Source organism: Amborella trichopoda, chromosome 4, assembly GCF_054954075.1.
Source record: "Amborella trichopoda isolate Santa Cruz 75 chromosome 4, AtrichopodaSantaCruz75HAP2 v2.0, whole genome shotgun sequence".
Lineage (NCBI taxonomy): Eukaryota > Viridiplantae > Streptophyta > Magnoliopsida > Amborellales > Amborellaceae > Amborella > Amborella trichopoda.
In genome coordinates, this window is record NC_142339.1 from 26142473 (window position 1) to 26214561 (window position 72089).

The 72089-nt window shown below is 37.8% G+C and overlaps 2 protein-coding genes and 1 long non-coding RNA gene across 7 annotated transcripts in view; all 3 read right to left on the bottom strand.

Moving 5' to 3' along the window:
• LOC148782378 (uncharacterized) overlaps positions 1–86 on the bottom strand; it is a 1498-nt gene extending 1412 nt beyond the window's left edge. Inside the window, exon 1 of the long non-coding RNA XR_016053427.1 lies at positions 1–86. This exon is cut by the window's left edge and continues 883 nt beyond it. This is a non-coding gene — a long non-coding RNA (uncharacterized LOC148782378).
• A 12004-nt stretch (positions 87–12090) lies between these two features.
• On the bottom strand, positions 12091–38750 carry LOC18424767 (ARM repeat superfamily protein). Of its 5 annotated transcripts, none has more exons than XR_016053429.1 (8): positions 38371–38750; positions 37088–37450; positions 31533–31816; positions 19965–20096; positions 15959–16081; positions 15724–15824; positions 15398–15576; positions 12091–12566 (listed from the first exon to the last, which is right to left on the bottom strand). XR_016053429.1 is itself a non-coding variant. In XM_006829344.4 (8 exons), the coding sequence occupies exons 1-8, from the start codon at positions 38513–38515 to the stop codon at positions 12443–12445; spliced, it is 1458 nt and encodes a 485-aa protein (XP_006829407.1). In that variant the 5' UTR covers positions 38516–38750; the 3' UTR covers positions 12091–12442. The 5 variants fall into 5 exon arrangements, 2 of the variants coding, with proteins under 2 accessions (XP_006829407.1, XP_088720064.1); XR_016053430.1 differs by having other exon boundaries at positions 15724–15831; positions 15950–16081; XM_006829344.4 differs by having other exon boundaries at positions 15724–15831.
• Positions 38751–56027: 17277 nt separating this feature from the next.
• On the bottom strand, positions 56028–56552 carry LOC148782379 (uncharacterized). Its single transcript, XM_088864629.1, has one exon. The coding sequence runs from the start codon at positions 56550–56552 to the stop codon at positions 56028–56030; it is 525 nt and encodes a 174-aa protein (XP_088720755.1).
• Positions 56553–72089: the final 15537 nt, after the last annotated feature.

Below are 72089 nucleotides of genomic sequence, written 5' to 3' on the forward strand. Positions count from 1 at the left end.
CATGCCAGATTTTAGCACTGTTTGTTCCATTCTTTCTAGAGAAGAGACACAACGTGCTGCAATGTCAAATGATGTTAAAAATAAAAGTGATGTATCTGATCACTCTGCCTTGAAATATAAAATATTGAAGGGTCTAGAAAATCCTTACCATTTAAAAATACTTCTTCCCGTAGCAAAGGGGGGAATGGCAATCGACCTTACTGTACTGAATGCAAAAAGGAAGGACGCTCAACAGAAAATTGTTGGAAATTGCATCACTAAAAAAAAGACAATTCCAAAAAAAAATGAAAATGGTCAATCAGGCTGAGAACAATACTCAACAAACCCTTGATAAATTGTCTCAACTCCTTCAAAATTTTGGTAAGTCTTCCGTTGCATCTAATTCCCAAGGTTCCACAGTGAGCTAGGTAACTCTTCTTTACTTTCTCATTATTTATCTTCCTGGATTATTGATTTTGGTGCCACTGACCATATGACATGATATAAACAAGTTTTAACCCAATATCATACCTCTCAAAAAAAATATTCTTGTTACTATTACTAATGGGTCTATGGTTTCTATTAAAGGATGTGGAAAAGGAACATTTTTTCACAATCATCCTAATACTGATGTTCTGTACTTACCTGATTTCTCGTCAAGCCTCCTTTTTGTTAGAAAAATTACACAAAATCTTAATTGCAATGTTATTTTTTCTCCTACTAATGTCTTGTTTCAGGACCGAGCTACGAAGAGGACGATTGGTAAGGGTCAGTTGGACCGAGGTCTTTACATATAGGATGTCCATTCAAAGGTGTTGGTTTCTAATAATACGAAGGTAATAGAGAGCCAGTTGTGGCATTGGCATTTTGGTCATCCTTCAGATAGAGTATTGAGAGTTATCATTCCTTATTTGCATTTGGACTATGAAAGTTGTAGTATTGTCGGTTTGCTAAACAGACTCGTTTGCCTTTGAAGAGTTCAAGTAGGATTTCATCGACTTCTTTTAATTTGATTTATTTTGATGTTTGGGGACCTGCAACTATCCCCTCATATCGAGGACATCGTTATTTTTTAATGTTTATTGATGATCTCTCAAGAACTACTTGGGTCTATCTTTTGCAAACTAAGGATCAGGTTTTCCCAACATTTCAAAAATTCTATAAGATGATTGAAACTCAATATGGGACTTGAATCAAAATTTTACAATCTGATAACGGGACAGAATATGTTAATCATGCATTTTCTAATTTTTTTAAACAAAATGGGATCATTCATCAAACCTCATATGTGGGTACGCCACAACAACATGGGATAGGTGAACGAAAAAATAGACATCTCTTAAAGGCTGCCAGATCCCTAATGTTTCAATCTAATGTTCCAAATCGTTTTTTGAGTGATGCTGTGTTAACGGCCTGCTACCTCATTAATAGGTGGCCTAATAAATTTTTACAAGAAAAAACTCCTATTGAAGTGCTAACAAAGCAGAAGAGCTTATCATCTCACTTGAAGGTGTTTGGGTGTGTTTGTTATGCGCACAATCCTAGATCTGACAAGCTTAGCCCTAGGGGGGTACAAAAATGTATGTTCCTTGGTTATTTCCCACAAAAAAGACATATAAATGTTACGATAATATGGAGACGCATGTAATTATTTCTCGCGATATTATTTTTCAAGAAAATGAACATTATTTTCCTCACACTCAAAATGATGAGAAAAATAAGCTTTCGGGGAAAATTTATATTATATACCTCTTGTCACCAGTGAAGACTATGTTAAAACAGATACCAATCATGAAGGAACCAATGATGGAAGACACACTCAAGAAGAAAAACAACCTCAAGTCACCGACCCTTATGCAATAGCTCCTCAAGGTGCTCCTCCTATAGTGCCCATTATTGACTCTAATCACCATTGTCGCACCATTCGACCTCCAAGTAAGTTTCAAGATTTTCAAACTTACCAAGTCTCTTCAAAAGAACATCTTTGTTACCTTAGCTCTATTTCTGTCAATCAGGAACCTACTAGCTTTCATGAAACCTTTTCTCACCCTGTGTGGAAAAAGGCAATGAAAGAAGAGCTCATTGCTCTTGATAAAAATCATACATGGGAACTTGTCAAGTTACCATAAGGAAAAAAAGTTGTTGGAAATAAATGAATATAAAAAATAAAGTACAATAGTAATGGTACAATCGAGCGATAAAACGCAAGGGTGGTTGCTAAGGGGTTTACTCAAATATATGGAGAGGATTACAAGGAAACATTCGCTCCAGTTGTTAAAATGAATATTGTTATAGTTCTGCTCTCCATTGCAACCAACCTTCATTGGCCATTGTACCAACTTGATGTTAAAAATGTGTTTCTTCAATGGGATCTTGAAAAAGAAGTTTACATGAAAATTCCCCAAGGTCATCCAAAGGAAAACTCAAATATGGTTTGCAAGCTAAGAAAAGCTATCTACGGCCTAGAGCAATCGCCAAGAGCCTGGTATGCCAAATTGAGCTCTGCACTTATTTCTCAAGGTTTCTCTAGGAGCACTGCAGACTCCTCTATGTTTGTAGAAACCGGAAAACAAGGTAAAGTTGTTATTCTTGTTTATGTGGATGACATCATAGTCACTGGAAGTGATGTTCAAGGAATTTCTCTCATTAAGAAATATCTTCATCATGTTTTTTATCTAAAGGATCTAGGGAAGTTAAACTATTTTTTGGGTATTGCAGTTGCATACTCAAAAAAGGGCATTTTCCTGTCTCAAAGAAAACATACTTTGGATTTGTTAAAGGAAACTGGTAAATTAGACGTTCGTACTATTGAAACACCAGTTGAAATAAATCAAAAATTAACTCTTGATGATGGAAAATGAATCAAAGATATTTCAAGATATCAACGACTTGTGGGAAAATTAATTTACATAACCATCACTAGACTAGACATCACTCATGTTGTGGTCTAGTAAGTCAGTTCATGCATGCACCTCACACCACACACATGGAAGCTATCACTATGATATTAAAGTATCTTAAAATTTCTCTAGAAAATAGAATTTTAATAAAGAAAAATGACCATACTACTATTATGGGATATTGTGATGCTGATTGGGCAAGAGATCCTTTTGATAGGAAATCCACTACGGGATTCTGTACTTTTGTTGGAGGAAATTTAATCACTCAGATGAGTAAAAAACAAAGCGTTGTAGCTAGATCTAGTGCTGAAGCTGAATATCGGGCTATGGCTTCTGCAGCGTGTGAATTCATCTAGCTCAAGGCTCGTCTTCAAAATCTTGGTTCCAAAAACTGCACTCCAATTAAGCTCCATTGTGATAATTTATTCGCATAGCATCAAACCCCGTGTTCCATGAATGAACTAAGTATATTGAGGCTGATTGCCATTTCATTAGAGAAAAGGTTCAAGGCAAGATCATTCAAACTCCAAGATCATTCAAACTCCTTACATCAACAGTAGAAATCAACTTTCAGATATTTTTACAAAAGCCATCAGGAAGGAGAATTTTAAAGAAATTCTTAACAAGTTAGGTGCTTTCAATCTTTTCGCACCAACTTGAGGGGGAGTGTTGGAATAGTTGATTGTAACCGTGTTGACAGGTTGTTGGAATAGTTGGTTGTAACAGTGTTGACAGGTTGTTGGAATAACCAACTTGAGGGGTGGTGTTGGAATAGTTGGCTGTAACCGCGTTGACAGGTTGTTGGAATAGTTGGCTTGTTGGAATAGTTGCCTGTAACCGTGTTGATAGGTTGTTGGAATAGTTGGTTGTAACTGTGTTGACAGGTTGTTGGAATAGTTGGTTGTAACCGTGTTGACAGGTTGTTGGAATAGTTGGTTGTAACTGTGTTGACATGTTGTAATATATTAGTTACCTCAAAATTTGGGATTTCTCTCTATCACCTTATCTCTTATCTCCGTTTTGAAGGTGTGCTATATATAGTGTAAGGGAAACAAGGAGTTATGATAATAATAAGCAATGTTTTGAAGGTGTGATATATATAGTGTAAGGGAAACAAGGAGTTATGATAATAATAAGCAATCTCCCTCCTTGTAGATGTAGCAAAAACGTCGAACCACATAATTGTTTTCTTCCCAAAAAACAATTACAAGCTCAAGTGTCGTATATTTTCTTTTTGTGAATTGCCAAGCAACAAAGAGGACAAGGAATATAAAAGAACAGAGCATTTGGGTACGCCCAATATCTGCTTTATTAACAGGACCTTAGGGAAAGTTCGCACTATTGTTTTGGAAATGTTTCCAATATAAAATTTCCTCTAAATAATAATTACTTCAATCAAAATGTGTCATTTTAGTTGGCGTTTAAAGGGGAGAGATCCACAAGCACTCTCATTTCCTTCATATTTCTCATCACATTGATTACCCTATGTTCGACTAGAAACTGTTGTAATACAATACGTTCCACCATTATGGTTTCCTTGTCTTCATTTTCTACTCCCAAACATGGCACTTCCACCCACCCACATCTTCTCATTTGGACATTCATTTTCTCTCCAATTGAATGTTTCTTTCACTTAATTAGTCATTAAAAATTGGAAAAAGTTTATATAAGGTTGTAACCTTAAAATCTAGAATAACAGATACGCCTCAAAATCTATCGGAAAGATTGTTTTAATGTTGAAAAACTATCTACTTTATCATCTCAACATTGATGTTAATGAATATGAAAAAAACAAAAAGATTTTAAGTTTCGAAAGTAGTGCATCTTGCAACACATTATCTAGACCGTCCAATTTCAATATTTTCTTATGTTTATAGATCTACTTGTTTTTAACCATTTTTGGAATCTACAATATATAAGGAAAAATTTTATATAAGGTTGCAACACATTATCTAGATCGTCTATTGTCAATATTTTCATATGTTTACAGATTTACTTGATTTCAACCATTTTTAGAATTTAAAATTTTATAATTAGATATAAAAATAGATTTTCAGATGACCCTAAGAATTTTTTATTTTATTTTTTTTACCAATGTTAACTATTTTATTGACAAGAGGAGATAACAACGGCAAAATTACAATCGTTAGCAACCAAAGAAGAAGAACAACTGGCACCAAATTTCGACAAAGAATCAGCCACAGAATTTGTCTCCTGATATACATGAGCAAATGAAATTGGAAAAAGATCCAAGAATTGAAGAATTTGTAACCAAGTGGACTTCAAAGCCCAACATACTCTTTGTTCTCTCTTGCACCAGCTAATAACATTCAACGAATCTCCTTTAGCGATCAAAGGAACACCCAAATTTCTAGCACATAAAATCTTCAACCCTTCTTAAAGAGCAAGAATTTATGCATTATTAGCCATTGTTTCACCAGCTAGACCTACATAAGAGAAGATAATCCTCCCATTCCAATCTCGCACTACCCCACCAAACCCGATAATCTTAGGTTTCCTAATGAACTTCCATCAAAATTGAGCTTCAAACTCCCCACCGAAGGCGGACTCCATAATGACCTCGGCATGCACTTCATAAAATTCAACGTATAAAGGTTATCAAGGTTTAAGGCATCCACTTCAGAAATTCCTTGTCCCTCAACGATTACAGATAGCAAGCACCAAATAGTATGTTTAACGTCTGAAAGAGCCTATGGAGAGGCAAGCAAACACCCTCAAAAGTCCTTCTATTCCTTTCCTTCAATACTTCTCATAAGATTGATGCAACAATAATTTTCCACATCTTTCAACCAGCCTTTGGAAGATGGGGAAAAGTCAGAGTGGTCACCACTCCGAGAACACTTTGCGGCATAGCCAAGGAGATACCCAACCGCACAAAGAACCACGACCACATCCTAGAAATGAAGGGGCAGTGTAAAAAAAAATGAGCTCCTGATTCACCATCCTGCTTACGCATCAAACATATATTAGCCAAGATCTTCCCCTTGTTAATAAGATTATCGACATTAAGGTCTTGTTTTGTGTAGCCAGCCAAAGGAAGACCTAGACCTTATGGGGAATAGGGCAGTTCCAAAATGTAAGTACTTGGGGTAAGGACCATCTAACTCTATCATGGAAGAGAAGATGGTAAACCGACTTTAACAAAAAGAGCCCATCAGCTTCAATCTCCCAGATCTCTTCATCAACACCATCATAGGGAATAAACACCTAATTTAGCATCAGTGAAAGAGCAAAAAAGCTAGAAGAAGCAACCGTATTAATTCTTTTATAGTAATAATGGATATTCCAAACAACTTCATTACCCCTAAACTCAAACATATCATAAATTTTTGCATCAGGTTGCACCATCCTTCAAAAACTTTTGGAAACTTCAATTTTAGAGGCATATCCCCAAGCCATATATGATACTGAAAGGGGATATGATCACCATCACCAACCAACCATCTAATGTTACTATGGAGTATAGGTCTGCACAAGTAAATAGCTTTCAAGAACACATAATGACTCCCACTACCACTCCCCCCCCCCCCCCCCTCAATCCACAAGCCATGTTATTTATGGGAGATAAAAAGTACCACAACTTATCTTAAAGAGTGAAGCTTCGCCACCACCATTTGCCAAAGCAAAACTTGATTAACTAACTTCACTTTTCTGATACCCAGTGTGCCTTTTCACTCTTAGGTGTACACACCCGATCTCATCTAAAGAGATAGTATTTCCTTCCCTCATCATTCGAGCCCCACAAAAAATCTCTCATCATTTTCTCTATTTTTGAAACAATTGCAGTAGGCATCTCCATGACTGACATTTGATAAATGGGAAGATTGGACAAACACGAACATAAGCGGATAACTCTCGCCCCCCAAAGATAAGTACTTTTTCCATAAGTCCAGTTTAACTTGGACTCTTTGAAGCACTATGTCCCATACCAAGATTGGAACCCTTCCAATGAAGATGAGGATTCCCAAATACGTAAAGAGAAAGGATCCCACTTTACAGCCCATAGTATCAGCAAGTTCTTTAACCAAGTATTTGCTGCAATTAATACGAGTAAGAGAAATCTTATTAAAGTTAACCTTCAGACCCACAAGTACCTCGCAACAATCTAAAAAGCAAGCAATATTAGAGACTTCTACAAACTCTACCTGGCAAAAGATTAGTGTGTCATCAGCATATTGTAAATTTGAGACACTCTGCTCATCAACCCCCATTAAAAAGCCCTTAAAGTTTCTTGCATTCTCCACATTTTTTATCATCAAACTAAAACATTCTGCATAAATTGTACAAAGAAAATGAGACAGTGGATCACCTTCTTGCAAACCTCTTGAGGCCATAAAAAAGTCTTTGGGACTGCCATTTATAAGTATCGAGAAATGAGCAGAAGACATACAAGCATAGATTCAACTCCTCCACTTTTCACCAAACCCCATTCTTTTTAAAATCTCCAATAATATACCCCATTCCACCCTATCGTAGGCCTTCTCCATATCAGATTTAATACTATCCCTGGCATCTGACTAAGCATCCTAAAATGAATACATTCTTGAGCCACCATCACGCTATATGTGATTAAGTGATCTTGAATGAATGCTGATTGGGGACCACAAATAATCGAGGGTAGGACCCCATTTAACCTTTCTGCAAGAATTTTGGCAACAATTTTATATAAGCTTGTGAGAAGACTAATTGGCTTGATATCTGTCAACGTTGCAATAGTAGATTTTTTTGGAATCAAGGCAATGTAAGTTGAATTAACCCCTTTAAAAAGCTTCCCTCTCAACAAGAATCCCCTAACCATCTCCAAAAGCTCTACCTTTACCAGCTTCCAAAACTTTTGAAAGAAGAACAAAGAAAAACCATCAGGGCCAGGGACTTTATCCCCTAGAAGTGCGAAGACAGCTAATTTCAGTTCTTCCATCGTCACCATTGCTTCCAAATTGACAGACACATTTGCTGAAAGAACCCTAAAAGGTATTCTATCCAACCTCGGGTTAAACCTAACTTTAGACGAAAAATCCTTTTTAAAGTGATTGATGATTACCAATTCCACTCCATTGCTATCATCATCAACACCCTGTATAGATAAACCCGATATATCATATTGTCTTCTTCTAGCACTAGCAATGGCATGGAAGAATTTAATATACAAGTCCCCCTCCTTAAGCCATTTGGACTTAGACCTCTGCTTCCAATAGATCTCCTTCATTCTAAACAAATCACAAAGTTCCTTAAGTTTGATATTTCTTCCATTAATCAACTACTTGTACGAATTCCATTGACTTGAGAAGAGTAATGAATAGACTCAATGGCTTGCATGGTCTCCTCCATCTTAGCCTTAACATTAAACTTGTTTTCTCTTTTCCATAAAATCAACCTATGCTTGATATTGAGCAATTTTTTATCAATCTGAAAATCCAAAGAACCATATGTGACCGTATTAGTCCAAGTAGACTTAATCAGCTGCACTACCTCCTTACCTCAAGCCACCCAATCTCCATACGAAAGGGTTTAGGCCCCGCCCTAGTGAAAGTTGTTTGAAGCAGAATGGGCATATGGTCTGGAGAAAGGCGGGGTAGGGCTCTAACCGAAGCCATTGGGAATGCCTACACCCAACTATCCGATGCAAAAAATCCGTCAAACTTAGACATCGACAAGTGAGTTAAACTAGAATTTGAACAAATAAAGGAAGCACCAAAAATAGGAAAATCCATCAGAGTATTGCCTTCAATAAAACAATTAGAAAGCCGCATGGCTAAAGTGATGGGCCCCCCCAAAAAGAGACTCATTTGGCCATTTAATTAAATTAAAGTCACCACCGATGCACATATGAATATCATAAATATTCAAAAACTCATTTAAATCATTCACAAACAACTCCTTTAAAGCAAAAGTATGAGGCCTATAAACATTCAATAATCCCCACGAAAATCCCACTATGGGTCCCATAAAACCCACAAAACGAAAACCATTCCTAACAGTAGAGTCAAATTTCGAAACAATTAAAGGGTCCCACAAAACCACTAGCAGCCCCCACAACATCAGTACCCAAAAAAGCAAATGCCTCGAGCCCCAAACTTCCCTGACCCCCGAGAGCAAAGGACTGAGAAGTTTAGTCTCTTGCAAAATGATGATAGTTGGTCTAATTTTCTAACTAGAAAAAGAATATCACGTTTTCTTCTAGGGTCACCAAAACCCATAACATTCGAAGATAGAAGAATCATTAAAAAGGATTAGAAGATGAAGTACTTGGACCTTCAATACAGGGTCCGAATAGATCTCCTCAAGGGCCATGTAGCCAAGTCCGCAGAGTCCGTTGAGGAGCCCATCGAAGCATCCGTAGGAGAGGGATCGTTGTTCAACTCCACCACATGGACCTCACCCACAACAACACTCCTGCCTCTCACGAAATCCACCGAGGGAGATACCACACGTAGCTAGCCTAGCTGACGATCTTGAGGTTTCAGGACACCTTTGGCTTTCAATTTCCTAATAGTCTTAGCAGGGGTCTTCTTTTCTAACAACTCTTTATAGATGACACCGAGGGAAACATCAAAATCAGTCCCCATATCATTGAACGTCCTTTCCACTTTGCCTTCTTCAACCTTATCCTCCTCCTCTACAACATGGCTAACACCACCAGGCAGCAACAGAGTAGGCTCCCCTCCTGACTGAACATCCAAAGGTTCAGAATTTCTAAGTCTACAAGGGCACCCTGAGCATCAAAGAATGCTTCCTTCTTGGCCTCGTCCTCCCATGGCTGATCATCAACTACCATGTCAATAGGCACACATCTTCATTTGATTCCATCGAAACAATAGCCATAGGGTCTACCTCCAAAGGATCGAACATGGGTCTGGGAGTAGCAGGAGGTCCCGTCCTAACAGCACATTGATGAGGCGGAAACTTCATTCTAACTTTAAGGAGGGAGAAGCATAGCAGCCACAAAGCTTTGAGTTAGTCTCTGCGAGAAAGAATACCAACCTTAAGATGAGTTAGTCTCTGCGAGAAAGAATACCAACCTTAAGATGAGTTAGTCTCTGCGATAAAGAATACCAACCTTAAGATGCACCTGGAGAACCTTCCCTAACAAGCAACTATTTAATAAAAGTTTTTCATCCACCTCACGGTCAAAGCCAAGAGGAGGTCCGAGATATCTTTGGAATAGGCTTAATATGGAAGGTACCTAACAAAATAAATGCACTTTCCAAGGGGCTATGCATATCTTCCATGGTATCCCCACCCATCCCATTTGGCAGAACAACACTGTCATTCAAACCTTTAGATTTACAACTAGCAGCCCATGGAATTGGTGAACCCGCGAGACCACCCAAAGTTGTAAACCTAGCTTTACTCTTAAAATCAACTAATTCCTCCCCAAGAAGTGGTCCATCATGCATCCTGAAGATGATAACAGCTACCGCATTAGGTGGACTCGAGGCAGGTACCAATCCCGAAGTATTAACACCCGTAGTCTCATTACATGGCAACTCCCTCGAATAATTAGCAGTAAACTCTAGAAATAATCCAACCAGCACCCATTTCCTTTTCAAATTTGAATTAGGCAAATTCAAAATCTTGCCACTCTTCTTCTTTTTGAAATGTTGCCTCTGACATCAATTAAAGTGATGGCCATCGAGATTCCCAGCAATAGGCAGTTTTGAATAGCTGCCCTGTGCTGAGCATCTCCACCATTATAGCTCAAACCTGACTTCACATCTTTCGCCACTAACCATGTCTTCAACCCCTCCACCATGATCTCTGAAGGCAACGCCTCTTTTCCAAGGTAAGACCGAACGATCCCATCATCAGCCACCACTTTAATAAAGTATACTTCCCAACTCGGAGCTAAACAGATTGTAGTAGAGGCTGACCCATCACCATCCAAACCTAAACCCTGACTGAACGTCGGTCAGCCCCTACAAAGACGTCCAATCCAAATCACAGTATTCACCACAGCTATCAACAATACTTTTGATAACATATAGTTTCCACACATTAAAAAGAATACCCCAAAGTCTCACCCATGTACAGACTCTCTAAGCTAACGACGAATGATAAGACGGTTTCCACATATCCAAGGAAAGAAGTTTACCTCGGACTCTGAGAAACCTAACATGTAAAGCTCGACAAACGTCCACCTCAGAATAAAGAATGAAAATCACTTTATTCTCTCCAATGATCTTTACCTCCGGAACATAGTTGAGAAACCACCATCTTTTGGCCCAATCTCCAAAACCAAAGATGTCATTGGAAGGGGGCGAGAAAGAACCCACCACACAATTTTTTATCAACAAAAAACCCTTATAACTAACGAATGAAGCATCTCTAACACCACGCCATTAACAGACCTCTAAAGCCCAACAAGCTCTCCTTCCATCTCTCACTCTCTCTCTGTCTATTGTCACTCCCTTTATATTCAATCAAGGACCTCTTGGCCTTGTTAGGCTACTGAGGCTACCCTATAGGGACTAGGGTTGGGCTAGAGCAATAGCTACCAAGGCCAGTTGCCACCCATAAGAATTGATGTTGATCTTAAGAATTTTTTACCCCAAAATTACACGTTATGATAAAATTTGAAGGTGCGCCTTAATTATATTGTTTAAGATTGCAACCTTTTAGAAACCACACCCAATTTATAAATAGAGTTTCAAATAATCCTAAGAATTTTTTACACAAAAATTACATGTTACGATCAAATTTGGAGGTGTGCCTTAATTGGATTGTTTAAGGTTGCAACCTTATAGAAACCACACCCTTAAAAATTCTCTAAGAACTATATCTTTAAGCACCTCCGACCATCTGTACTGTCGTATGCACAGTAGTGATACCTTAACATATCATCTCGCGCGACAGCCGGAGTAGAAAAGCAGTTGACACAAGCCTCACAGTTTCAGTTAATTCATACCCCTTAAACCATCAAAATCCTTCATCTCTCCCCACTTATTTTCCTTTATCAAGGTCCTTTATCCTCACTTTGGATATTTCCATTGTTTACGGGATGCTATATTTTATAACCCAACAGGACCAATGACGGATCACTTATTCATAAATAAGCCCCAAACAAGCCCTAAGTGAATGTGCAGACTGGTTCTTATACGTAAGATATTGCTATTGACTAATCTTTTACATAGATTTTTCATGCTCCATTCCTTATGCACCCTTCACCAATCTGGGCTTCTGCTCCAAAAGGTAAATTAAAACCATCCCTTATATTGTGAATGGAATGTACAATGTTATCTTGCATAATTCCTGTGTGATTTCATCAAAAACTTGTTACAACTGGACATTTGTCACTGGCAAGAAGCTAAACCCAATGTTCCTAATAATGCATGGTCCTGATGAACCCTGCAAGTACCTATAAACAGGCAGCACCATGTAGTGTGGCAATTGCTAAAATATGCTTTTGGGCAGAATCCAATACTCTTTAGGGGGGGAGAATAATTCCTTGTGACGCTGCAGAGAAATGCAATGGGATCTAGTACAGAAAATTTGATTCAGTGGCATGCACAAGAAGATGGATGAAGAAATGCCATGTGTGGTGGTTACACATTGTAGTTATCTAGTCCGAGATCTCTCAATGCAGCAGTTGCAGCATCTTTGCAGCTTTCATGGTTTTCCTTGGCCTTCCTCACAAGCGTCTCAATACCGTTATTCAGCAAAATGGACCTGCATGACAAACTACTAGTGAGATGAATATGTAGAAAGGAAACAGGTGAAAATTGTGTAATGCCTCGTAACATGTAGCTTTTCTCTCTAAAACTGCCTAATAACAAAGGTATTTCCTATAAACACGTGGAATTTATACAATTAATATATAATCTCTTTTTTACAAAACTTTTTAAGGTGCAAGCTAGCAATCAACTGAATGTCTTACTATTTTGTTGCCTACCGAAAATTTGAAAATATCAGATGCTCTCTGTTCACTTTCGTGGAGCTCCTATAGCCAAAGACTTGGGATGCTTAGTTCAAGAGAAAAGAAATTAACATTGGTTAATGCTAAAAATTGAAGACCAAGTGATGGATCTTCAGACGTAGAAGGCCCATGAGAAGTCAAAACAAGGGATTTACTTAAGGGGTCTGAAACCTATGCATAAAGAGAATGCATTATGACCCTACAGCTATTTTCACTTGATGCTTGCAATTTCAGCCAAGTATGTCTCATGGCAGGTGACCTACGAGTTCAAATGGCCTGATATGCCAGTCTAAAAAACTAATGAACCTACTTGCCTCAAGATGAATGGCTTATTAAATTCCACGCACAATGAACGCAACTTGTGTGAATGGTCCAATTTGATGAATGTATGGAAACAAATTGGATCAGGATCTTTAAAAGCATAATGGTGCAGGAAGGAAAGGTGGGAAATTAAATCCACCTCTTTCGACAACCTTAAACAAGTACAAATCAGCAATAATGGACGGCTGTAAATCAAGCGAAGAGAAGAACTTTCTTTCATAAAATAAAGTTCATTCCAATAACATGAGCATCCCATAATGTGATGTCCCACATTTTATAAGCCTATTAAACCCTAAAATTAACTTGAGATCCAAGTTTATAATATAAGACTTTAAAATACCTCTAAAGCAATAATAAAGTTTCAGAAATACCCTTTGAACAGTAACCCATGAACAATACCTATGAATAGTAACCCATGAGCAATACCATGAACAATATTGCAAATAGTTAAAAAAAAAAAAAAAAAAAATAGAATTTAAGTGTTGGAGATTAACCCCACATTATAATTCCTAAAAAATTAAACTTAAAAAAATAAATACACCTGCATCCATAAAATAAAATAAAATAATACTAAACATTTTAATCACCTAGCTCTTGAACTTCATCATTCTATCCTGGTTGGAGGAAACTCGCCATCGATTTTTGAAATAGGTTAATACAAATCTTCCTCTAAATATAAGGTCTCTATCGATCCGAATATTGCACATTCTCATTGGGGCTTGATCCTAGGACCTATGGGTTAAAGGCCTGATCAAAAATATCCTCAAACAAGTTGCTGAGGATTTTGGTGCACCTAGCTACAGTAACCTACCTTTGCAGGGGGGAATACTTTGCTTAAAAACAGGAAAGGTAAGCCCCACCATTGGCGAGAGAAAAAAACTCTTTATGGTCACTGCCTCCAGTTGCCTCTTTTACTTCTTGATCACCACCACTATCAGTCACTACCATCATTGCGATGGCCATCACCACCGCCTACAACTTGTTCTTGCCATAGAGAGAAACTCCAAGTTCTTTCTTTTCATCCAATGGTTCAACCACAATGGGATCACCATCAAATACATGATCACCTAGGTCTTTATCAAAAATAGGATTATTGTCAAAGATAGGAGCACGATCAAAGATAGGACCATCCATTGATTCAAAGAATATTGAATCCAAATGAAAATTGGATCCTTGTTGTTCTCCTTCAAAATTATGTTGTTGTCGATGCCATTGTGCATTAAACCATTTATGTAACTTGAAATATCATCAGTTTGTTTCCACTTAGACTTGGACTCTGATTCACACCAAAATCCCTATAAACCCTCATGATTTCGATATGTCATGAGGATCCCTCTTTTTTTAGGGCACGTTGTTGCTGGCCCCACTTGTGCAACATCTATGTAACCCTCTCTGTCAAGTTGCTTATTTCCTTGCACAATCGAATTAGATCGGCAGCCCTATGGCTAAGACCTCCACGACCCCAAATAAGTAAAAATCAGCAACCATGGAGAAAACATATGGCTGCAAATCAAGCCAAGTGAAGAACTTTCATCTTTCGTAAAATAAAATTCATTCCAATAACATATGCATCCCCATACTATGATGTCCCACCTTTTATAAGCCTATGTAACTCTAAAATTAACTTGAGATTGATATAAACAATTTAAGACATTAAAATACGCCCACAATACTAAAATTTCAGAAATACCCCTATGAACAGTAACCATGAATAGTAACATGTGAACAGCATTGTGATCACGAATAATAAAAAAGAAAATAAAAAATAGAAACTAAGTGCTGGAGATTAACCCCACATTATAATTCCTAAAAAAAAAATCCCTAATAGAAAAATAAAATGTATACCGGCATCCATGAAAATAAAAAATAAAACTAAATTTTTTAATCACCCAACTCTTGATCTCCATCACATGACCTGATGCACACTATCAACATCTAAAGTTGTGACGTATAGCACACCGGTAATGAGTTGGACATGACTATTGCATAAACATTATGCCGTAAATGTTACTTGAGATGGGAGGGGCTAATTACTTGCCAATTTATTTCCTAATAAGCTAAGTTGAAGTCACTTAGGGACCACTACAGCACAAAACTCCAGGATTCCTCTAGCATTACAAGATTTCACAATGACTAAGAACATTTTAACATTGATTTAGACTGAAAAGAAAAAACAAAGAAAACCATGGACAAGTGTGATCCCTTATAAATGATTGGTTGGCAATATCCAGATGTAAGTCTAATAACATCAAATAAAACATGCCTGTTTTCATGATTCCGAGCAACAAGATTTCGAATCATGAGGCAAGCCTGTCTTTGCATCTGATGGGCAGCAGGAAACTTCTGCATGGCTTCAATTGCAACATCACCCACACCAGCTTCAATTGCAGCGCTTGCATTTTCAGGGGATCTCAGAGATAGGGCACAGACAATAGACATTATCTGCATCACAAAAGATTATGAAAGTTTGAAATACGTGAACAGCATTTTATTACTCTTCAAAACAAAACTAAAATGAACTATATTTCCCTGGTACCAAATATAACCAAAAATTCTAAGAGAAATGAAATGATTTGGTATATTATTTACCTCCAGTAAAATGGAAGGATCATCAGAAAATCTAGATGAAAGTTTTATAAGTATATTAAGCCCTCCCTTCTGAATAGTGCAACTTTTGTTAGAATCACTTCCTGCTAGCTTCAAAACGAGATATGACATTTCAGAATGATACTATGAAATGAAACAAGAAGATAAAATTTCATGGAAAAGATAAAATCAATATAACGAATTAAGATCTATAGGATGAAGCACAAACTTAAAAAACCTTGCACAACAACGTGCAACAAGCTTTAGCGACAGCTTTATCATTTCTTGCACCGCTGTCATCAATACACTGGAGAACCACATCAAGCCCTCCACTTTCAGCAATCGACCGGCATATTTCATCCTGCATTAAGAAACAGAATCCCAGAATCAAAACACGTAAAAATGAGGTTGAAAATCATGGCATAAAGAGAACTAAAAGAGGAACTTTTTAAGTCAAGGGCGAAACATTGGTGAAAATAATCAATCGAAAAGTTAAGTCATGCAGTTTCAAGAGTTTCATATGAATGAATCAAAAGTCTTATTTTTAATCAAATGAAAAATGTACTAGCAAGATACTGATATGAGGCTACTGCTTGAAAACGGGTCACATTAATGTCAAGTTGGTGTGAATACTATAAACCTTGGAAAGACCATGAATGTCGATGTTTCGAAGGGTTTAGATTAACTTCCAAGAAAGTAATATGAATGCTTTTGGGTAAAAATAGTAGCCATCATATTCTTTCATTGCATTGACTCTTGAAAATCTAAATATCCATTAATTTAACCAAAGTATATTACCTTTCAATGTAGTTGGAAACCATCTTTATATTTGTTTGTTGTTTTAGGTTGTTTATGCTTTAGTGTAGTGGATTTAGTCCCATGTTGTTTTAGGTTGTTTATTCCTTTCTCATGTTGTTTTAGGTTGTTTATCCCTTTCTCATGTTTGTTTTAGGTTGTTTATACTTTAGTGTAGTGGATTTAGTCCCATGTCAAAGAAGAAGTGATCTTACCTCAACCCAACACAATAGAAGGGGTTAGCCCCTCCTATTGCGGATGTATTAAACAATTCAATTGAAGGAAACAAAATACTCCCTCCCCATGCCTCCCTCCTCCCTCCTTAGGCCTCACTTTGGGCCACCTTACTCTCTAGCTTCGATTTAAGGCACCTCTTCTCTCTGGGCTGGAGAGAAATGATGCTTGACTACAGCTAATAGAAACTAAGACCACAGGAATCACTTAAGGTAAAATGTCAATCTCATATTACTTTATGAGACCAGATAATAACTGCAACGAAATCTCGCAGGTAGAAACTGAATTGCAAACCAACGAGGTACAGATGAGATGAATATTAATTTGTAGAATAAAGCCTGAATACAACTATATAATCATTAATATCCATAAATGGCTTGCATGGCATTTACTATTAGAGCTGAAGAATCTCCTGATAAACCAAACCAGGAGACATTTGCAAAGCAGACGGCTGGTGCTTCGACAAGAAAAAATGATGAAACATTGAACACAACAGCAAAAGAAGATTTGTTATGGATGCGAGAAGTGCAGTCACTTTAAACATGACTTCAAGGTAAATTTGCAAAAGGCAATGCAGAGCTAGAGGCTCATAGTATGGGCAAGTCACTAACGAGGAGTGGGAAATTCAAACATCTTGTGCATTTCTCATGGAGACCAAGCTATCACTTGATTTCACCGCAGGGATCCAAGATTGCGAAGATGAAGGAGATACCACAGTGACAGATATCAGGCTAATGTGGCTGAGTTCATTACTACAGAAAGATCAACAGTAGAAATGACTGGATAATAGACTTAGGGTGTTCAAATCACATGACTGGAGATAAAGACAAGTTCGTACAAATGCTCAAAAATGACAATAACTGAGTGGAAATTACTACACATAACACTCAATAACTGATCACACATGTCGAAGACATGTGAGACATGCTTCTGGAAAGATATGCGTGGATGCGACATGCTTTTGTTAAATGATCGATGCATGGTAACATGCTTCTGATAAGATATGTGGGTATGGATACATGCTTCTGTTATGATTTGATGAGATAATTGTGCCAGCAACTGTGATTTATCCTTGCTCTCTATGATAGAATGAGAGTTAGGAGTGTATGTGTTTGGGAGGTCGCGCCCCCAAAACTTATGTGATGCACTACTCATTGGGACCCCTTTAATGGCGTAGCGCTCTCTCACTAAAAAGGCAAATGAGAGGGTCGTGTCTTGCAAGGCCAGTGCCTATCAAAAGCCCCAAAACGCGTTAGGGTTGTGTGCATGTGTGAGAAAATACGCAACGAATTCACTCGTTGATGGTGTCTCTCTACTGATTGTGATAGTAGGGGTTCTACACATCAAGATTTGATTGGCCCAATGGGTAGGACTTCTACGTCAGGAGTTAGTTTGGTATCAGAATAATAGGTTTAGGATTCCTATCTTAATAGAAATACACTCTAAGTCATACTTATTACGATATCAAGATCCCATGTAACTAGATCTAGCATGGAAGGAATTCATAGAACCTTAGAAAATATGAGCGGACCTATCCGGTACGTCGGTAGAAATTAAGTGGACGCATCCAAGGCGTCGGTGGGGTATATAGATAACTTACTTGGGACGTCAATAGGGTACTTTGTGAAATCCTTTAAATCATGTTAAACTGAGCATTTCTGTTGAAGGATTTATATATGCACTTCCTCATACCGGTTCAATATGCATTCAAATCTTCTGAATTATGTTGAATTATGGTTTTCTGAATTTGAAACTATTCTACATGTATGCTCTTCCTCATATTGTTTTTAATATGCATTCTTTTAGAAAATATTTACTTTTGCTAACCATGATTTTTTAGGATTATGATAGTCACTTACTGAGTAGCCAAACTCATCAAACTGTTGTGAATTCTTTTTCATAATAATTGCAGCCGTATTGTTCGTATGTACAACAGGAGTAGTTTGGAAGAAGTTTGTAGTCATGAATAAATCCGCCTTTGTAACTTTTGTTCTATCAAAATTATATATATATATATATATATATATATATATATATATATATATGTATATATAGATCTTCAAGTAAATTATAAGTTATGAATAGACTTTGTACAAATCTGAAAGTTCCTGAATAGAAAATTTGTTTTGGTACAATATATAGTAAAAATTTCAATTTGTTTTGTTCTTTAAGTATTGACTGTCACATCTTAGGAATTTTAGTGTTATAAAACTTGGGGTGTGACATCTCATGTTCATTTAAGATGTTGTCTAGCTTTTTGATTTGGCATGGGTTTAGTCCCACATCAAAGAATTGGGCGATGCAACTCCTCCACTCTACCATAAAAAAGAGTGAGCCCCTTTTGTGCATGTATTCAACATTTTTTCTTTACTAAACAATTGGTTTGAAGGAAATGAAATAGTCTCTCTCTCTCCCTCTCTCCTCTGCTTCAGATTGAGCCACATCTCTCTCTAGCCTTCACTTTGAGCCTCAGCCTCATCGCACCTTTCCCTAGGGCCACTTTGGCCACATCTCACTAGAGACTTCACTTCAAGCCACATCTCTCGATCTCATGTTGGGCCACCTAGTCCTTTGGTTTGGACCTTTGCCCATCAAGAGATAAGTTCGTCTCATTAGGTCTCTCTCTCTCCCCGCTGTCCTAGAGAGTGTGGGACTAAGGCTTTGCCTAAGAGAGAGTGTGAGACAAAGGATTTTCCTAAAGTTGAACATTATTTGTAGGCTACTCAACCATTACTCTTGTGGTGCTGTAGTGCTCCCTTGTATTGAGCCTCCAAACCGGTGGTCTATGAGCCGCCTAGGGAACCCAACAAATTCTATTAAAAGCTAATTTCATTTCTGGTTGAACAAGAACCAGCTCCTGTTTTTTGGGTGATAAATTGAAAAACATGGGCAGGAACATGTTCGAACCAGCTACTATTTTTTGGGTGATAAATTGAGAAACATGGGCAGGAACATGACCCATTTTGTACCAGGAATAATAGATGACTAGTGCCAAGAAACTTCATTGCAAGAAAATAGATAAATACATGACAACAAATTAATAAAAAGAACATGAAACAATACGGAAGAAATCCCAAAAGGAGAATCTACTTACAAGATGGCTCCTCGGAAAGTAAAGTAACGTCAACAAGAAAATGAATAAGGCAAGGCAATATCCACCAAGGATACATAGAAAGGATTGTCACCACAAATGAACACCAAATGGATTAGCTTACATTAACAGCAATTGTCCGCAAAGCAGTTGCCGCAAAAATTAAAGAAGAAGACTTGAGTCTTTCTTGACGAAGTGAATCTAGCAGGGAACTGTGGGCTCCAATTTTAGCAAATCTCCGGGCGTAGCCATAAACCTGAATCAGCAAGTGTTTTGGCCATCATTTCATATAAGTATGGTAATCTTGGTAGAAAGTAGTACGGCAGTGGTTCAAGAAGAGAATAACTTTAAAACTCAATCATGCATACATAACGGAATATCTGTAACCCAGTAATTAATAGTTCCAACCATTATACATAAAATAAAAAGATCATGCTATAAGATAAGAAAAGCACAATCCAAAGGGTATGCGTACCTATGGGAAGTAAGGTGGAGTAGGCGAAAGAAATGGACAAATTTTCCATCAGGACTCACCTTGGATTGCCCAAGGGAACATTAATTATTAGAATAAGGAAATAAAAACTAAATATACGGTTTTTGTAATACGGCAAGAGCATGCAATATAACTTTTGAGTGTATCCTCCAAATATCGTCATTTAGTTTGAAGTGGATTAGTGGTATGCTTAATTCTTGTAGGAAAGAATCTAAGCATGGATAAAGTTATGGGTGTCGGTGTTAGGCATAGGTACATTAAGTGTTATTGAGCATTGATGTTATATCTCTCTTTAATGAATGAAGATTTTTTTTTTTTTCCCAAAGCTCTATAAAAGTTATGAGCCACAATATGAAGATATAGTGGAGAGTGGATATAAAAGTTCATGACTAAGGCATGAAATAAGTGTATCAAAAACCAATTCAGTTTTACGTCAGGTAGGTCAACAATTGAGGCAATTTCCCTATTTAGACAATTTATTGAGAAGTTTACGGCAAGGGGAAAAGACTTCTACATGGTCTTTATTGATCTAAAGAAAGCTTATAATAGAGTAACTCGAGATTTAATTTGTTGGGTGATGGAAAAAAAGGAGTCTCCAAGTACCATATTGACTTGGTGAGAGATACATGCAAGGGAGAGCAAACTAGTGTGCAAATAACTAGTGGAGTGACGAGTGAGTTTTTGGTGACACAGGTTTACATCAAGGATCAACGTTGAGCCCATACTTCTTTGTCGTAATTATGTACGACTTCACTAGGTACTTACAAGATGAAGTATTGTGGTATATGTTGTTTGCAGACAACATAGTTTTAAGTGATGAGACCCAAACCGGCGTCAATATAAAATTAGAACTTTAAAAGAATGATCTAGAATATAAAGGTTTTAAAACTAACCAGACTAAGACAGAATATATGGAATCCAAGTTTGTTAATAATAGGAGTAGAGACAAAGAAGAAGTTAAGTTTCACGGCTAAGAAATATCAAAAAGAGCGCATTTTCAATATCTAGAGTCGGTAATCTAGGAAAATTGAGAGATTGAAGAAGATGACACACATTGAATTAGATCTAGATGGATAAAGTAGAGATGTGCAACTGGAGTTTTATGTGATTGTCGCATGCCCAATGAAGTTGAATATTAAGTTCTCTAGGAAGCTGTGAGACCAGCTTTGCTTTATGGGGTGGAATGTTGGGTGGTCAAGAAACAACATACTCATAAGATGAGTGTAGCTGAGATGAGGATGTTGAGATGGATCAATGGTAAGACAAGAAGAGATAGAATTCGAAATGAATAGATTCAGAATAAATTAGATGTAGCTCCAATAGGCGATAAGATGACTTAGATGGGCTGCCCATGTGCAACACAGACCCAGTACAGCACCTGTTAGGAGGTATGAGTTGGTTCTTGTGGAAGACTCGAAAAGAGTAAGGGGTAGACCTAAAAGGATTTGATTGGAAGTAGTGAGAAAAGATATAGGGACTTATGGCCTCACTGAGGGTATGGCCCTTAATAGAGCATGGAGGAGTAAGATTCACGTAGCCGATACCCAAATAGTTTGGAAAAGGCTCTAATGATGACGATATTATCTTTTGTTTAGCAGTGAGAAGGGTATTCAATCTTTTCCACATAACCAATTCTTAAGTTCCTAGATGAATTGCCCATGTTTTAGGGTTTCCAATCTTTTTCTTTGATTTACAATGATTCTCTAAGAAGCGATTTGGAAAGATAACTTTTAAGAAAAAGGAAGGCCGGCCAAAATTAATGCCAATGCCCAATGGTCTAAAGCATCAGTTGCGCCATCTTGCTCATGCAACAGTTTCTTGAAGATAAACAACCGCGACGATACTAGTCCAGTCAAATCCCCTTTTTGCCTTTTCGATGCCTCTTGAGAAAGGTTGTCTCTATACGTGTCAATTATAAAGGTGGGGGCTGGAATTCATCCCTTATATGCATGTTCCATGATTGTTATTCATCTCTTTTTCCATTTCCTTTACTTCTGCAACTTCCTTTTGCAACGTGTACATCTTTTTGGTTGATTTAGCATATTCTTTGTTAAGGTTTCATCACCATGACCTCTCAAAATCATTCCCTAACATTGCTTAATGGAGAAAAGATGTATGATATATTGTTATCTCATCATCTTCCACTTCATAATCTCCAAATTGACAAGCTTTACTCATGGACTCAACAAGTGACGCTCTTCGTGCAAGGGGTTGAGATGGCAAAGCTCAACTAAGAAGAGGATTAATGTTTTAACTTTGATGCCATTATGTTGCACTGTCTTCATAAAGCAAGTATAAGCTTTTCCAACAAGCTGCTCTTCATTCCAGGATATGCTCAAACATCCAAGGTTTTTGACAAATACATAAATATCTTAATCATTATCAGGCTTCAAGAAGACTACCAAGTCTCTAAATGGCTTTATGATTGTTGTTCAACCATGGTCAAAGCCTTTTTGGAGTCACAGAGCGCTGAAACCAATTCAACATGGTTCCACTACGGAGAGGAGGTGTTACTCTTCTTAAGGTGAGTTACATTGGGGGTTTACCCCTAGAGGAACTGCCTTATTAGGAGTTCATCCCTTTTGATAGTGTCATATGTGGAAGAGAATCTTTTAATGCCTCCCAAAGGTCTCCTTGAATTGCTCAAGGAATGCACTGCCCTCGTCTGTGTTCTTGGGAAGAAGCTCATCCCTTTTGGATATTGGATCAAACACTTTCTCTGTCCCAAGGAGAGAGATATCGAGTATCCTAACCCTAAAATGGAAATCCATACAAGTCTGATTCTCTAGACCTATCTACGCCAGAAATCTCCACAAGGTTCATTTTACAGCGTATCTTGTTTTGTTCTGATGTCGGTTTGCTCTTTCCAATTCTAAAGGAAGTTATGTGCGACGTAAATGTTTCTTTGTTGCCTGTGAAATGCCACAGTGCACTAGGTTTGCTCTAGCGCATCCTGCTCTGGCCAACATTTACCAAGGTTTAAGGAAAATCACTCGGGATTATGTTTTCAAGTTAAAAAAGTCTCAAAAGTAAGGAATTTAGAGTGATCTTCCCTGATCAGTATATTTTAGGATGGCTTGCTAACCACATCCCCACTATTCATGATAGAAATCTGAAGTTCAAGGACTCCTAGAAGTGTCCTTTCTTAGCTAGGATTATGAACTATCCTTCCAAGAAATTTAGGAAAGATATAGCCGACAAGGCAAGAATTTGAGACCCAGCATTATCTAATAAGGGCACAGACAAATAGGGCCTTCATGGTTTCAATGGGAGCATCTCTAGATGGGGAGTTATGGGTCCTGAGGAAGAGCTCTTCTTGGGAAGCATTTGTCCCTCTTTGCTTCCTTTAGAGAACAAAAGTTGATGAGAAAGAACCCTATAACCCTCACAGGTTTGCTCAACAGCATGGACTTGGTCAGGGCGTTTCATAGGATGTTTAATTGGTTATAGAGGAGAGTGCCTCGTTAGAACATATAAAGGAGGCATGGAATTATTGTTTGGCGACCAATATAGGGTCTTCTTTCATCACTCCCCATTTTGGACAATAGGATTAAAATGCTCGCTTTTATCGCGGTTGTTTCCAGAATAACTATGGAGCACATTTTTAATACAAGGCTCCTTTATTGGTCAAAGGTTTCGCAAATGTTGAAGATTATATGGCCCATAAGAAGGATGTAAGGCTGTTCATTTTATTCCTTTCCCTTGGGGCTGAACCCAAGGTGGTGTATGTTAGAGATCCCAGATAACGTTTGGGATGCATATGGGATTGTGGTGGATGGGCAAACTAAGGCCCACATTCTTTTAGCCAAGGACCGAATGGTTGTACCAACCGCTCAAACGAATGGTATATCTTCTGTTCCGGCAAGCTCACCCGTTAGTGTAGGTGGGATTTCTGTCTTGAGCAATAGTGGCAAATCTTCTATTTTGGCAAGTTCACCCGTTAGTGTAGGTGGGGTTTCTGTCGTGAGCAGCATCCAACGTTCAAAAAGTCAGCCGCCTGACTGCCTAAGCAGTTATTTTGATAAAACGCCTAGGCGTTCTTAAGGCGGGATCAATTAGGCATCAGAACTAGGCGTCCGCCTAGGCGGTCGGGCGCCCAATTAAGCGGTCAATAAGGCGGAACTAGGCGCCCGCCTAAGCGGCACGCAGGTCTTTAGTGGAAAGGTTTTTTCAAGTGGGGGCAAAAAATGACATTTTACCCCCTTAAAAGGAGGGATAAGGGTTTTGGGGGGTCATTCTTGTCCCCCAAAACAAATTTAGTGAACTTTAGAGAGACAAATAACTTGAAAAAAACTAGATTTGAAGATTTTTTGAGAGATCGAATTTTTTTTCGAAATCCTCAAATGGTCACGATATTAAAGGATATTCAACCCCAAACGTTTTTAGGCTTATAGGGGTTGTAAACGAGGAGATTTGGGATCCCAAACATTTTGGTTTGGCCCGAAATCGAGTCCACTTCAAGAAGGTTGGTATATTTCAATAGTTTTCATTAGGTTTTGTATTCTTTTCCCATAATTTCTAATGATGTTATTTTTTGCTATTTGTATTTTTCTTTTTGATACTTTGATATATATATTTGATATGTTATTGTTTATTTGGAAGCTTGAATTATTATTTTATTAGTTAGTTCAATAATTGCTTAATTCTTAATTGCTTATTAAATAATTGTATGTGCAATGTGTTTTCTTGATGTATGATTCATAAAACATAATTATTTTATTCGTTAGTTTAATATTTTCTTGTGAGTGACTTGTGATTTGCGATATTTAAATGAAATCTCAAGTTCATTTTATCTTTTAATGTTCATTTTGAGTTATAATTATTTCATTTACAATCTAAAGTTGTAGATGTTTAGGTTTGATCTGTGCTTCTAGCAACTTAACAATATATTACATATAAAACTTACTTATTAAATAATAAAACAGACAATTTTATATATCATAAAATGGGGGAGGTGTGGGGGATCCAAATATTTTTTTTTTTTTTTAGAAAAAAAAAAGAAAAAAAGAAAAATCACTTGTTTTTTTTGGTCTAGGCGGCCACCTTATCTCCTAGGCAGCACAGCCCCGTCACCGCCTAGGCGGCCGCCTCCGCCTTATTGAACATTAGCAGTATCCAAGCAGGTTTTGCGTCTATCCCCTCATTCCGAGTGATGGCAGTTGCGAAAAAAGGAGAAGAGATCTATCCTTGAAGAAAGGTGCATCAAAATGTGGTTAGAGCCAAGGATCAACCTTTCTAAGCCTGGGTATAAGTGGGGCCAAGGATAACGCAAACAGGATTGTCCCAAATCATTTAGGAAATGCTTGCTGATGTTATAGGTCTCGAGATGATCCAAGAGATAAGAGCAGCTAAAGAAATGGCATCAACATCCCTGTTCGAGTTAATTATGACTTCATTTAATCTTCTTTTTCTTAAATAGCAAGGGGGTAATTACCTTAAAATTTACCTTCAATGTTAACTTCCCCATTTAGTCGTCTGAAGTTGTCGATAGGTGAGGATGAGCACAGACATGGAGAGTACACTTCATGTTGACAAGTTTCCAAGACAAGCCATTCACAACCCATTGTGAGGTCAATGGGGAGGCATGGTGCACACCCTTACCCCCTATGTCTCTTATGTCGACACTGAGTTTCATCCCCCTCTTGAGATCAAAGAGGATTCATGCGAAGAGCTCGAATTTGGGATAAGCCATGTTGGTCCTGCAGACACCACACCCTACATTCCTCTTTTTGAGGAGGATCGACACCTATGAAATATTAGACCAACTGTCCCCACCTGTCGAACTTGATCACGGTGAGCCGATATCAAACCTCCAAAAGGGATGGGCATGGCGAGCATATTCATGCTCTCGATAAGTGAAGTGTTTAGTTCTAACTAAATGATCCCAAGCATGGCAACCAAGCCACAATAGCACCTTTGCATTCCTTAGATGAGCCTTTCACATTGGCAATTTCCGATTTTGACCTCAATGAGTTCTGAGAGGACAAGCCTAAGCATGCATAAAGGCATAACGACAGGTTCCTAGGATTTGACTACCTCCGACTAGACAGCAAGGTATCTTGGTGTTTTACTGCGACCGAAGCATGGCTACGGAAAAGAGAGGTCGATGAGCGCAATCATTTGTCAACCCCTGCTACCAAAGCTAAGACAAGTTGGGTGATTTGTGGTCATTCCCATAGAAGATAACATGGAGGCTTGCTTGCCCCTAGGAGCTGTGAACTGGGGTAACAAGAGGTATTGTGAATATCTGAACACCCTTTGGCTTTCATATCATAGGGAGAAAGAGGAGCAGTTCCAATACTATAAAGATATGGGGTGACAATACCCTTTGGTAAACTCGGAAAACATGGCATTTGCCACAATGGGAACATCAACGATCCCAACCACAAAGGTGGTGATATGCTTACCATCAATATCTTCATAATGAAACTGGAAGCTCTTGAAGTAGAAGGAAGACAAAACTTATGGAGACTTTAGAATGGTCAATAAGAAGAGAGGTGGACTGTTCCCAGCGGAGTTGCCAGATGTTTGGAGACAACTGAAAGAAATCACTAGATGCTACTACTACACGATTCAGGAAATAGATAAATTGAATATGTGCCAATGAAATGTGATGCAATAAGGTGTCAAACCAAGCTAAACAATCACCTGAGCAAGGATGCTCTTTCCAAAGGAATTTCTTTTTATACTAGGATACCTGTGGATACCCTGTTAACTACTCCCACTCTAACTACAAAGCCAAGGATAAAACCTCTGTGTAATCAAACATACTTTGATAAAGACAATTGTTGAAGAATGATTATAATGATTCTCCAAAGAAAGAAGGGGAATCCCAGAAACAAGAAAACCCAAATCCTCTTCTAAAAGAATGCAGTGGAAAGGGACCTCTCCGTGAGTCTTCAACTTGCTATCGCCGCTTGGAAGCTACTACAAAACCGCTACCACTCTACTCTTCTTACTATCCTTTGTTTCTCTTCTTCCATCTGTCTTGCTAATCCATCTTCTCTGTCATTGTCTCGGCTATCAACTGCTCTCTATTTATAGAGCACCTCTTGTTCTGGCAGTATAGGCAGGATAATTGAAGAAGTGGGTGGTCATCCAACAATCTCGTATGCTAATGGTATTTCATGGAATATTGGACGGATGACTCTTAATAAGGCTATACAACTGTTACAAATAGGCACTAGTATGTCCCACTCTTAAGTGTCATTTAGTGATGAAGATGGGGCTCGTGTCACATAGGGATTACAATAAGTCATCACAGTCTCTCCGTTTGTAGTGAGAAGAGATAGGGCAGCTCAAATGTGGACGCGTTCGTCTCGAAGCTTGCGATGAGGGGTTATTGCTTTATTGCCCCTCAGAACACCATTGGTAGGTATTTCAATCTTGCCCTTCCGTTTGCCTTTAGAAAGACTATAAACTTGTTGGAATTCGGACGTGGCAAAATGTTGGCCTTTAGCATTCCTATTTTTGTTCAGTGAGGACCTTAAACTTCCCTTTAACCAGTCTCAAGCCCAGGTAAAAGAGGTGGGTTGCATTAAGCAGGCAACCAGCGTAAAACTTTGCCACATCCTATCATGAATCCTAAACCTATGGAAGGGAGGAACATGGTTCGTGTAGCCGACCCCAAATCATTGGGATAAGGCTTAGATGATGATGATTGTTGTTGGGTAACTAGGCATTCTTTTCACCCTTTCCACTTTTTTATATGAGAGGGTTGATGCAGAATATCAACTCTACCCTTCCCAATTCCAATGGGCAAAAGATAGAATATTTTATGTTGTCTCATAAATGACTTTTTAAATCGTCCCATAAGGGATAAGAGGGTCTTTCTCGATAACGTACGCATCATTAAGGTCAGTCTTCCAATATCATTTTGATAAGTATAATTATGAAATTGTAAAAAGATGAGAATAGGCTTTCAACTATGTACCCTTTTAGACCAAAAATGGTGTTAAGTGGAAAGGAAAGATTTGGACTACTCGAGTAGCTTGTTGCATGGGACCCGGAATGAAATCCTATAAAGAGGAGAGGTGAGTCAGATGGGTTTGGACAATGTGAACGACCGTGAGCTTATTGTGTGAGCCCAATCCTCCCCTTAATGAAAAAACCGAACAGACCTAAAACAAAAGGCCCCCAATTTTGGTGCAATTTAGTGTAAAAGGAAGTAGGTCTTCTAGAAGTACACTTGTGCCAACAATGATATTGTCAAAAACCCATGCAAACACATCTCAATAAGATTTGTGTCTCTCTTATTCTCCTTGTTGTCTGTCCCAAAATCCAATTTTACATAAATTTCTGTGCCATTGAATAACAATGGTCATCGACACTTAGCTTTTATTGTGTTTCCACAACTTTCACGAATCTACAATTTGGAAGTATCACACAGTCGGAACCTGTATACAGGTGTGTCCACATGTCAAAATTTGAAGAAAAATCTGCCTCCTTTAGAAGCCGAAGTTCTTCATATATTGTAAACATATGAACCACTATTTGAAAGCTACACACTGTGGAAGAATGTGAAACTCAAGTAGAGCTCAAGAAGAATACCCTCAAATTAATCTTGAGATATTTAGGGTACGATATCACAAGTTGGAATAAAACATGCCCAATCTACTATTAGATTTTGACCCTACACCTGTGAATGCAATGCCAACCTCATGTGATCAATGGCACATGGGGGAGAATAAGGATATCTTATCTTTGAAGGTAAGAAATCTACCAACGAAACCACATTGGTTTTTGTTTCCCATGACAATTACACCTTAGATTCAAAAAATAAAAACCAAAGGAAAATTCTTTTTAAAATGTTGGACAATCAGTGAAAGAGCTTTTGAGAGTCAAGACAACAACATATTTGTGCACCATTAGAACAGGAGATAACATGAAAAATAGCATAATCTACAATTTTCATACTAATGTGATTTCTAGCATTTGCAAGTACTGTCTTTGTGAATGTATTTCAGTATTGAAGGAATCAGTGGTTAAAATCATGCATCGAGGCTCTTTGTCACAAAGGGTAAACAGCTCACAAAACCACCAAGTCTTATAAGAAATGCATATTGAAATCCAGTCAAAAGGAATGGAGTAATAAGCCACGTTGGGGAATACAGCTACAGCCCATAAAAGATAAAAGTAATTCAACATGCTTAAAGCCACCGGCCATTGTTCAGAAAATTAGGTCATCATCCTGCTGGAACTTTTTGTCCTTATCCTGATCTACATAAAACAAAATATATTCTAGATTAGATATGTCAGATCATCTAATTTCTCCATTATTTTCACCCAAGAATGAACGTGAACAAAACTACCCATAAGTGACAGGTTGAGCACCATTCTTGAGTATATGGAATATAGACAAAGTCCATAGCAGATTTGTTTCTTGGGGAGGAAAATTATCAGTGGCATTCATCCAAGGGACCTTGTCTTTGACCCCCAGATGCCTATTTCCAATTCTAGAATCAGAATCCCAAAAATGTAAGTTAGCATAGTTCGCTTTCAAGACAAGCTTTGTAGCAGAATACAGCCCCAAGGGAGAAAGAGATTAGTAGGTTGGCATGATTTCTTTAGGGATAAACCTCAAGCTTAGAAACCTTGACTGCCCTCATTCCAGTTTGGATGGTTACCAGCAGCACCAAGATCTAAGAGAAAAATTCTTAGCAGAATCAGATTCAAGCTCCCAATCAAATTTGAATGGCCAGTAGATGGTGTTGTGGCGAGGTATTTCTCATTAGAAAGTAAGCATTAAAAAAATAACGTTGTTTATGAAGTATAAGATGTTTATAGGACACAGTAAACCATGGGATAGAATGACACTCCAATACCATTCAATTATTGGCATTTTGACGAGTGATAAACTTGTTACTTTACCACTGACAGTCTGGGAGAGTCTAAAAGATAAAATTCCCCGTATTGCCTCTAAAAGACAAGTATCAAATAACCACTGAGCCCCCAAAGAGAATACTTGTCATGTTTGTTCACGGTCCTGAAAAAGTAAGCTACACCATGCTCAACTTAAACAAGAGGATTTCTTTATGAATAATGTTTATGAACTTTGTTGGACTATTTGCATTGTTCAGTCTACCATTTAATGAGAAGACACCATTGATGTAACAATCATGATCTGGTGCATTAGACTCTTAACCAATTATTGTATTGATAGACCCAAATGAGTGCTTCTAGAGTCTTATGTGATCGTACATACCAATATACTTAAGGGGAACTTTCATAGGACGGCCGTAAGACCAGACATGCTTTATGGAGCAAGGAACTTTGCGAAATAACATATCCATAGAATGAATATAGCTGAGATGAAGATGTTGAGATGGATGAGTGGCAAGATAAGAAAGGATAGCATTCAAAATGAATACATCCGATGAAACTAAAGGGTGCCTCCACTAGGCAATAAGATGAGGGAAAGTAGACTCAGGTGGGCTAGCGATGTGCAACGTCAACCTAGAATAGCACCGGTTAGGAGGGACGATTTGGTTTAAGTGGAAGGCTCTAAAAGGGCAAAGGGAATACCCAAAAGGACATGGACAAAAGTAGTAAGAAGACATATGGTGACATATGATATGACTGATGGTATGGCCCTTGATAGAGCAGAATGACAGAACAGGACTCATGTAGCTGACTTCAAATAGTTGGTATAAGGCTCAGATGATGATGACGATGATGATGGACCCAAATGAGGAGGTTGAAATTGAAATGAACAAATCGTTATTTTCATGCCATTCAATGAATTTTCTTTTGTATTGTCAATTTAGGAAGTAGATGGAAGCTAAATGAGCAACTTGTGTAGAGGGGCCTATAAGCTTTACGCAGTCCAAGTAGAGTATTGGATACTCATGCACAACTTCCACCATAAGTACTTATCCTCGAGCAATGGAATTGAGTAACTATTCCAAGAAGAAGCCAGAACAACTGGCCTTAAAAACAAGCAACAACTTATCACCCACCAACTATATATCCACATTGACGGCGATTCTGAGTACCCAGTACCATACTTGAATTGAGTATGGAATAGTTCCTCCACCAATTAGCATTCCAGCAAAAAATACTCAAGTTAGAATAGTGTCAAGTGTCAACATTCCAAAGGAACGTTTTATAACAAGATGACATATACTAAACTTTTTCTTGTGAATCCAATGGAAAACATTCACCACACAGAAGAAAAGCACTTAAAGCTCCAATACTCACTTGAGAAGCCAAGACACGACCATCATCTGCAGTCAACAATGCCCGTATGGCATCATACAAACTCGGCATGCCATAATTAGTCAGTGACCTCAGAAGTTGTGTCAGGAACTCATCAATTTTCAGGTCCATGAACGACTCCTTAAGAATCTCATTTCCAGTTGCTGCTGCAGTGACAACAGCAAGACCTCCATCCAATATACTGATGTTCTGACTGTATTTTTTTAAGATATCCATAAGAGCTTTTGGTCCATCCGTCTTCCTAAATATCTCCTTTCCTTGAAAATCTGCCACCAGAACAATGAATGAGAACTATGAAACTCCATAAAAGGTCGTTCCATCCATTTAGTTTCTTAACTTCTTAGTGCAACTCAACATGTATGACAAATCACAAAATAAGCTAGACATGAATAGAAAGTAGAAGAAATGTATCCTTTCAAGTTTTAATACATCAATCTGAGTTCTTTTTTCTATGACAAATGCCACTATGAATGTATTCTCCAATTTTTCCTTTTACTTGACATAAGGGGATTTAATATCATGTCCATCTAGGAGGCATAATTGTCATATGTAACATAGCTTGCATCAGATAATTATTTGGAGAATGACAACAACATTATTCCTTCCCTCAACATCCTTTTCAAAGAAGTATGATAGCATAGAGTATTTGTTAAACTTTACCTAAAACTTTACAGCAAAAGCATATTCAACTAATAATATGATCATTGATAAGCAGCTATAGGAAACATTTCTCATCATAAGAAGGTTATCCTATCATCCTACTCTCAGACAATATTGAACCTTTGCGACTCAGGTGCCAACACTCCCATAAGCATAAGGAAGAAACCTAAAATCAAAGAGCTAAGCATGGAATGACCATTGAATAAATAGAATAGGACCTTCTCCAACATCATCCTGATAATCTAACCATACCTCTAATACTAAGCTCCATAGCAAGTGCTTGACATATAAGTACTTGAGACAAGAGCATGTTTAAAAATGTATCTTGAAAATGTATACAATGAGACCATTTACAAAGAAGTCACAATCATCATTGACCGTTAGATTTAAAATCCAATGGTTAAGGAAATGACGTTGTTTGGGCACAAAGTCCAAAACAAAATTTCTCAAATGTTGTGACATATTTTCATCTATTAGATTTCACATCCAATGGTCAAACGTGAATGTGACCTCCTTGTACAAAAATAAATGGTCTCATAGTATACACAATCCCATGTATCTTATGCATCTAATAGCTAGAACTATTCACAGATGGAACATGTGTGATCTTATTACTTAAACATAGAGAACTAACAAAGTAATAACTGCCAACTGCATGAGGGATAAGCCAAGGAGAATAAAGGAGTTTTTTGTTTTTTTTGAGAATGTTAACTGTAAAATAACATTTCTGAAAAGGATTTATTGTCAAAAAGAATCCAAGGACTTTTTAGCTGCTAATAATACGTTGAATGTCCTTTCCAGCCAGACTCCTCACAAAAGATGAAGAAACTCAAGCCATTGATGCCACCATCTGCTTCAATCTCATTGCAGCTATCGCCATAGGTTTGACTTTAATGTCATGTAAAGCCAATGAGCTATTATAGAACACAATGTTGTCTCGTTTTGGTTAGGAGGAAAGAGTCGTGCTATATAAATTCTGTGATCCTTGTCCCTTTCTAAAAATGACACCTCTCCCATGACCTATGCCTTCCAACATGAGATCAATACAATGGGCTAAATTTTCTTTCCCATAAGCAACATCCCTGCTTTCACATAGTTTCTCTTATCATCAGTAATCTACTACAGCACATTTTCTTCCCAAATGTCCTCTGCTATTCTATCAAGTCATGGAATAGGGAGTTTCTCAGCCTCTTATGGTGGAAGAGATCTCAGTTGGAATAGAAAATTGTCCCTTTTGGGGGATAGATAAAAAATGAACAATGTTCCCCCTTTCTCATTGTTCCAACCATCAGATATTATTGTAATCTTAGTCGACGACAACATCATCTAAACAACAACCTGCATGCTCACTTACCGTTGGGCCCTTAAATCCCGACCTTGCTTCAGCTATAGTTGATATCATCACTTGATAATATTCATTATTTGATCATTACTTGGTAATATTCATTATTCGGTAAAGGAAAAAAGGTAGCAGTGTTGTAAAACCACCTTGCAATCGTCCTCTTGAGCTTATCCTTTAGTCTTGCGGCCCGCACGAATGAAGGGTCCTCCGCTAATGCTGGGGCATATTGGGGTCAAACCTGGAGAAGTTGGGTCAAGGTTGGGGTTCAAGATGGGCTTACCAAGGTCTAGAAGTAGTAGAAGCCCGGGAAGATGTAGACGACCTTCTAAATTTAGAAGGTCTGGTCCTAAAAAAACCTAGCCTTGGGAGGTATTACTGGCTCAAGAGGGTAACTGCTAGAAGCTCCTACACATCTAGCATACATCTGTCTAACATGGGGATCATGCATCTCTGCTAGACTAAGCCTCCTTACTTGCTCCATCTAGTTCAAAAAGCTCTGCCTCCGCATATTCTATAATGGGTGCATACCATAGGAAATGTATTTCAACATCTTCAAAAAAGTTCCTAGATGCAAAAAAATATTTCCTATTCCAAAAAATACATTCCATTAACTAAAAATAGTTCCTCTTAGCCAAAAAAAAAAAAAATTATTAAATGCAAAAAATAGATCCTAAATGCATCAAAAAATAGAGAAAATGTAATTCATATTATTAAGTCAGAAAAAAATAACCATTGAGTTTATCCATCAAAAACAGCAACAGCTTCGAACTATTCGTTCTTTTGAGAAAAACATTCTACTTCAAATAGAAAGGAGGCAGGCTAAATGAATATGTACTATAACATTACAAGAATATCAAAAATTACAATCCATAACATCACAATCATCCAGATGTTCCTCTATGTACAAGAAAATTGAGAAAAAAAAATCTATCCAATATATGTTTTTCAATAAAATGCAACAAATTCCAACAAAAATACAAAAAATATTAGAATGATTGAATATACTAAAGATTAAACTAATGCTATGAACTTAAATAAAAACTAGATTTTTCCTGAAATTTCGAGGCCAATATCCAGATCATTGTTCTCAAACCAAATCATGGCTTCAAGTCCTTGCCAAAGCTTCCTTTTGCAGCCCCAATATAATTCTTTGAACAAATTTCCGGCTCGTATCTAGGAGATCCAAGCATCGCAAAATTTCCGATTAATAGAAAATGCAAAAATAAATTCCACATGACCTTTTCTCTTTTTTCCTTTTTCGTGAAAGAACTAGCTAGTTGTTGGATCAAGAACACTAAACTAGCCAGTGGTTGGATCAAGAACACAAAGATAGGCCCAAGGCTCAATTTTCAACAAAGATCGACCATCGAATTCAAAAAAAGAACAATGCTTTTAAAAATCAGGCAAAAAATCCCAATTTTTTCTGATTTATAAAATGTGAAAACTCCAATGGTTTTTCCTCGAATCTAATAATTTAATATATGGATCTAGTAATCTCTAGCATTATAGTGAAAATTTGGATTAAAAAGAGGAACTTGGGGCTCCTATGCTCAATAAAATGGATAAAGTGGTGGTGGTGGTAGTTGTCGGGGTGAGGGGGAGGAAGGGGCAGGGATGGGGTTGGAAGATTTTCAGAACCCACACCTATTTTTAGTTACAATGAATAGTACTCAGGCGAGCACTGCAGTGACTTGCCACAGTACTATAGAACTCGATCAAAAGTACCCAGGAGAGTGCTATAGTGTGCCGAAGTAGTATAGAACTAGGGCAAGTCTGCTTGAGCTCTACAGTACTCCGACAAGCTGCTACAGTACACATCCAAGTACTGCACATGCCTACCCTAACCCCAATCTTGATAGGTAAACTCGCCTCGGCACCCTAGTGAGGCCAAGTAACTCATATGAGTCCAAGTTGGCTCAACTGAATTTTAAAACATTGGTGTAAACTTAGGAAGTAGAAATATTTAAATAATACATTGTTTACCCTTTGTAAAAAAATTACAATGTAATCTTCAAAAGGTTGGGATCACTCTATATATTGTGAATCATTACCATTTTCACAGCCCCTTCCTTAGTGGTTCTACCTAGAACTTCCATTGATGTTTTGTTACTTCCCCCTTGATTGTTCATATCACTCAACCCAAGATAATGAAAGTCATTAAGTTTTGCTCCAAGACTTCCATTTATTCCCAACATGTCATTCCCAGAGTATAATATCCCCAAGAAAACCACTTTGTCATTTCCCCTTTCACCTTTTTGCCCACAATTGAGAATTATAAGAGTGGAAGGAATTTCTAAATTTCTAATAGAACTTCGCATTCTCATGTAGATTCCTAGGCTTAAAATAACAAGACGAATATGGACTTGTTACATGATTACATTCTACTAGAGGTGGGGGCTCATTTTATTTTCCCTGAACCCAATAGTTGATGATAACTTGATATTATAGTCAATCTGAACTTTTCAGCAAAATGGCAGAAGCTGAAGTAAATAAATTCCCAAATTAGAGCCTCTACAAACCAAAATCCCAATATGACTAGCTGTATTCAAGTTGCTACCACCAATGGTGCACTTCAAATTCATTCAAAAACAACGACTAGGTTGTAGGTGCCGTCAAAAGCCAAGAAAACGTAATATCCATGCATTACAACTTGTGCTTGGGGAAGAGGCAATTAAAGAGGAATTTCCATGTGAGAACTAACTTTACTTAAACTGCCATAGAGAAAGAATATTGAGAAGCCGTTAGTAGAGAAAGAATGTTAGTACTAGTAAAATGAAAGAATCCATGCTTTGAAGATAAATTTAGAATCAGTGGTACTCAAGGTGAAGATTGACATTCTACCAGCACAACGCATAAAAAAAATGAAGGGCAATTTAAAGGAACTAGAAGAAGAAGACAAGTATTTGGTGGTAGTGATAACAATGCATTAATAAGGATAAGCCAAGAAAAACAGGTATGGGATTGGGGTTGGGGTTGGGGTTGGGGGTGTTAGAAAGATGTGGTGGTAGATGAAAAAGACTCTATGATTTCGCTTTCCAGAGGGAGCCAAACTAACAAGCCCAATGACAACAATGGTTCTTATGACTGGGCTGCCAGTTCCTCTTTGATGTAACACATAAAGCATATACGTGGTTGTGCATGCACATATGCAGCTTTATGTCAATATGAAAAGATATATCTGTGTGTATAGAATGTAGAAGAATGTGCCAATGTGTAGACGGCAGTGTGGTTTCATGTGTACATATACGTGTATATGTGCAGAACCATACATGAGAATGAAATATTTTGCCATCAACATTCAATGACCAGAGAAGAAAAGGAAGAAAAGAACTTCATGATTGAATAACCATTTGAATGAATCGGTATGTTTAAAGTTCAATTCCATACCATGGAGGACTAAACTCAAAGTCCTTAATGCTGAAATAGAAATATTTTGCCATCAACATTCAATGACCAGAGAAGAAAGGGAAGAAAAAAACTTCATGATTGAATAACTATTTGAATGAATTAGCATGCTTAAAGTTCCATTCCATACCATGGAGGACTGAACTCAAAGTCCTCAATGCTGAAGAAAGAGGTCTTTCATATTCAGGAATCAAATCAGAACAAATAGAGACTAGAAGCTCCACGCCTCCATTCCTTGTTACAATGGAAGCATTTCCCAATTTTTCATCACAACAGAGAGAATGAAGCTTCCCGAGCAATTCAACCATTTCTTCAAGATCTGCAGCTGAAGCTATGAACTTCTCAAATCCACATTCATCAGAACCCTTTGCCAATGTAATTGCCTCAAACCCAGAGGAGGACAACCTCGTGAATATTTCTTTCAAATTATCCAATGCCTGAATCACAGGATTTTCATTGGCACCGCAAACTCCAGGGGCCCATTTTATAATAGCTGTACGTACAAAAAGAAAATGGTTTATAACCATAATTGAGTAAGAAAGGGCATGAAGGAATATCATGTGTAGAGCAGGGATAGCATCATGAAATGAGATATGAATGACGGAATATTTTCGTAGAACACGGATAGCATCATGAAATGAAATTTCATACCTCAGCATTGATCTGCATAACTTGCACAAGAATGATCATAGATGACAAGATACACATTTCACGTTTCACATCAAATCAAGAAAACAGGAACAGTGAGCTGATGCATCCAAACTACCAAGTAGAGGAAATACAAATTCTAAATTAATGCAGGGATAAAATTAAGGCACGCCAATGAAATGCCTCATCAGCGTAGAACAAGAACACAATGCCTTAGAATGTAATAGATTGATCATTGGTTCAAGGGAAAGAGCCAATGCTATACGATATCATAGAATGCCTATTAAATGAGGCTATGCCCAGAGAGAGAAGATATGAGAGTGAAAAGGGGAGAGTGTATGCAGTAGATAAGAAATGATGTTCAGTTTCTCAGTTACCGTAACATCCGCCAGTCATTCACTATGCATTTCAAAGGTCCACAGAAGCACAGAGAAAGAAATGGGCAACGCCACAATTAATATGGAATACGAGAACGAATCTGCAAATGCATTCTAAGATCCAAGTAGGAAGGGAGAGATGAATATTGATACAAAGCATTAAAAACCCGAACGAGCAAACATTGTGAAGACACGCCATAAATTTAGAGAGAGATAGAAATAAGGCATACAGAGAACTAAAGATGCAGGTTGTATAATACAAGGAGAAAGAGAGAGAAGAAATGGGAGTGAAACCAAAGATGCAGGTTGCATAATACAAGGAGAAAGAGAGAGAAGAAATGGGAGTGAAAGGGGTGCAGTAGATGAATAAATGAATGAAATTAATTACCAGAAAGATCAACTCCCTGTAGCTTCAAAGTATCGATGGCATCTTGGAGAGCTTCCTGAGGATCCATTCCCAAATCTTCCATATTCTCCCTCACAAGCGAATCAAAGGCTTGCTGAGAAATATGCACTTTCTTAGAAGAATCCATCCTCTCTCTCTGCGCGGAAAACTACTTTCTTTCTTCTCTCGACGCTCTCACTGAAGGTGAACAAACGCTCGCACTGAAGGTGTACATTCAGTTTAGATGTTTATCAGTTGGTGACGATGCTGGCAAGGAGACGAGGTGGGCGTGTTCGCTTACTCGAACTTGCGGCTATGGGAGCCGGAACATTCTGGTTCTGCAGCACGTTTTGGAAATTGGAATTCCCAATGGTTTAAAAAACGGATCGGTGACCCGGATCGGGCTTCCAAAAAACCTATTCGGATCGGTGAACCGGCGATCCTGATCGGGAATCGGGTGAATCGGTCATAATAAAGTTTAAAAAAAATTCGAAAAAATTATTAAAATTCATTATAAATATTTTTTTTTAGGAATTCAATAAAAAATGAGGGTACTCCATTAAGAATTTTCATGTTTTTGAATGAATATGCGAATATTGATATGTTCTTTCCCTGCATGAATCGCCATTCAGCATTTAATTTACAGTATTTCGTGCTCATCCCTACACTGTTGCTGTTGGGACTCGATATGTGAATAATATGGCTGGGATAGGGTAGCCTCAGAATCATCATCTCTCTCATTTTCTCTTTGAATAATATGGATTAAAAAAAAAAATAACAAATTTTCAAAAAAATCGATCATGGATTAAAAAAAAAATCACAAATTTTCAAAAAATTCTATGATGGATTACAAAAAAAAATTCGATCATGGATTAAAAAAAAAAAATCGCAAATTTTCAAAAAATTCAATCATGGATTACATAAAATTCGATCATGGATTACATAAAATTCGATCATGGATTACATAAAATTCGATCAAGGATTACAAAAAAAAACAAACAAAAAAAAACAAAAAATTCAATCGTGGATTACAAAAAAGGAAAAAAACAGTTTGATCATGGATTACAAAAAATTCAATCATGGATTACAAAAAACTCTATCATGGGTTACAAAAAAAGCAAAAAACAAAAAATTCAATCATGGATTACAAAAAAAAAAACAAACATTTCGATCATGGATTACAAAAAAAAAACAAACATTTCAATCATGTATTACAAAACATTCGATCATGGATTACAAAAAATTCTATCATGGGTTACAAAAAAACAAAAAAAAAACAAAAAAAGCGATCATGGATTACAAGAAAAGAAAACAAACATTTCGATCATGGATTACAAAAAATTCTATTATAGGTTACAAAAAACCAAAAAATTCGATCATGGATTACAAAAAAACAAAAACAATTCGATCATAGATTACAAAAAAATCGATCAAGTATTACAAAAAAATCTATCATGGATTACAAAACAAAAAAAAAAAACCGTACGGACTGGCCGATTCACTGTTCGGACTCGCCGATTCCGTACTGTGAATCGGCGAGTCACTGTGCGGAATCGTCCGGTTCTCTCTAGAACCGGACGATTTCCGATTTTTCAACCGATCCGGTCCCTTTTCACGAATTCCGAATCGAACCGGGCGAGTCCGGTTCGACTCGGCGTTTTTTAAAACGCTGGGAATTCCTATAAAGGTTTTGGGAGCAGAAGTTCCCGCTTATCAAAAATTGAGGAGCAAGGACTTCCTAGAGCTTTACGTGTAGGGGTTGGGAATTGGGTCCGATCGACCCAACGTGGGTCTGTGTTTCGGTCCCCTTTTAGGATCCACAGACTAGGGTCCGGGTGCAAAAGAGTGGACCCACCAATTTTTGGGTTAGGTCTGGGTTTAGGTCCAGGTCTGACCCAACCTAGATAAATATAGTATAAAATATATTATACATTAATTTATAGATACAGTTTCTCTAAGTCCATGTAGACATAGTCACCTCATAAAAATCTATTTTTGAGATGGATTGTTGGACTTAATTTTTAAGGGCATCCAATCTCTAGCATAGAGGTCATGATTATGAATAAATAAATAAATTTTGAAAATTAGAAATAGTAATTCTATTAAAAAAATATTTAGACCGTTAATTTCAATAGCTTTTAGATGTATCACATATTTGCATCCATCTTTAAAATTGATGCTTTATACCTTGGGACCGCATATTGTAAAAATACAGTCCATCCCGTATGAAGCAATTTTTTTTATTTTATATGTTAGATTCTCTATAATAGTATTAGGAATTGTATATAATGAGACTATTTATCTTTTATACAAATGGTCAGAATTTTTTATAACCAATTGATGTGAAATTTGATAGCATGAATGTGTCACAAAGTTTGAGAAAATTTCTTTTGAAGTTTGAGCTTGGTCAATGGAATAATTGCAACCACCCAATTTCACATCCAATGGTCAAGATTAATGTGATCACCTTGTATTAATGATAAATGAAAGATTAATGTGATCACCTTGTATTAATAGTAAATGAAAGATTAATGTGATCACCTTGTATTAATGGTAAATGATCTCATTCTATACTTTCCCATTGTATTATGTAAAATACAATAACATGGAATATACTGTTATACTCTCTCTTTAACCATTTCACTTTAACAGACTCACCCACCTATCCTATTTCACTAATTAACCTCTTTAACAGACTCACCGACCTATCCTCTTTCACTAATTGAGCAATGCAGGACTAAAATGCTAGTAACTATTAGCCTTATCCAACCCACCCTATTTTCGCTACTTAAACAATGTAGGACTGAAATTTCTCTTCTAAACTCTCTATTTTCCCGTATACATGAATTCCTTCTCATGTGCTCTTTGAATTATGAGCGTCATTCTCTCTCGGAAAAGGTTTATATAAGGATGTAACCTTATAATGTAGAACTATGCCTCAAAAATCCATCGGAAAAGGTAGTTTTAATGTTGAAAAATCCTTTGATTGATCATCTCGACATCGAGATGTATGACATAAAAAATAAAAAGATTTTACATCTCAGACATAGTGCATTTTACAACATGTTATCTACACTGTCCATTTTCAAGATTTTCATAAATAGATCTACTTAATTTTAACCATTTTTAAAATTTAAAATTTTATAATTAGATATAAAAATAGATTTTAAAATAATCCTAAAAACATTTTACATCAAAGTTATATACCATGATAGAATTTGAAGGTGCACCTTATCTCTACAGTTAGTGATGTATCCATATACCAACTGCACCCTTCTCTCTCCCAACTATTATCGTGGCCTCAAAATTGGATCATTCTAACCCTAAGAAATGATGCACGTTTTTTGAACCTCAAAGAAAAAAGAGGAAGTGAATTTTTAGTCTCGTGTCGTATATTTTGTTAGTGTGTTTGAAGGCCCTATTTAAATGTAAAAAGTGAGGATGGTAAGGGATGTGTCAACAATATATAAAAGGAGTTAGGGGAGCGTCGGTTTGTTGTGGAGCGTGGCTTCTTGGTCAAGCGTGAGCTCGAATAATAAGAAGTTAGCATTATAATATATGACTTCATATGGTGCAATAAATTATAGATCATACTCACATTTTTTATTTTTCCAAATGATTTGTTTTGTTTCATCTAAATTAAATATAAATGTAAGTAGGAGCGGGTTTGGGTCTTCCTAGCATTGGGTCAGCTCTGGGTTGGATATCCCTGGACCCAATCGGGTCTGGCTCCGGGTTCAGGTCTGAGTCTCAATCCACCTACAAAAGAATCGTGGTCGAGGTTGACCTAGACCAGATCCGACCTATTCCCACCGGCCTGGGTCTGGCCAAGCTTGAGCCTACCCTACAAGGACCATGGCTAGGCCAAGATCGACCATGCCCTATAGGGACCAGGACTAGGGCCAGCGCCAAGGTTGGCCCATCCCATGCTTGGCTAGTTGCTAGCCCTACCATCACCGTGGCATTGCAAAGATTTAGATTTACCAAGAAATAAGAAATGGCTCAAGAGGGATAGCTCCTACCAGATCTTGCACATGGTGTACACATAAAGAGTACCCCAACATATAAATTGTGTCAATCAAAATAGGTATTGTCTCCACCATGTCAGGTTATTAACATTGATCTCTTAGGCCTCAAATTCTGTGTGCTCGAATGTTGGTTTATATAGCCATTAAAGGCCTTATGAGAGCTTATAACCAATATATGATATAGTGGAACATAAACTCAGTGGGAGGGTGGTCCTTTGCGGTCCATGATAGGTAAATGCTATTTGTCGATACTCAGATGTCACGGTCCTGCCCCCCATCACTGTACCTTACACGGCGACAAGCGATCGAGCACGGGTTCGTGATACCAATGTAACATCAGTCACTCATGTAGGAGTGGACATGACGCCTTTAATTTTAGTAATCGAGCAAAACCATGGAAATAACTACATACAATTTAAAAAAAACTTGGCAAACCCAATAATGTAATTTATTACATTATACTCCTCTCCAAAATTTCTACAATAACGTTCGAGGCACCGAGGCTCGTGATTACAGAGTTTTCATAAAACCATTACAAACAGGGCTAAGAGCCCGACTACATACATGCACTAACTCCTTCTCGAGGTGGTTACTTTGACTCCCCCACTGCAACCTATGCTCCTAACTCAAGTCTTGTTGCTCTCAGTCTACAAGAAGGAGAAAGAGAAAATAGTGGAATGAGCTCGAAAGCCTAGTAAACAGGTCTAGTGTTATGCATCTATAGCAATTATATTCATGCAAAAAAAGAGTTCAATCCATCAATATGGAGTCATAGTTTAGCATATATGAATATCTAGTCAAGACAGTGAATGTGAACATTTCATTTAAATGGCAGTTAGCATTAAATCAGTGCGATTGTGAACATTCAATCAGTGTAATCATTAACATTCAATCAATACAATCATAAAACATTCCTTATTTAGAAATTTGACCATTACCCACTCACTCCCTAAACCACCTACTCCCGTAGTAGAGGTCTTATTCAGCAAGCTAAACCAATCTCATTGCTTAGAACCTCTACCATCACATATGAGGGAGGGTAATGACAAGTGGGGCAATCCACTTCATAATACTCTCAACACACGCATATGGTCCCCAGTGTGCATTGGGGGTTCGATAGGCCATTACCTTGCAAGGCATAAATCGTATATCTCATCTCATTTCATTTCACGAATCTAGGGTGCGACCCTTTATCCTCTCCCCTAACCCGTTCCTCTCATTATGAGAGTTAGGAAATATGTCGGCATCACTTTCCTTACTACCGATGAGTGTCCCATCGCGTAGCAGGCAATATTATAACAGTATCTACTACTGATGAGTGTCCCACCACGTAATGCTCAATAACAATATAAACAGTGGTCACTCATCACAATATCATAATAGTATTCACTAATAGTAAGTATCCCACAGCGTAGTGGTCAATATCAATATAAACAGTGGTCATCCATCACAATATCATAACAGTATCTACTACCGGTGAGTGTCCCCCCGCGTAGTGGTCAATATCAATATAAACAATGATCATTCATCATATTCGAGCATTCAATTCATTCACACGAGTCGATGTCTCATGCAAAGGAATCATATTTCATCATATCATCATAAAGCAAAAGACATTTATTTCATAAGCTTTCACAGAGCGTTTACATGTAAGTCTTCTCAATAGCATTTGGCATTCATTATGAATTCATTTCATCAATATTGCGCTAGTTGTTTATGATAAAAAATCGGACGAACTTCAGGCAAAGATCTCTCTGATTTTTGACACCTTCAATTAAATAAAAATGCAATAAAAGAGTGGTAAATAAAGTGGGAATTCAGATCTAAGGCTAGATCTGCCGAGAAATGAGCAGATCTACTCTCAGATCTATGGCAGAGCCAGCATGATTCAAGACACAAAAATACGATTTTAAAGCAAATAAGCAGATCAAAATGAAATTAAAACAATAAAAGAAGAATAAAAAGAAAGAAAGAAATGATCCCGAACTGGGCCAGATCGGCAGGGACTCCCAAGCCTTCTGGGGCTCGCCCATATCAGAACTGCTCCTCTTTTGTCTCTCTGAGTCGGATATTCACCAGCAAGTCCTTGGTTGAAGAAGGTTGGTTGTGCCCTAAGGGTAGATCTAGGGTGGTTGTGCCCTACGTCTAGGTTTTCCCAGACTTTGGTTTTCTCTCAGAAGGATTGGGTTCTTGAAACAGTTCCCAGGGTTTTCTCTTCTCTCGTGTTACTCTCTCTTTGGTTTTTTCTCTCTAAGCTCTATCTGTTATCTCCCCTAGGGTTTTCGTCTCTCAAATTTTTGATCTCTATCTCCTCTCTCCTAGGGTTTCGTCTCTCTCTCTTTTTTTGACCACAAAAAGATGGTTTATAGGGGTCAAAATCTGCTGCGAAGGATATACTCACATGAACAACACATGCTTATCCAAAAACAATGGGTTTACTAGGTTAAGTGTGATCCTAAGGGTTCAGGAAACGACGAAATTTGCCAGATTTAAAATGGGGTGTCTACAGTTGCCCCTCTTTGGCACTCCTTGTCCTTCGAGGGATAGGTGAGTGGCAAAGAAGTAGACACTCTGGCATTCCCTGTCCTTCGAGGGGCAGGTGAATGTCAAGGATTTCTTCCTTAGGTCACGTGGTCAGAGGGCACATCAACAAGTCATTGCGCTCATCGAGCTCACCCACCTGGGGCATTTTTCCTCCTAGGGTTTTCGGCGTGAGATGTCGATGAGTTACACAAGCTTAAAACTCGAGTTGGATTTTCTGGCCATACCACTTAACTTCAAGGGTTTTGCAATTCGAACTTTGATCTTCTTACGGTTTCCTAAGACTATCTATAGGAAGAGATTTGTCTGACCGAATCCGAAGTGAGAGACGAGACAGCAACGTGGCCAACGCGGTACTCATCATGTATGGGTGTCAAAGCTCCTTCATTTTAAAAGACATTTTAAAATTTTGAAGATAGGGGGAGATTTGAAATAGAACCTAGAGCAAGGACAAGTTACAATTTTAACAAAAAAATTAAAGTTTTTGAAAACACAAGACATCTAGTGAAAATTGTGAAAAGGGCAAGATATTTTGAAAAACAAGGTTGGTTAGCAGTTTAAACTCCTAAAACCATAGAGCTCTCTAAGCAGTTTAACGCCATGCATTGATGGACGGTGTAGTCGACAGTTATACTCATACGACCGTGGAGTTTTTTTTTTTTTATGATTATTATTATTATTATTATTATTATTATTATTATTATTATTATTATTATTATTATTCTTGCTGCCCCTGTTGGGGGGTGGTTTTATTTTAATGTAGGTATTATAATTTAACCACTTGTGACCCCTTTGGTAGACCCTATGTGAGCGAATCAGGTCCTTGCTTGAATCTTTGGGACGAGGAATCAAGTATTTCTTTATCTTCCAACCTCAGCGCTTGTGTTGCATATCAAAGAGTGTTCTCTGGAGTTTCGAGCGAAACAGAGTCTTGAAAATACAGGATAATGTCCTTGGGTGTTCATAATCTCTTTGGATTTTTTATTTCGTTCCTCCACCACTCACCTTTCAAAATTGCAGATGATCTAGGTCCTTAATAATGTTCTGTCGAACTAATGCTTATTGATTTTCTTTTAACACCACTTTGACTCAGGGAGAGGAAGAGAAGATGTTTAGAGAGAAGAGACTTTGGAGAGTAGAAGGAAGGGAAGAACTTCTTCTTTTTCATCGCCCCAGGGTCCCTTTCGGGTGTTCCGCACAGTAGCCGTTTTTCCAACGCTTGGGGTTCCTTTCGGATTTTCAGCCCAACAGATTTTTTTTTTTTTTGCTCCTAGGTCCCTTTTGGGTGTTCAGCCCGGTAGCCTTTTTTCAAACGCTTGGGGTTCCTTTCAGATTTTTAGCCCAGCAGATTTTATTTTATTTTTTAAAGAATAAAAGAACAATGACAAAGGAAGAGGAGGATGAGGGAGAAGAGTCAAAGGTGCCCCTCTTTATTTTAGCAATTCGCCTTAAGATCATGTAAGAATTCGATCATATTTCCCTCCTCTAAGTGGCAGGGAGGTTCTAATATCGGTCTTCCTCTGATTTCCCTTGTTGGCATTCAAAATCTCTTTGACAATGATTATTGAATTTTCGTTGAACATTTCCTTTAAACTGTTCCACTTGAACCTTGATTTTGGAACTAAAAATCACTCTCAGTTTCCAAATCCCTCAGTCTTTTGTATGGATGGATAGGCTCATCAAGGTTTTCCCATTAATAGAGTACTTGATGTTACACATCAGGCGTTAATGCCTTTTGAAGTGTGAGGCATGAATGCCTCATTTGATTATTTGCAAGGGGTGACTGATCACCCAACTCTTTTTCGATAATCTTTTACATTGCAAATTTCGAATTCCTTTTTGGAAGGTAACACCATGGTAGGCTCCTTCTCAGTGCTCGAGCTTAGGTGAGACTCTCGCATAAGTGGAGTGGTTGAATTGTTACTAAATGGCCTTACGACATGTTGGGAGTCAACGATGAAGGGTTAAGTCACATTAGTTGCCCCTATTGTATCCTCTTCATGAGAGAAGTTTGCCCCTATTGAATATTTTGATGGGTTTCCCCTGTATGTTTTATATTTTGCTGAGAACATGTTCTTCAAATGATGAATTCTCTTGACATGGTGGTGCTCCGGTTATCAGAGTTGTGCTCATGTTCTTAATGACTTTTATAGAGCCTGCCTCTAAAGGAGGTAACATAGTCAGATTTTCAATATTCAATTCTTGATCCTAGATTGGCAGATCATTCAAGAAATCTTGTGAAGGTGGCTCAAGTGAGCCCCTTAGAATTTTCTAAAGGTTCGAGCTCTATCAACTCTAGTGAAGATGCTAAATCTTTAGGAATAGTCAAATTTGGGCTCTTTGCTTTTCCATCATCTATAACTGGGTTCACCTGAAGAGGTGACTTGGTTAAGTCTTTTAAGCTTGGCTCCTCATCCCATGTAGGTGGGTTGTCAAGGTTTTAAGGTGAAGGGCTTCCTTTTAGTACTTGCTCATTTGCCCCCTCAAGAGTTATTGTCTCAGAATTAAGGTTTTTCTTATCATCATGGGCTTGAGAATCCATAGCATCAAAACATTGGTTGAGCTTATGCCCAAGTTCATATTGCTCTTGCAAGTTTGATTCGTTGCCACACACGTATGAACCATTTATTGTATTAACTTAATAGTACGGGTTGAAGGGTTCATATGCCCTAGTGTGACTCTTAATGATGGGGATTTTTTGTACCATGTTTTGAGTGTATCTTGGAGTGGAATCCCATATGCAATACCCCTTTCTTCTCCCCCTTCTTCAGTTATGGACTTGGAGCTAAGGTCATTCTCACTGCTTTGATCTTGAGTATCCTTAGTCATTACTCCTGGGTAAGGTTATGCTCGTTTTGTTCTTCATCTACTTGACTTTCCAATTGATTTCTTCTTGTGCTCCAAGGCCTTTGTGGATGTTCTTCGGGTTTGGGCACAACTCGTAATTCTCTTGAGTTAATCAGGTTGACACCAACATTCTTTGTGAAGACATTTAGAGTTTCTGGTTTTTCTACGTCATCAACCTCTTTCTTTCTGACACTTATCGTGCCATTATCAATGAGGTTTTGAACTCTATGTCTGAAAGCTAGACATTCTTCAGTGTTATGGGCATAGTTTTGATGCCAATCTCACCATCGAGGTGTATTGCCTCCATAGAAAGGAGGAATCTTGGCTGTTGTCGGTAATTCTATGAGCCTTGCCTTAAGCAACTTCTTCATGACATCGATCATAAGCTCATCAATCAGAGTGAATTCCCTTGGTGTGGAAGTTTGCATTCTCCATGTAGTAGAATGAATTTTGGTATTTTCTTGTTAATGGTTTGCATAAAAGTTGTTTTATTTAATCATGTTCACTTCTCCCTTTTGATAAGGCTTTTCGTCTGGGGGCTTTATTTTCCTTGGCTCGCTCATATCATGATAATCTTTCAAGCATAACATCAAATGAGTAAGGGACTACCCCCATACTGACGAACGTGACATAATTTGGAGTCATGTTCTCTAATGCTATGCTTACCTTCACAGCTTCAGTGGGTGGAGTTTCAATGACTAGTATAACGACCTCTCTGAATCTGGTTATAAACAGGGACGGAGACTCCCCCAACTTCTGTTTGATGAAAGTTAACTCACCAAGGGTGACAGGTCTTGGCCTTCCTCCCCTATAGCGGGAGGAAAATTGCTTGAACATTTCATCAAGAGTTACTTGAGGGTTATCCTTCATGAATCTTTGGTGCCACATCAAGGGTTTTTCTGATAAGCTATGCGAGAACATGACCTTAAGTTGGTCGGGTTGGTCTCGCAGTGTGTGGACCATCAATAATTAAGCGTTGATGTGTGCCTTAGGATCTCCTTTCCTTGAAAATTTGTTTTTGAACTGTGGCATTACAAACCCCACTGGTAGATCTTCTAGATGTCCTAGAACTTCTTGTACATTAGCTTTAAGAGTTGAGAAATTCCATATTCCCATTTTCTCCAAAGAGTTTTATACGAGCGAATTGAGCCGTCGTTGTAGTTGTGAGCTGGCTCGGTTGTATGGTTTATTGAACCTGATTTTGTGGTATGTAACTTGTATGAACTGGCTGTTGGGCCCATGTAGCGGGTTGCCCCAAGGACTGAGCCAGAGGAATGTGTTGAACTTGATGTGCTGGCTGTCGGCTTGTAGACTCACCCGAGTTGAATTGGGTTAGAGTATATCCATTACTTGGAGGTTGCACAACTTAGCCATGCAATGAGGCCTGTAGGATAGAATCACTACTTAACTGGGATGGACGATTCAATTTGCTATGATGACTAGACCTCTAACCTTGGGTGGCTAGGTCTACCTGACCCTAACCTTGATTGGATGATCTATCCTTAGGGTTAGGGTACTCTCTTACTCAGCACTGAACTGAAAGAGTGAAGGAATGCCATAACTACTGTCAGAGGGAGTTTGCCCTCTAGGTAGTCTTGGGCTCGAGTGATGATTAGAACTAGACCCCTGGCCCGTAGTGGGTTGGATTGGTAGGCTAACAGCCCTGGATTATCTTGGTTTTGAGCCAAAATGTTGGGCTTGGCCTATGGCTTGAGCTTCTAACCTGACTTTCCTAAATTGAGTGCGTTGGATGGTGTATCCTCTATTGAGCAGGTCTTGAAAGTAAGCACGCACCTTAGGATTGTCTTTATATCGAGTTAGGTCAAAACCCTAATCTTTACTGGTGATGGGTTGCTTGGGTAGACTTTCCCTAGTTGTATGTGAACCCATTCGCTCACTAACTGGCAGATTGCCAAGACTGAAATGTTGGGCTACTAATTGACCATCGGGGTTCACACGGCTAAGATCGGCTGACTCAGATATTTGGGCTGGGACCTTATTCTTGTTGTGCTGATTGGATTTGAGGTTAACCCCTATGTCTTAGAGGATTGCCCCCGGCCTGACCGCTTGGCTATTTAAGGTGTTACAAACCTTATCAACCTGTTGGCTCGTGACTTCTAAATGGCAGCCTTGAAGGCAGCTTGGACGGCTAGGTTTGGTTCCATATGGGTTGAGGGACGGCTCACTGACGCGAGTGTTATGAATGATTTGTGAGGGAGCACTGTGATGGTGCCTTTCGGATTGACTAGGTTCTCTAGATCTAGACTGAGTTGGGGCCATGGGGTTGGACCTTGCTCTGCTATGATCCTGGGTCTTGATTCCTAGACTCGGTGAGATATAGAGTCGATGCTTCAAGGTAGACCTAGTCTGACTCTAGGGGAAAAACCTTAACTAAGATCTAGGCTAGGACTAGACTGCGCTCGGACCAAGAGTGGGTCTAGGTTTGGACCTAAGTGTGAGCTTGGTTCAAACATGGACTGAGCTAGCTGCAAGCCTAGGCTTAGACTTAGGGGGTTTTGAAGAACAGACCGGGTGTGGACCTGAACTGGATCAAGGTTGAGATAGGCACAAACCCTAGGCTTGGACTAAAAGGGGGCTTAGGTTTCAGACCTAGGTGTGAACCTGGTTCGGACTTGGGCTAGGCTGGGTATACGCCTGAACTTGGACCCAGAGAGTTTTGATGATCAGAACAGGTATGGACCCGGACTGAATCAAAGATGAACTAGGATCGTGCCCTCGACTCGGACCGAGAGAGGGTCTAAGTTTGGACCAAGGGGAAACCTGGTTCGGACGTGGGCTAAGCTAAGTATAAGCCCAAACTTAGACTCAGAGGTCCGGACTGAGATCTGAGATTAACCAACAAAAATAAGCAAGCGCAACACACGAAAACATTTGACCTAGATTATAGGTAGGCTTGGTTTGAGAGTGGGTTCCTAACTATTGAAATGCGGCGAGGTTAATATAGGTCCCCACATAGGTCCTAGCCTCATGTTATAAGATGTTCACCAGGTCCTACTATACGCGGAGTTGCTTTGAGGCAAAAGATTATGGAGGGGTGCTCACAATTAAAATTACGTGAATCTCAAACGCCTCAACTCTCAAAGCTAGGTTCCCCTCAAGCCGTTAACAAGAATTTTGGGGGTTTTCAAAATATTTGTTTACTGGTTTCCCGGGCATTCCTGATCCGCTGTGTGCTGGATTGTGTAAAGAAGCACGCAATCAAAAATAAAGTAGCAAGCAAGCAGACACGCAATGCAAGAAAAATGTGAGCACTTGACGCAAATCGTGCCAAGTGAGGTGTGCTTCGGGTCGAGTTTATGATTGACCAAAAGCACAGTTCCGATGTGGGGCAAGCAACCCCTAAGAAGGTATACAGTAAATGAAAGTGGAACCAGGCACAACCTGTGCTTAGTTGAGCGCACCCGAAGTCGAGGGTGACTCGATCAAGGCACAATTAGAGAGAGAATGCAGGTGACCTTGAAAATTTTTTTTTTCACCCCTTTTTGTTTAATGAGGAGAGAAAGAAGCGGCAAATACCAAATTAGAAGCAAAGAAATCAAAGCAATTTTTTTTTTTTAAATTAAAGATTCTCTCTTTTTTTTAAATTTCTTTTTTTTTTTTGCGAAAACGAAATGACTTACAGCAAGAAACTTTTGTAGAAAAAGTGATTTTTTTTTTTTTGCAAAGTAGAATTTTTCTTTTCCAAAAATGAGAAATGCCTCTCTCTCTCTCTCTCTATATATATATATATATATATATATATATATATATATATATATATATATATATATATGAAAGCAAGTTTGCCTTTTAAAATTTTTTTTCTTTTTTAGACACGTTGCCTAATTTTCAGAAATGAGAAATACTTTATATATATATATATATATATATATATATATATATATATATATATATATATATATATATTTGAAAGCAAGATTGCCTCTAAAAGATTTCCTTTTTTTTTGCATTTTTTTTGTTTTATACAAAGTTGCCTAAAAAATTTGCTGATATTCCTTTTTTTGGGAAAGTGATTTTTTTATTGAAAGAAAAAAAATCTAAAGGTACCTGTTTTTTTTTTTTTTTAGTGGCTAAGAAAGATGACCTCAAACACCCACTTTTTTTTTTTTTGATATAGAATGACCTTAAAAAGACAAAACAATTTTTCACAAAAATGGTCTTTTTTTTGTTTTTTTGTTTTTTTTTAAGAAGAGACCTTATGAAGTTTTTTTTTTTTAAAATGAGAAAGGCCTTGATTTTTTATTTTTTTTTAAAAAAACAAGATGGCTTTAAAAGAAATTTTCTTTTTTTATTGAAAGACTAGTAGCTTTTTAATTTTTTTTTGTTGTTTTTTCTCTCTCCCACACCCTAAAACTCTCTCTCTCTCTCTCTCTCTCTCTCTCACTTACGATTTTTTCTTCTTATTTTCTCTCAATCTCTTTTCTCTATTTCTTCCACCTATTTTCGCCCATTCTCCCTTCCCTATTTTCTCTCAATCTCCCTTCCTTATCCATCTCTATCTAAATCTTTCATAATTTCCTCTAAAGGGATTTGTTGCTATCTAAGTAAATCTCCTCTCAAGGAAATAGTTTTATCAATTCCCCAAAATCCTCTTAACAACTCACACATCTCATTCCAGTTAACTTAAAGTCACGTATTATTGATATGAAAAACTATCTCATGAATACCAAAGAAGAAAAAATTATTCCATGAATATCAAAAAAAGATTAAAGAAGAAGAGACCAAAGAATTATTGAACGTGAATACCAGTATAGACTACTAACAATGAACCCAAAGTGATAACTATGGAATAACTCCAAAAAGAAAGTTCTATCTCTTAATAAAAAACTCTACCTCTTTTAATAAGATAAAGGAAAATGAGTAAACAACAAAAAAACCTTTTGAGGAAAGAAAAGAAAACAACAACGAATTAAAAAAAAAAAGAAACTAAAGTCATATTCCCAAAAGAAAATATTTATGCCCCTCTCTCTCTTTCTCTCTGTCTAAAACTCACAAAAGTTCAAGGAGATGAAAATAAAATAGAAAACATTGAGATCTGAAAATTTATAGCCATAAACAAAGATACACAAGTTCCTTGAAACACAAGAAAATACTTTGGAATGGATCCAAGCCCTTAACAACTTGGAATAGGTGGAGAGAGAATAAAATAAGAAGTTGAGTAGCCTTTTTGAATAGAGATAAGCACAGAACCAAAACAACCTTGTAGAAGTAGAAAAGAAACAGACACATAAACATAAACATGCTCTTATCACAAAAGTCAATGAGTGATCCTTTTTTTTTTCTACTTACAAACTCAAATAATAATAAATAAAAAAAATGAAAATAAATACTACGGGAAAAAGGTAACAAAAACATGATTTTCCTATTAAGAAGATTTTTTTTTTTCATTTCTTTTGGATTATTTTTTAATTATAAAAAAAAGACCCTAAAAAGGAGATCGGGGGCTATTTTTATTTTATTTTATTTTTTTTAATTTTATTTTTCATTCACGGATCTAGCTCTAAATGCCTCACGGTGGGCGTCAAACTGTTTATGATAAAAAATCAGACAAACTTAAGGTGAAGATCTCTATGATTTTTTACACCTTAAATTAAATAAAAATGTAATAAAAGAGTGGTAAAGAAAGTGAGACAAATTGAATTCAGATCTGTAGCAGAGCCAGCATGATCCAAGACACGAAAAGATGATTTTAAAGCTAATAAGTAGATCAAAATGAAATTAAAACACTAAAAGAAGAATAAAAAAAAGAAAGAAATGATACCGGACTGGGCCGGATGGCCCGGGACTCTCGAGCCTTCTGAGGCTCGCCCGTATCAGAATCGGTCCTCTTTTGTCTCTTTGAGTCGGATGTTCACCAACAAGTCTCTGGTTGAAGAAGGATGGTTGTGCTCTAAGGGTAGATCTAGGGTGGTTGTGCCCTAGATCTAGGTTTTCCTAGACTTAGGTTTTCTTTCAGGAGGCTTGGGTTCCTGAATCAATTTCTAGGGTTTTCTCTTCTCTCCTGTAACTCTCTCTGGTTTTTTCTCTCTGATCTCTATATGTTCTCTCCCCTAGGGTTTTGGTCTCTCAGATTTTGATATCTATCTCCTCTCTCCAAGGGTTTTGTCTTTCTCCCTTTTTTTGACCATGAAAAGAGGGTTTATAAGGGTCAAAATCCACTGGGGAGGATATACTCACATAACCAATATATACTTATCCAAAAAAATGGGTTTACTAGATTAAGTGTGATCCTAAGGGTTCAGGAAACCATGAAATTTGCCAGATTTAAAATGGGGTGTCTACACTAGTAGGCCCTTTTTTCTCACAAGGTGCAGTGATACGACATCATTCACATATCTTTATGGCATTCACATGAAGTTCATTATATAGCATTCTCATGTAATTATCGTATGGCATTCGCATTTAACACATATCAAGATAGCTTAGTGTCATGTGGATATAAAATTGGTGCAGTAACATGTAACAATGACATGCCCCTCTTGCAAGGGCGTAGCTCCCAATCTAGAGGGAGTTTTGGAATACCTCAAACATAAAACTTTGAGCTAATACACAAAGCTCTACAAGGGAAATGATTTGAAAGTATTTGAGTGCCATTTGATGAGTCAATAGCTCAGTACAATGTGAGCATCAATGGCTGGAAATCTTCCCTGCAACAGTGCGTAGTGACATATCCACGCGTTTCGGGATATAGCTCAAAATCCGTGAGGAAATCCAAAAACTTTAAAACATGCAACTTTGAGTATATTCAAAGATCTTTCCAATGGTAGTGATTTGAAGGTTTTCGGGCATTTTTTGCTATGCCCAAAGTGTGGCCCAATAAGGGTTACAAATGCTGAAATTTACGACGACTCTGAGCAGTGACATATCTCTATATTTTAGGCTATACCTTTCAATACATGTGAAAAGACAACTTGAAATAGACATACATATCTTCCATTTGAGACCAATTTGGTTCTATTTGGACACCATTTGGTTACTGAACATTTTGATGCAAGAATAGCCACAGTCCTGAAAATTCTTAATCTCAAATTTACATGCTTTTAAAGAACACTTAAATGTTTCGTGACCAAGGTACCCTTGGGACGTGGAACCTTGTTCATGTTAACAAGTCTCACAATGAACTATCTCATAAGTTTTCATGAATAGCAAGATCATTTACGTGGTTGAATCAGTCATGGTATTGAGAAGCACGACTCTAAATTTTCAATCTCCCATCAACCCATTCATACATTGCACTTTCATTCAATCATCCTACCCACCATGGATGCATAAGAGTTAAACCCACTTCCCTTGCCTCTCACGGTGCCCTTGACCTTCCCTTACGGGCTTTGATGGCTTTCCTTAACTCCAAGTAATGGCTTTCCTTAACTCAAAGTAAAGGCTTTCCAAAGATACAACAATAACAGAGGGCTCACACTTGAGCTTTAGAGAGAGAAAGTGAGAGTTGAGAAAGTTGAGAATATGAGGGAGGCGGCGGCAAGAAGGGAGGGGCAGGGCTTAAGTACTCAGGGGTTAGGTGAAGGTCACTGTTGCAGACGTGTATGGTTCTGACAGACATGGCACTGATACATACGGCACTAACAAGTACGACGCTGGCAATGGTCACATTTTTCTTTTTCACGAGTGGCATCAACTCTCTTCTACCTTCTCGCGCGGCGATAGTCTTTTACGCCCATGACGATAGTTCCTTACGTGTTCGATAATAGTCCCTTACACGCGCGGTGGCAGTCCCTTACTTGCACGGCGATAGTTCCTTACGTGCACAGTGAAAGTCTCTTACGCACGTGGCGATAGTCCCTTACACACGCGGTGATAGTGCCTTACACGCGAAGCGATAGTCCCTTATGAGCGCGACGATAGTCTCTCATGCATGCGACAATAGTCCCTTACGCGCGCGACGATAGTCCCTTACTCGCACAACGATAGTCTCTTACACACACAACGATAGTCCCTTATGCGCACGACAATAGTCCCTTACGCGCGCGGTGATAATCCCTTACGCGTGCAACAATAGTCCCTTACGCGCGCGGCGATAGTCTCTAATGCATATTATTGCCGTGCGCACCTCGAGTATTGGGAAAATTTGTGGTCGTTACATCTTCCCCCCCTAAAAAAAAGGACCTTGTCTTCAAAATCAAACAGTTATTAATCAAAAAGGTGGGGATACTTCTCCGGGATTTCATCCTCCTGTTCCTATGTTAATTCTTCTTTTGAATGATATTGTCATTGTACCCGGACCAGGGGGATTTCATTACTGCGTAAAACCTGTACTCTCATGTCTAATAGCCCAATTGATTTTTCAACATAGGTCAAGTCTTCCCTGATCATGATTAGTTCGTACTCCAAAACATGGGACGGGTCAGGCTGATATTTTATTAGCATCGATACATGAAAAACATTATAAATGTTGGCCAGTTCAGATGGCAGGGCATGTCGGTATGCCACGTTTCCAATTCTTTCAAAAATCTCAAAAGGCCCAATGAATCGTGGGCTCAAATTTTCCTTTCTGCCAAATTTCATTATGCCTGTCGTCGGTGGTACCTTCAGGAAGACCTTGTCACTTACATCAAACTCAAGGTCTCTCTTGCGGTTGTCGACGTAACTCTTTTTCTGATTTTGGGCTATCTTGAGCCGCTCTCGAATTAAGGCTATCTTCTCAGAGGTCACTTGAATAATTTCGGGGACCCAATAATGTTCTTTCGCCCACTTCATCCCAACTCTTCCATATAGGGCCTCAAAAGGCGCCATTTGAATACTGGCTTGGAATCTGTTGTTGTAGGCGAATTTTATTAGAGGTAAATGGTCTTCCTAGTTTTCTTTAAAGTCAGTGACACACACCCTTAACGCGTCTTCCAAAATATGAATGGTTCTCTCTGATTGCCCGTCTGTTTGGGGGTGAAAGGCGGTGAAAGGTGGTGCTAAGGGTAAGCCTAGTTCCTAAAGCTGATTACATACTTGCTCAAAATCTAGAGGTGAACCTGGTGTCCTTGTCAGACACAATGCTGATAGGTATACCGTGCAACCTCACAATTTCTCTAATGTATAGCTGGGCCAGCTTATGCAGAGTGTAGGTCATGCGGACCGGTAAGAAATGAGCAACCTTAGTTAGTCGGTCCACAATGACCCAAATACTATTATTCCCTACACTTGACCTTGGCAATCAAGAAACAAAATCAGTCATAATTTGTTCCCATTTCCATTTTGGTTTGGGCAAGGGTTGTAACGGTCCAACGGGTTTTTGATGTTTTGCCTTCACTTGTTAACACGTCACGCACTTAGCGACAAATTGTGCCATGTCTCTCTTCATATTGTTCCACCAGAAGGTCTTTTTTAGATCCTGATACATTTTTGTACTCCCTGGGTGTACCATATAGTGGGAGTGATCTGCTTCATTCAAAACAACCCTTTTTATACTTTCAACATTAGGGACACATACTCGGCCGTTAAACCTTAACAACTCATCACTGTTCATAGTGAAAACCTCTCTTCCTCCTGTTTTTACGTCAAGGATCTTCATAAGTTGAGGATCTTCTTTTCGAGCCACCCGGATCTGTTGAAAGAGTTGGGGCTCTATTCTCATACATGAAAGCATCCCCTCCGCATCATCGAGGGGTGGAGTTGGGTGCCACTCTACTGCGCCTTCTAGTAATCTCATCTCCCTGACCACTAGGTGTGCCACTGAGACCAAGATTTGCAACTCAAGGCATCGACTATTACATTAGTTTTTCTTGGGTGGTACTCAATTGTACAATTGTGATCATTCAATAAGTCCATCCATCTTCTTTGCCTCATATCAACTTCTTTTGGGAAAATAGGTACTTGAGGCTCTTGTCGTCTGTGAACACTTGAAACTGGACCCCGTAAAGGTAGTGCCTCCAGTTTTTAAACATGAACACTACGGTCGAGAGCTCCAAGTCATGAGTCAGATAGTTTTACTCATACGGCTTTAGTTGCTTGGAGGCATAAGCAATAACCTTACCTCTCTGCATCAGTACGCACTCGAGCCCTTTATGGGATGCATCGGTATCAACCACAAAGTCATTATTCCTATCAGGTAGGGTCAGTACTGGGGGCGTGGTTAATCTTCTCTTGAGTTCCTGGAAGCTCTCTTAACAACCCTCTGACCACACAAATCTCACATTCTTCTGAGTCAGCCGAGTAAGGGGGAGTGCTATCTTTGAGAATCCCTCCACAAAGTGCATGTAATATCCTGCTAACCCCAAAAAGCTACAAGTTTCGGTCACATTTGGAGGGGTCGACCATGATCCCATCTTTAGAAATGATGTGTCCAAGGAAAGACACACTAGGAAGCCAATACTCACTCTTGCTTAATTTAGCATACAATCTTTCTGACTTCAAAGTTTGCAAGATAGTTCTCAGATGCTGCTCATGTATTTCCTGGTTATACTAAAATATCATCAATAAATACCACTACAAAATCATCTAGGAACAACCTAAACACCCTATTCACCAAATCCATGAACACAGCAGGGGCATTAGTTAACCCGAACGGCATCAAAAGGAACTCATAATGACCGTATCGAGTTCTGAAAGCAGTCTTTGGGATGTCTCCCTCCTTGACTTAATGTTGGTGATACCCCGATCTAAGGTTGACACTTGGGCCCCCCTGGAGTTGATCAAAGAGGTTATCAATTCTAAGCAGAGGGTACTTATTCTTCACCGTCACTTGGTTCAACTGACTATAATCAATACATAGTCTCAAGGACCCATCCTTCTTCTTCACCAACAAAACCGATGCACCCCAGGGTGCCACGCTAGGTCGAATGAATCCCTTATCCAATAATTCATGCAACTGCTCTTTTAGGTCTTTCAATTCTGCTGGAGCTATTTTATATGGGGCTTTGGAGATGGGAGTAGTGTCAAGTATTACTTCTATCTCAAATTCGATTTCTCTTTCTGACGGCAGGGGTGACAATTCCTTTGAAAACACCTCAGGGTATTCCTTTACTACTGGTATCCCTTCCAACTGGGTCTAGACACATTGATTCTCTACCACATAACCTAAGTACCCTACACACTCTTTAGCCCGAAGCGAGAGGCCTGGAGGGCAGAGGTGAGGTGCATTGGGGATTTGTCCCTAATGCCCCTGAAGTGTATTTCTGCATGGTCGGGATGTTTAAAGGTCACCATCTTTTCATGGCAGTTGACGGTGGCATGATGTGTAAACAACCAATCTATGCCTAGAATTACATCAAAGTCTTAAAGATCTAGGTGGATTAGATCCACAAGTAGGTAGCGCCCATCAATCGTAAGCTTATACTGTCTATATATTCTATCAGTTTCCATAGAGCCTCCAACAGGTGTGCATACTACTAAAGTATAATTGAGGCATGCAGGTGCCATTTTCATATAACAGGCAAAATGGGGTGTAACAAATGAATGAGAGGATTCAGGGTCAATTAAGACTTTAACATCATTATCACAAATTGAGAGCATACCTTTGATCACCGAGGTGGATGCCATAGCCCCTTATTCGGTGAGTTCGAACACTCGACCTTGGGTCTTCTGGCTATCCTCAGGCTTCATCATAGGGCAGTCCTTCGCTTAGCGGCTAGGCTTGCTGCATTTCAGACATATATTCTTCTTTTGATAACATTTTATAGCAGTGTGGTTGTCTTTCCCACAATAAGTGCAATTTGGGCGTCTATCAGTATCTATAATTCCTGGGAGACTCTTCAGGATCCTCGGATTAGGTGGGTATGGCCTTCCTGAGGCGTTTCTCCTTGAAAGCTATTGGGATTTCTTCCTAAACCTTCACGACTACATGGCTTTCATTTTTCCTTCCTACCTTAACTTGCTATCCTCACAGTCTGCTTTCATCTTCAAGGCATGCTCTACCATCGGGGCGTGCGACTTTATGTTGGCTGACATCACCCTACTCATGATATCTGGTCGCAAGTCCCTTTCAAATTTTTTCGCCTTTTGCGACTTGGTATTTATGATGTGGGGCGCATACCTAGAGAGCTCTGCAAACTCGGCGGCGTATCGTTTGACAGTCATACTCCCTTGCTAGAGTTTAACAAATTCTACTTCCTTCATTTCCTTGACTGAATCGGGGAAGTACTTCTTGTCAAATACTGCCAAAACATTTTCCAAGGTGACCTCGGTCCTTGTCTCCCTCCAAGTCTGCTTCATCGAGTCCTACCAGTATTCTGCTTCACCTTCTAGCATAAAAGCCGCTAGCCTAACGTTTTGCTCATCCGAGCAGTGTAACACCTTTAAAATTTTCTCCATTTGCTTCTTCCACCTCTCAGCCTTCTCCACTCCTCCATGCCCCAAAACAGATGGGGTGCCATTCTCCTAAACCTCTCTATGAGGCTACTGTCATTCAGCTCTGGTGTAGGGGTAGACTGGGTTGGCATTGATTCCTTCATCATTTGGGTCATAGTCCCTAGAGTCTTGTAGAACTTGCCGAGTGCCTCGATATTTTCATTACTGGAACTCGCGTTGTGGGTACGAGCTCTCAGCATTTTTTAACCTAGTCACAAAAACAACCAGTCACTAGTCTACCCCAAGGCTAATCTAAGGACTTTTCTAACCCCCTAGGCCAAAAATCTAGTCCTGGCTGCTCTGATACTATAATCGTCACGACCCTGCCTCCGACCACCGAATCTTACACGACGACAAGCGATCGAGTCCGGGTTCGTGATACCAATTTGACATCAGTCACTCATGTAGGAGTGGACATGATGCCTTTAATTTCGGTAATCTAGCAAACCATGGAAATAACTACATACAATTTTAAAAAAACTTGGCAAACCCAATAATAAAAAAGATATTACATTATATTCCTCCAAAATTTCTTCAATAAAGTTCCAGGCACTGAGGCCCGTGATTACAGAGTTTTCGTAAAACCGTTACAAAGTGGGCTAAGAGTCCGACTAAATACATGCACTAACTCCTTCTCGAGGTGGTTGCTTTGAATCCCCAACTGTAACCCGTGCTCCCGACTTAGGACCTGTTGCTCTCAGTCTACAAGAAGGGGAAAGACAAAATAGTGGAATGAGCTCGAAAGCCCAGTAAGCAGGTCTACTCTTATGCATCTATAACAATTCTATCCATGTGGAAAAAGAGTTCAATCCATCAATATGGAGTCATAGTTTAACATATATGAATATCAGGTCAAGACAATGAATGTGAACATTTCATTTAAACGCCTGTTAGAATTAAATCAGTGCGATCGTGAACATTCAATCAGTGTAATCATTAACATTCAATCAGTACAATCATAAAACATTCCTTACTTAGAAATTCGACCATTACCCACTCGCTCCCTAAACCACCTACTCCCGCAGTAGAGGTCCTATCCATCAAGCTAAGCCAATCCCATTACTTAGGACCTCTACCATCACTTAGGAGGGAGGGTAATGACAAGTGGGGCAATTCACTTCATATTGCCCTTAACACACGTACACAGTCCCCAACGCGCATAGGGAGTCCGATAGGGCCTTACCTTGCAAGCCATCAGTCGTATACCTCACCTCATTTCATTTCACAAATCTATGGTGCGACCCTTTATCCTCTCCCCTAACCCGTTCCTATCATTATGCAGGTTAGGGAATATGCCGGTGTCACACCCAAGAATTTACAATACAAATATTCCTAAGATGTGACAGTCAAAATATATATACATCTCTTGATAGTACAAATTTACAGTGGCGAATTCTTACAAAGTAACAAAAGAAAGCTTAGGCACAACTATAATATCTTCCAAAGTTGATCCTGACGAGCACTCAAATGAAACCGCAGTTATCCTGAAAGATGTTTACCATAGTTTGATGAGTTTGGCTACTTAGTAAGTGATCATCATAATCCTAAACATAATCATGATGAAAGATATAAATAAACTTTCAAAATGGAGGTCAATTAAAAACAATGCGAGCACAAGCATTTATAGATAACAATTTCACTTTCAGAAATGCACAATTAAACATAATCCAAATGATTGAAATGCATATAACATTTTTAACGGCAGTGCATAATCAGAAAGATTCCACAAAATTACCCTACTGGCGTCCCAAGTAGGTCACCTATATACCCCATCAGCGTCCTGATGGGTCCACTTAATCTTTATCGACGTCCCAGATAGGTCCACTTAATCCCTGCAAGTCCACTTATACCTCACCGGCATACTGGATGAGTCCACTTAATCCCTGCCGGAGTCCCGGATAGGTCCACTTAAAACTCACCGGCGAACCGGATCAGTTCACTTGCATACTTAAAGTATTTCTAAATCTCTTTAAACATTTGAAAGCAGCAATATCATGTACTCAACATATCACTGAAATCATTAATATGAATTTCACTGAAACCATTAATAACAGTCACTTTCAATAACATTTCAAAAATAACTAATCAAATATTTTGGGCTCAAATTTAGAAGGGTAGCAATTCGTAAAGACATTCTAGCATAATTGCCAGTTTAATACGTATAGAAAACTCTTATAGAATTTCAAGAATACAGAATTATCACAATTTATGAGATGTTATTTCGCAATTAAACATTTAACAACAATGTTATAAGCAATTGCAAAAATATCAATTTTTTAAAATAATACGGCAGTCATTGCACATGAAATTTACAATGTCTAAATATTCAAAAATAGTAGAAAGAAATCTCCCAATTTTACTAACTGCAGATATATCACATTTATTTCTAATAATTTTATTTCTGAAATTTTCTAACAATAGACAAGAAAAATAAATAAATAAATTTATTTCTAAGAATTTACAACATTTAAAATTTCTAATATTATAATTTTATTAAAAAGATTATTTTTCAAAAAAATGAGGTCACTTGCGCATAAAATTTATCGTGCCTAAAATTTATGATAATAAGCAAAAATAATTATTTCATTTCATTTTTTTAAAGAACGGATTATTTTTCAAGATAATGAAGTCACTTACTTAAAATATTTGAGAGGGAGCTTCCGATAAAAATTCGTCTAGGGAGAGGAGCTCACTGTGTTTCGACCAGAGAGAGAAAGATCTCAGAAGTTTTCTAAGGTGGGAGTCCTCGCCTCTCGTATTTAAACTCTTACGACACCTTATTATAATATTTTATTAAGTTACACCTCATATATGAGGTATAACCATTATATTACCCCTTATATGCTTAAAGCCCACATCCACTGAACATGACAAGGCAGGAGCAAACAAAAGAAACTCAACCAAAAGATTTTGAAAATAGTGATGGTCCCTAAGGACCATCATGCTCATACGAACCACACTTATTAAAAGTTTCCCCCTTTTGTTTTTTTTTTTTTGGAATTTTAGAATTATTACATTCTTTCCTCCTTAAAGAAATTTAGTCCTCTAAATTTGTGTACCTGATTACTGAAAAAGATAAGGATATTTTTCTCTGATATTGTCTTCTCGTTCCCAAGTCGACTCCTCTCTTGAATGGTACTGCCATAATATACGTACCAAAGGAATCTCCTTGTTGCGCAACACTTGTACCCTTCTATCCAGTATCAAAATTGGCTGCTCAATGGAGGATAAGTCCTTCCTGATTGGTAAAGGTTCATATTTCAAGATATGGGATGGGTCGGGCTGATATTTTCGTAGTGACGATACATGGAAGACATTGTGGACGTTTGCCAATTCAGGTGGTAAGACAAGTTTATAAGCGACACCTCCGATTCTTTCCAGGAGTTCAAATGGTCCAATGTAATGTGGGCTGAGCTTTCCTTTCTTGCCGAATCTCATAATACCTTTTATTGGTGCAATCTTTAGGAAAACTCGATCACCTTCCTCAAATTCAAGATCTCTCATTCGGTTATCGACATAACTCTTTTACCGACTCTGAGCTATCCTGAGCCTTTCTCGAATTAATGCTATCTTATCTGTGGTTACCTGGATAATTTCTGGCCCCAAAAGCTTCCTTTCACCAACCTCGACCCAACAGATGGGTGACCTACATTTCCTTTCATACAGGGCTTCCATCTGGATACTGGCTTCGAAGCTATTACTGATCGGAACTCCATGCAACCGCACTATTTCTTAATGTACAACTGGGCCAGTCGATCCAAGGTGTACGTTGTGTGAATTGGCAGAAAACGGGCAACTTTGGTCAGCCGGTCTACAATGACCAAAATGCTATCCTGTCCTGAATTTGTTCTAGGCAAGCTAGAGACAAAATCCATAGAGATGTGCTCCCAATTCCACTCTGGCACGGGTAAAGGCTGCAACAACCCAACGGGCCTTTGATGCTCAGCTTTTACTTGCTGACATGTTAGGCACTTAGACACAAATAACGCTACCTCTTTTCTCATATTATTCCACCAAAAGGTTTTCTTCAGGTCCTGATACATTTTAATACTTCCGGGATGTATCGTATAACGAGAGTGATGTGCTTCTTCCAATATAGTTTTCTTCACACTCTCATCATTCGGGACACAAATCCGACCTTTGAATCTTAGCAAATTCTCACTACATATAGAGAATTCGTCTCTCTTTCCTTGCTTCACCTCTTCTACAATTGTTATAAGCTGAGGGTCTTTCTTTGTGCCGATCGAATCTGTTGAATTAATTGGGGTTTTGCCTTAATGTTGACAATCATACTTACCACACCATTAATGGACGGATCCGGATGCCAATCCACTATTTCCTCTAACAATCTCATTTCTTGGATCATTAGATGAGCTAAGACTTCCGTAGATTTTTGACTTAGAGCGTCGGCCACAACGTTAGCTTGTCCTGAATGATATTGGATTGTACACTTATAATCTTTTAAGAAATCCATCCATCTTATTTGCCTCATATTCAAATCCTTTTGAAAGAAGAGGCATTTCAAGCTCTTATGGTCCGTGTATATTTCGAATTGCTCACCATATAGATAATGCCTCAACATTTTCAAAGCAAATACTATTGCAGCCAGTTTCAAGTCATGAATTGGATATTTTTTCTCATATTCTTTCAACTGTCTGGATGCATATGCCACTACTTTCCCATATTACATTAATACACAGCCCAAGCCTTTATGTGAAGCATCATTATAAATCACAAATCCCCCACTCCCCTCAGGAATAGTTAAAATAGGTGCAGAAGTTAATTGAACTTTTAGTTCGTGAAAACTCTCCTCACATTCACTTGTCCACTCAAATTTGACATTTTTTTGTGTCAATCGAGTCAACGGGGTTGCGATTCGAGAAAATCCTTCTACAAATTTTCTGTAATATCCTGCCAGCCCCAAAAAGCTTCGAACTTCAGTCACATTACTTGGTTGTTTCCATTAACAATGGCTTCAACCTTTGAAGGATCAACTGATAGACCTTCCTTCGATATGACATGTCCTAAAAATGTCACTTTTTCAAGCCAAAATTCACATTTACTAAGTTTGGCATATAATTTCTTTTCTCTTAATATTTGCAATACCATTCTTATATGCTGCTCATTTTCCTTCTGATTCTTGGAATATATTAAAATATCATCGATGAATACCACAATAAATTTATTCAAAAAGGGCTTAAAGATCCGATTCATCAAATCCATAAATGCAGCCGGTGCATTTGGTTAATCCAAAAGGCATGACTGAAAATTCATAATGGCCATACCTTGTTCTGAAAGCTATCTTGGAAACATCTTCACTTTTAATGTTAAGCTGATGGTATTCAGATCTATGATCAATTTTTTAAAACACTTGTGATCCTTGTAATTGATCAAATAAATCATCAATTCTAGGTAATGGATACTTATTTTTCACTGTCACTTGGTTCAACAATCTATAATCAATACACAATCTTATAGTCCCATCTTTCTTTATAACAAACAGTACTGAAGCACCCAAAGGTGGCACACTGGGCCTGATAAAACCTTTATTTAATAATTCTTCCAATTGTTGTTTAAGTTTCCTAAGTTCTGCAGGTGTCATTCTGTAAGGTGCTTTAGAAATTGGGGCCACCCCTAGCAATAATTCAATAGAGAATTCAATTTCCCTGTCAGGCAGTAATCCTGGCAATTCTTTCGAAAAAATGTCGAGAAATTCTAGGATAACCGGAATGGTATCCAAATTTATCTATTCCTTTCTATCTTCTTTGATATAGGCAAGAAAGCCTTGACACCCTTTTCGAAGGAGGCGATTAGCTCGAATACAGGAGATTAAATTTGATGGGGAGTCTTTTTTGATACCATTGAAGTAAAATACTGATTGATTTGGAATACTAAAGGTAACCATTTTCTTGTAACAATCAATACTTGCATGGTATGCAGAAAGCCATTCCATGCATAAGATTACATCAAAATCTTGAATTTTTAGGAGTATTAAATCAACCAACAGTTCCTTTTCTTTTATCTTTATTACACATGATTTGTACACTATATTGGTGTCAATTGAATTTCCCATCGGTGTGGCTACCTTTAGAATGTATTCAAAATTGTTCTAGGTTTACCTTTAAGTGGCATACAAAGTGTGGTGACACGAATGAATGAGTAGATCCAGGATCAATCAAAACATGAGCTACTTTTTGGAAGATAATAAGAGTACCTTAGATCACAGATTTTGAGGCCTGAGCGTCTTGCTAGGTGATCGCAAACACTCTTCCCTTCCATTTGAGGCTTTTGAGCTATCTCTCCCTGCTTTGGAAGTTGTTGCATCTGTAAGCTAGGACATTCTCTAATCTGATGCCCCAATTTTCCACATTTAAAATAGGCTCCAGTATTCCAATAACAAGGGCTCGGCCTATAGTTTTTACCACATTTTTTACATGGTTCTATTGGTCTTTGAAGTGGCAAGGGCCTTAGCTTCTTGTTTGGCCTTTCAAACAGTTGTCGATTAGATGATGTTGATCTAACATGACTTTTCTGATTTTCCATCTTTTGGTAATCTTCGAAATCTTTTTCGACAATTTGGGCTCGATCCACTATTTCAGCATAAGTTCTCAATTTCAAGACTGATATCTTGCTTCTGATAGCTGGCCTGAGACCCCTTTCAAATTTTTTCACCTTTCTTGCCTCATTGTTAATCATATGTGGTGCAAACCTGGCCAATTCAGTAAACTTGGCCTCGTACTGTGCTACTGTTCGATTTCCTTGGATTAATTCTAGAAATTCCATTTCTTTTTGGTCTCGAATAAAATCTATGAAATACTTTTCATTAAATGCCTCTAGAAATACTTCCCAAGTCAATGGTTTATTTTCTTTGACCAATACTCCTTTTGCCATTCGCCACCAGTGTTGTTCTTCACCTTCTAATATAAAAACTGCCAAGGCCACTTTCCCATCATCAGGACATTCCATTACCTTGAATATTTTTTTCAATTGCATAATCCATCCCTCGACTTCCAGTGGGTTTACAGCACCCTTAAAAGAAGGTGGGTTCAATTTCTTAAATTGTTCGATATTACCCCCACCATTTCCCGTAACTGACTGTCTGGGTGGATTGTTGTTTTCCATCTGATGTTGCATTAGCGCAACCATATTTTCCAAGGCTTTGTAAATTCCTTCCATATTAGCTTCAGCTATTTTGGATCTTGATTTCGTCCAGTCTGTAAACGTAATAAATGTGATTTTAAGTACATTCTTTTTAAATTTCTTAAGAATCTTAAACCTAATGCTCTGATACCATAATTGTCACACCCCAAGAATTTACAATGCAAATATTCCTGAGATGTGACAGTCAAAACATATATACATCTCTCGATAGTACAAATTTACAGTGGCGAATTCTTACAAAGTTACAAAAGAAAGCTTAGGCACAACTACAATATCTTCCAAAGTTCATCCTGACGAGCACTCAAATGAAACCGCAGTTATCCTAAAAAATGTTTACTATAGTTTGATAAGTTTGGCTACTCGGATTTCACAAAATACCCTATTGGCATCCCAAGTAGGTCACCTATATACCCCATCAGCGTCCTGATGGGTCCACTTAATCCCTATCGGCGTCCCAGATAGATCCACTTAATCCCTGCAGGTCGTACCGGATGAGTCCACTTAATCCCTATCGGCGTCCCGGATACGTCCACTTAAACCTCACCGACGAACCGGATGAGTCCACTTGCATACTTAAAGTATTTCTAAATCTCTTTAAACATTCGAAAGCAGCAATATCATGTACTCAACATATCACTGAAATCATTAATATGAATTTCACTGAAACCATTAATAACAGTCACTTTCAATAACATTTCAAAAATAACCAATCAAATGTTTTGGGCTCAAATTTAGAAGGGTAGCAATTCGTAAAGACATTCTAGCATAATTGCCAGTTTAATATATATAGAAAACTCTTATAGAATTGGAAGAATACTGAATTATCACAATTTATGAGATGTTATTTCGCAATTAAACATTTCACAACAATGCTATAAGCAATTGCAAAAATGTCATTTTTTTTAAATAATAAGGCAGTCATTGCACATGAAATTTACAATGTCTAAATATTAAAAAATGGTAGAAAGAAATCTCACAATTTTACTAACAGCAGAAATATCACATTTATTTCTAATAATTTTATTTCTAAATTTTTCTAACAATAGACAAGAAAAATAAATAAATAAATTTATTTCTAAGAATTTACAGCATTTAAAATTTCTAATATTATAATTTTATTAAAAAGATTATTTTTCAAAATAATGAGGTCACTTGCGCATAAAATTTATCACGCCTAAAATTCATGATAATATGTAGAAATAATTATTTCATTTCATTTTTAAAAAGAACGGATTATTTTTCAAGATAATGAAGTCACTTACTTAAAATATTTGAGTGGGAGCTTCCGATAAAAATTCGTCTAGGGAGAGGAGCTCACTGTGTTTCGACCAGAGAGAGAAAGATCTTAGAAGTTTTCTAGGGTGGGAGTCATCGCCTCTCGTATTTAAACTCTTATGATACCTTATTATAATATTTTATTAAGTTATACCTCATACACCAGGTGTAACCGTTATATTACCCCTTATATGCTTAAAGCCCACGTCCACTGGACGTGGAAAGGCAGGAGCAAACAAAAGAAACTCAACCAAAAGATTTTGAAAATAGTGATGGTCCCTATGGACCATCATGCTCATACGAACCATCACTTATTAAAAGTTTCCCCCTTTTTTTATTTTTTTGGAATTTTAGAATTATTACAGTCGGCATCACTTTCCTTACTACTGATGAGTGTCCCATTATGTAGTAGGCAATATCATAATAGTATCCGCTACCGGTGAGTGTCCCACCACGTAGTGGTCAATAACAATATAAACAGTGACCATTCATCACATTATCATAATAGTATCCACTATTGGTGAGTGTCCCACCCATAGTTAGCAAATCAGAGATTAATCACTGCTTTTTTAAAAAAATCAAAGATTTTTTGAAAAATGTTAAAAACGGTGTTTTTTTGAAAAGTTTGTAAAAAAAACTCATTTTTTTCATTAAAACGTTAAAAACGTTTGTTTTTAGAGAACAAATTAAACGGGCCCAAAAAAACATATTTTTACTTGTATTTTTTTTAAAAAGAGAAACAAATTTTTTCTTGATATGTGTTATTTTTAAAAAAAAGTATTCTTTCCATAAATAAAATAAAATCCTAATATGGAAATTTTTATCCCTAATGGATTTATGTATTGTTAGGACTTAGGGTTTATTGTCTTAGGGTTTATGCTAAAATCACGTTCTTTTTCTTCAAAACCGCATTTACAGATTGAAGGTATGATTTTTGTTTTTTTTTTTTTAACTTAGACATATCGATGCTCAGTAGTTATTTTGCAAAGGAAATATTGTTTGCTTGTAAATTATTGTGTAAAAGAAATTATTGTGTATAGAAAATAATATAGATGCAGAGTAAAGAAGACCATATAGATCGAAAAACCAAATTTCTATGATGAATAATATATCAGACTGTTTACAAATATATGAATGTTTTTTTAAGGCATGCCAATGGATACATTAATTTTAGGGCATCCCTAAATCCATACATTAAACCTTCAAGTGTTAAAATTAGCAATGTACATTAAAAGAAAAAAAAGCTTTTGTTCCTGCAAATTACATAAATATACATTGAACGAAATATAACATTAGATGTTTTTATTCGGACATATATTTTAAGCCTTCAATATTTAAGGCATCCCTAAATGCATACAAAGACTTATGAGAAAAAAAAGCTTAAAATCAGCAAACCTCATCTTCATCCTCCTGCAAATTTCAGAATCTTTATGCTCTTGAAAACCCCCATCCCCAAGAATCCCATTTCATTTTCTCTCTCTAACCGAGAAACCCCCATCCCCAATTTTGAGCTTTTTCCCAACTGAAAACGCCGGTCTTCCAAACTCACTAAGCATCTGCTTCATCCCTAATTTTGAGCTTTTTCCCAACTGAAAACCTAGGTCTTCTGAAGCATCTGCTCCATCCCCAATTTTGAGCTTTTTCCCAACTGAAAACATAGGTCTTCTAAGCTCACAAATCATTTTGAAAAAGCGTACCCTGCTTTCAATGAAAACAATTATATAAAGTATAAAGTAACCTTTGTTATTAACCATAGTTATAAGTGACTAAACCATTATTAAAGCATTTAATGATAAAAAAAAATTGTGCCTTTTTTTTTTGGGTATATTGATATTTGCTAAAGCATTTAAGTAGATTTGGGTATGTTGATATTTAAGTAGATTTTGGGTATGTTGATATTTACGTAGATTTGATATTTGTTGATATTTAATTGTGCCGTTTTTTTTTTAAAGAGCAGAACACCTAATGTGTGTATATTTATATATTCTTTTGTTATTTATTAAAAAACTGGAAAGAAGATACAATGGTTAGGCCAAAAGATCCATTTTGGGATTATTGTGAAGAAAGATGACATAAATTGTATTGTAATTTTTGTGGTGAAGGATTTTCTGCCGGGATAACAAGATTCAAATATCACTTGTCAAGAGAACAAGGAAATGATATAAAAGCTTGTCCTCAAGTACTAGATGATGTACAAGCTATGGCGGTTTCTGCAACACACGAGGTATCTTCTAAGCCTCCAAAGAATAAGAACAAAATTACATCATATGTTCAAAATGTTGATCAATTTCAAAATGTTGATCAATGTTCGATAAACTTAGGTACCTCTACAGCCAGTTTCCATTTGCAACAAAGTTCTTTACCGTCATTGTGGAATAAGAAAAGTAAAGATTTTGTTGACAAAGAAGTTACTCATGCATTTAATATGAATATTTAATGTTATCAATGCACAATCATTTGTCAATATGATAAATGTATGTATCAATTTTGGTTATAGCTACACATTGCCAAGTTACTCATCTGTTCGCACTAAATTGGTATAAGAACTTAAGACCGATGTCGATGCATATGTAGCTTCAATAAAAGAGTCATGAGTTTAATCAAGATGTACTTTGATGTCAGATTTATGGTCAGATATGAAAAACTGGTCATTCCTCAATGTTGTTGCATCTTGTCCAAAGGGATCAGTTTTTATAAATGCATTTGAGGTATCTGAGCATAACATAACTAGATTATTTCTTGAAAAGATTATTGTTGAAGTCATTGAGGAGTTAGGACCACAAAATATTGTTCATCTTGTGACTGAGAATGGATCAAATTATGTACTTGTTGGTGATCTAATAGAATCGAGATTCTCTGATATTCACAAAAATAAGTGTGCTACCCATGGGTTGAATTTGCTTATAGAAGACATTGATAAAAATGTTATTTAGGTACACAATATCATTAAGGATGCCAAGCTAATAGTGAATTTTATGTATCAGCATACCATTGTTTTTGATTTAATGAGGAATCACACTAATGTAAGGGAATTGAAAAAGTATGGTAAAACTAGATTTGCCACTAACTTTTTGATGGTTCAATCTGTATTGTAAGTAGAAAGAGGGTTTGAGAGTGATGGTTGCATCCTCTAAGTGGAGTGCTATGAATTATAGCAAGAGTAAAAATGGTACAAAAATCACATAAATAATTCAAAGCTCCAAATTTTGGATTGATGCGACAGATGCAATCACTACATTAGCGTCTCTTATCAAGGTGCTTCGTTTGGGTGATAGTGAGGGGTCAATCATGGGATATTTATATGAAGCAATGGAAAGGGCAAGGGAAGCACTAAATATAAATTGTAGTGGCAATGAATCTAGGTATCTTGAATTGGTGAAGATATTCGAAAAGAGGCGAAAGGAAAATATAATTCACCCCATTCATGCCGCTGCCTCATTTCTTAATCCAATTAATATATAATGGGTTTGTTAAACTTGAAAAATCTGGAAGTGAAAGCTGGTTTTACCTTGATTTCAAATTCAATGATCGAGGCAAATCAGAAAACTGTATTCTTTT

Excerpts from the sequence above, each read along its gene's own strand:
- LOC18424767 (XM_006829344.4), bottom strand. The coding sequence starts at position 38,515 with ATGGATTCTTCTAAGAAAGTGCATATTTCTCAGCAAGCCTTTGATTCG. Across the intron at positions 15,577-15,723 it reads ATCCTTCCATTTTACTGGAG|ATAATGTCTATTGTCTGTGC; the intron begins GTAAATAATATA and ends TTTGTGATGCAG. Across the intron at positions 12,567-15,397 it reads GCTCGGAATCATGAAAACAG|GTCCATTTTGCTGAATAACG; the intron begins GCATGTTTTATT and ends TTTGTCATGCAG.
- LOC148782379 (XM_088864629.1), bottom strand. The coding sequence starts at position 56,552 with ATGGCGCCTTTTGAGGCCCTATATGGAAGAGTTGGGATGAAGTGGGCG.